A 72,089-nucleotide genomic window follows, 5' to 3' on the forward strand; every position below is an offset into this window, starting at 1 on the left:
GGGCCCTAAGCAGGGGTTCGAGGGTGGTAGCCCCCAAGAAAAGTGGGGGTTCGAGGGTAGCAACCCCCAAGAAAAAAAATTTGGCCATTTTTCGTTGATGAAAATTGACATTGTAATAAAACCCTAAAAAGGCCGACTTTGTTTGTTGCCCTAAAAATGCATGTTATAAGCGGCTGCAATGCTTAAGGCATTGTAAGGTTGATGTACTATTTTTGTTGGATAATAAGAAAGATTGGACGACTATGTATGGTGGATGTAACCCATTCTGGGTGAACCACGTTAAATCTCTATGTTATCTGTGTCCTCTTTTATTTCTTTATCTTTTGTATTTAAATCTGCATATAATTGTTAGTTCATATTTGCTTCAGATCTGCTTGAAACCCTAACATTTTCCTCCTTAAATCTTCGGAGAGAAGAGTGGCAGAAACTTCATCGAAAGCCAGCTTCTTGGAGCTTGATGTCGTAGTGCTTATGGCTATCACAATTCCATCCCAGTTGTTAGGAAGAGAACTTAGTAATAAGACAGCCTTGTTCTCATCGTATTGCGTCATGCCAACCGAATTTGCTTGGCTAATCAAGGTATTAAACTCATTAAGATGATTTGTCATGATTTCGCCTTCCCTCATCTTGAGCTTGTATAACCTCTTCATGATGAAGAATTTGTTTGCAGCGGATGCCATTTCATATGTTGAAGTGAGCTTGTCTCATACCTCCTTTGTTGTTGATTCGTTTGCAAAATTATACAATACATTATCACTTAATGCAAGAAAGATTGTCACCTTGGCTTTTTCATTGATCATTTCCCAATCTTCATCTTTCAAGGTAGCTGGCTTCTTTGCTTTTCCATTAAGCACAAGAGAAAGGTCTTGCTTAATCAACAAGGATTTCATTTGAATTTTCCATATCCCGAAATTCTTCCCAGAAAATTTCTATACTTTCAAATCTTCCATAGCTTTGAAAATTATTGCCCAATTTTCAAATAGCAGCTCTAACCTGCTCTGATACCAATTGTGAAATTTAAGAATTCAGAATAACAATGAAAGAAAATAGACAACAGTAACCAAAAACATAACACAGAAGATTAAACAATACCATATTTACAATGAGATAGCAGCAGCTATTTAATAGACTACAAAGGATCAATTGAAGAGTCATATGAAATGGAAAGCCAACAGATGACCGTTGGGCTTCAATACACAACACATATCCCTACAATTATTTGGTTTCTTGATTTCTATTTTATTATAACAAGGTAGTCATATCAGCATTTGGCAAAAACTTCATTGCACCTAAACCTTGTTTATATCTAAATATAAATGTGTGCACATTCAAATCTAGACCATCTTACACATACTAAAATATTCTACTATTAAACTACCAACCCCTAATTCTCTCATGAACCCTTATAATCTATCTATAAAACTCGAGATGTCATCCAGGAACTGAGAAGACAAAGGATAGGGCATCGTGAAAAAGCCATGAAAAGCGGTTTCATAGAATAGAAGCTCCATCTCTTTCTTCATCTTCTTCAAATACTCCATATATTGCAACTGTCGATCGCGAAGGATATCCATCCCACCAATCACCACCAAACATGGCGGCATCTACACCACTAAAATATCAGAAGAGTTCGGACCCATCACTTTAGCTGTAAGATGATCCCTGCTCACTCCCGCTGACAAAAATGCCCACCAAAACTAGTCAGTATGCGCCACTGTAATTACCGCATTCCTTACATTTTTCTCCAAAAGTGTTCTTTGTCCGCCGCCAAAAAAGGGTTGCATCAGCACATGCCCCACAATTCTGACGAGGCAAAAATCATCCTTGTTTTCTGCCACGCGGCATCCCACCTGGTGCACAATGTTTCCTCCCGTGTTGTCTCCCATCAGAAAACAACATGACACATCAGCATTGTAGGGCAGAAAACCTCTCCCAGCGTAGCTCTTAAGCCACATTAGTGCCGCAAAGCAGTCGTCGTAAGGGCTGTAGCTATTCTGGCTCCAAAATGGCATGCCATGACATGATGTGGTTCCAAAATCATATGCCCTCTCATGATGCGATAAGACATGTTTTGGGACCCACCATTGGGCTGACGTGGAGGCATGTTGTTGTTTTGCAGTTGACGAAAAGCATTTGCATGCAGCTAGCATTTGCCGGCCACTCTCACGGTCACAAGGATGACTACAATTTGTAACCATGTGTGTCAAAAAATTTGAAATGCCCGCCTAAACGTGTGTCCGAAAATTTGAAATACCCACCTAAACATGTGTCCAAAAATTTGAAATGCCTAGACTCAATGATCATTTTGTCAAAATAGCTGCATCCGACGAGAGAGAGCCAAAAGGTCGAGAGAAATAATCTGGAGGTGGACGTTTTGGTTGAATCATAGAGTGAGGGGAGCTGCGATTGTTGCGAGAAGAGCTTGTTGTTCAATCTCAGTGCTGCTGCTTCAATCTCAATGTTGTTGCTTCTTCATTATGTTTCTATTTTTGTAATGTATATACGATTATGCCAGTTTTACATTGGTTTTATTTGGAGACAACTTTGGAAACGACTGTGAAAACGTTGATTCAGTGATTGTTTTTGTCATTGAATTTTTAAATTTTGGTGCCCAGTTTTTCAAATGGTTTGTAAGTTACAATCTAGCTATGCATCGCATTATATTTAATCATATTTTATGAGTAGTGAATTCATTCATTCAGATAATGTTTAAGTTTTTTTATCATGGAATTCAAATATTGGTGCCCAACTGTTCACATGTATTTTATGTTTTAGTTTAGCTGTGCATTACATTATATTGAATCAACGTTTTATGAGTAGTGAGTTCATTCATTCATATAATTTTCAAGTTTTTTTTATAATATTCAACAGTGTGAAATATTGTAGCTCCATGATGCCATTCAAATTGTAGTTTCCAGAATAATGAAAAATGTTTCTTATTATTTCGATTACTTTCAGAGCCATTCATTATTTGTTACATGGGTTACTAGATTTTTCAATCAAATGTTTTCCAAAACGTTTGAACCGGGTCTTTTGCTACATTCAATGCAAGATTCAGTTTGTACTCTAAACTATTGTGCTACAAGATTCATTTTCTTCCTTCTTTCTTTCATCTCACATTCAATGTAAGGAGATTTTCCATCTTTGAAAGACCTAGTGCCCTGCGTTATCTCATCCAAAATCATATTTCCCTCTAGCTTATTTACTTCATTTTTGGAAATATTCGTTGCAATCACATATTAACATTTATTTGCTCTCTTATTTCACATGGTTCACTTTGTGGGCTCCTGTGATAATCTTAAGGATTTTTTAACAACATTAACAATGTTGCCCTTCTGTTTGAATTAGGTTATGGATTTTACATAAATTTTAAGGTAGTAGCAATATTTTTGGGCTGTGGAATATAGTGCATTGTGGAAAATTAGCATTGTTCTGCCACTTAATTTTGATTGTGCACAGTTTAGGATTTTGAAGAAAGTTTGCAATATTTAAATTGGATTAAAAATTTTAATCTAAGTTTTAGATCATAATAGAAAATTAGTAGTGGTTCGTCCTACTTTTTAAATAATAGTTTTTGGATTAGGGGGAATTTTATGACAAAATTAACAATGTTTTTGTTCCAGTTGTTTAAAGTGGGTTACATATTCTAGATTATTTAAAATATGACTTTTCAAAAGCATTTTTATATACTATAATCCTTACTATATCTATAATGGTCACCTCACCCAAAACTCAATATAACCTTATTTTTCAAGGGTCTCAATTGGAAAACTTAGAAACCACACTCTCTTTCATAAGTAAACATCTACATTTATTGATTAGAAATAAATCCATCATACATAGTAGCATAACAAAATAGTTTTTAGGATACTGAATATTTGGAGCCCTTAAGACCACCAAATCCATATCTTCTCCTACACTCACCCTTTCTTTCTTTCAATACTTTTGTTCCACGATTTAAATTGGATAATAAATTTTAATGAAAATTTTAGAGCATAATGGAAAATTAGTTTAGGGATTTGTGTAATACCAACAATCGTGCAAGAGTATTCAGGGTGAGAAATTTGTGTCCTCTATTTTTTGTTGTGTTTATTTAATTTTGAAACAATTCTATTGATATTTTTTAAATGAGGTCATTGGTTATTTGATCATTATTTAACATTATGGCTACTTATACACAAATATATAGAATAAATTAAGTGTCAAAATGATATATTTAAGACAAAGCCAAAGCCAATGTAAAAATAAATAAAAGTATCAAATTTTATTTCCAGTTGCAATATTTAGTATGTTACTTCATGAAAATCTATTGTGTACAAAAGGAATATATTAAAAAATAGCTATAATTGATCAAATCATAACAAAATTGTTGCTAGTCAATATATTTTAATGACAGAATTTTCTTCCATCTCCTCAATTAGATATTTTTAAAGAATTCCATTTCAAATAAATTTTGTAGAGCATGCACTTAAGCTTCACTAAGAATGGTTAATATTATTTTAATTTTATAAATATTTTATGTTATAAACTAATTTATTTTTATGTTTAATTGGAAAATGAAAATGAAACCACATGCTCTAATGAGATAATTGTAGGTCATTAAATTCACAAAGATTCATAAGGTTTTATTTCTAAGTAGAAGCCACTTAGCAATTAAACCATCTATGAGCAAGCATCAATGGAGAAGTGATATCTTTAAATGAACAATGCATTCACCTACAAAGATTGAAACACAAATGAAACGAAACCTCAAAAGAAAGAAGATAATCAAACTCCATTACCCACTAGCTCATGTCATTTTTTCAATTGAGAAAGAGTGGGAGATGGAGTGGGAAGAGAGAGAGAGAGAGGGGTAAGGATATTGAGATAAGGATATAAATACAGAGGGAGATATAATAGATATGGATATGAAGATGGGGATCGAGAGAGAGAGAGAGAGAGAGAGAGAGAGAGAGAGAGAGAGAGAGAGAGAGAGAGAGAGAGAGAGAGAGAGAGAGAGAGAGAGAGAGAGAGAGAGATAAGAAGATAGAGGTATAGGAGGGAGAGTGGAGAGAGAGAGATGGATGGATAGAGAGAGGGAGTCATGTTTAGAGATAGAGGGATGGATGAAGATTGAGATAGAAACAAAGATAGAGGAAGAGGGACAAAAATAGATATAGAGAGGCATTGTGAGAGAAATAGAAAGATAGAGGTGGATATAGAGATATAGATAAGGGATACGGAGGGAGAGAGGGAGCTAGAGATGGGGAGAGATAGATAGAGGTAGAGATAAAGAGAGAGGGAGGGAGAGAGTTAGAGAGATAGGTATTGGAGAGAAATAATAGAGGAGAGGAAGAGATGGACCAATGCATAGAGATGAAGGGGGAGAGATAGAAAAAGATATAAATGGTGAGATAGACTGAGAGAGACACACAAAGATATAAGGAGATATAAAGAGATATAGAGTGGGTGAGAGAAAGAGATGCAATAAGATTGATAGAGGGACATTCAAACATAGAGAAGTAGAGACAGAAATATAGGGATGGAGAGAAAGAGCGATACAATGAGATCTAGATAGAGGAACAAAAACATAGAGAAGTAGAGATAGAAAATAGAGATGAAGAGAAATAGAGGGAGGTAGAGAAATTGAGAGAGAAAGAGGGATACATAGAGATATATTGGAAGAGAAAGGGAGAGCAAGGTGGAAATCAAGATATAGGTAAGGGATAGAGAGAGTGAGAGAGTGAGAGATGGGGAAAGATAGAGTGGGGGGATATAAAGAGGGATGGAGAGAAGGGAGATAAACATAGAGGAGGGAGATAAGGAATAGGGGGGGAGAGAAGTGTTTCCTCCCATCCAAAATTTGTGTATGACCTCAAATAGATGTGTTTATCCCTATGCTAGGTTATATGATTATATGTGTTATTCCCTATCCTTGGATGAATTTCAATAAGGTCAATCCTATTAAGGAAGCGTAGTGAGGGTAGATCCACTATTGCTTGTCATGAGTAGTGTATTTTTTATGAACTAATGAATGTTCCATCAAGTATTGTTAGTCCACTTATCCCCATTGGAGAATGATGTAATAAGGGAGGTATTAGGAATATCACATCATTTCCATTGGTTTGTTGGTTTGTCAGAAAAATATTTTTTGAGGAGTGCTTTCTTGTATTGAGGAGTACTTTCTTGTATTAAGATTTTTTAAACAACTCATATATTTTCCTATAGTATAGGAGATAACAACTGAATAATTGAATAGAAGTACAAGATTGTTTTATGCATAAAAATTTATTTTTGACTTCTATAAATTCAACCCAAAATCTTAAACAAACTAGCTTTTAAAGTTTATATTCCACAAAATTATTAGTTTGAGTATTAAAACCTCATAACATAAAATTAATTAGTTTAAATCAATCATAATATAACCTAGTTGATATTATCCTAATTGATATTAAGTCAATATCAATTAAGTTTTATCAATTAGGTTAAATCAATTAGGTTAATATCAATTAGGTTAAATCAATTAGGTTAATAACAATTAGGTTAAATCAATTAGATTAAATATATAAGTTTGATCTATAGAATAATAAAATATTATTCAAATTGATATCAATTATTTTGTTCATCACGATTGGATGCAAAAAAATTATTGTGAAAAGTTAATGTGTATGAAGAGTTACTTTTTTAATTATTAAGTTAATATCAATCAGGTCAAATCAATCATAATATAACCTAATTGTTAGTTCTGATACTTAATGTAAAGTATAGATGCCAATAGCTAACAAGATGAGAGGGGGGGGGATGAATCATACAAACTTAAACTTCCACAAAATCAACAGATTCAACCTCGGTAACTTATACTTCAGCAACTTAACCAAAAAACTGCTAAACATGCAAACTTATGAACACATAATCATAATAACTCATAACACTAGATTTAACGTGGAAACCCAAATAGGGAAAAACCACTATGGGATTTTGGACCCACTAAGAAATATACTCTTCTAGAGTATGCTCGGTTAAAAGAAAATCCTGTTAAAGATTACAAACATGTTGCTAGATGTGACCCAGTTAAGGGATTTCCCTCAGATCTGTTAGGATCTTCACTTTGTTAGAAGTGACCTTGTCAAAGGATTTCAAACACTCATTTAGAATGTTACCTTGCTAGAGGGTTTACATATAAGACTCTTAAGTCCACTCGGTTAAGAGATTTTTTGTCACTTACAAAATAACAGTAATAAAAATCTATCTGCAACTTCACATCTAAAATGCTAAAGAAGATTCTTATTTGCTCAAAACAATCTAGTCATAGGACTTATCTTGTCCCTCTGTTGGGCTCTTACTCTGTTATTCAAATAGGTCTTCAAGCTTCTATGCTCGGTAATCACTATGTAGCATCTCTGTGCATACACTTGCCTGCATACAATGTTTATCAACAATTCCTTATTTATAAACAATTGCTAACCGTTGAATCTCCTTGATCACATTTCCCATTATCAATCTTAGCCATCAGATCTTCAAACTTGACTAGGTTCAATGTATCCTTCCGATCTAAAAACATTTTACCTTACCTTGGGACTTGCATTCCTATCTTGGAACTTTCACAAGGTTATTGCAATTCAATCTGCGCTGTAGATCTTCTTGCTGATTTTCCTTTGCCATAGATCCATAACAAACTTCATGCACGGCATACCAATCCTTTATACATCTCCAGCTAATCATTATCCTTCATTAAATAATGCTTTTATCCATCCAATGTGCACTGTCATAACTCGGTTGCAACTCGATAAATACTAAACTTTACTCGGTAGACATTTCTCCTTCATTAATCAATATTGATAACCTTCAGGTTTACCGACTAGGTTCTTTGCTCGGTTGCATAGTATAGTATTAACCTTACAATCAACATCATATGTAGGATATCAAAACAATCTAAACATTATGATCTCATCATTGTCTAACTCGGTAATATTTGCCCATTGAATAACTTATTCCTCCATTTATTCATCACATTCTTTTTGTGTCTTTTACCAACATCTTAATTCTCTTCTAATCAATCTTCTCAAGATATGGCAATATCATACTGAATCAGATAATCGATTTCTTGACATCAATGACAAAATAATGTAATAAAGATAGTTATCAGCCTTCTTCAGTTATATCAATAATCTTCAACAACCTTCTCAATATCCTTATTGAATATCAACAATCTTTCTTACTGTAATGCCAACAATCTCCCCTTTTGGCATTGATGGCAAAACCAACAATTAAATGGTAATACCAACAAGATATTCAAATTGATTCGGATTCAGATTGTTGTTAGACTTCTCCTATTATCCTTGATCTGTTGTCTTCTGAAGTCTTCTCCATTTTTCATTAGGCTTCTGAGTTGTTGACTTGCATTTAGTCTTCTCCATTTTTGCAATCTACTCCCCCTGTCATTAGTCTTCTGTTATTTCCATCATTCCGGGCTTAACCATGCAGTCAACCATTAAGTCTTCTCCCCCTTTGACAATAATGCCAAAAAGTAAAAGAACTAAATCATGATTTCTTCCTCTGTGAAGTGATTTACCTTGTTGTGTAACATCTCAGTCTTGGTCAGATCAACTTGTCTCTATTCACTTTTTCCTGCACACCTTTAGAAAACCTTCTAAAGTGTGTAAATCAACATCAATCCACACATAATATTCTATAGATTCATCAAATTGATGCTTTCACTAAACTCGGTCAGTGAGTAGAAGATAGGGGTAGGACCCGTAACTTGCTTCTGAGATACTCAAAAGTGTCTCTTGGCAATGGCTTTGTGAAGATGTCTGCTAATTGCTCCTTTGAACTAATATATTCCAGCACAACTTTCTTCTCTTGAACTTCTTCTCTGAGATAGTGATACTTTATAGATATATGCTTTGTCTTAGAGTGCATTACTGGATTCTTTGAAATGTTAATGGCACTAGTATTATCACAAAATATAGTTACTGGCTCGGTAACTTTCTCATTTATACCTTCCAACAGTTGTTTGATCCATGCTATATTGGTACAATTCAATGCTGCAGCAACATATTCAGCTTCTGTTGTAGACTGAGAAATACATCCTTGTTTCTTGCTAAGCCAACTTACTAGTCTTTCTCCCAAAAAAGAAAGCTCCACCACTTGTGCTTTTCCTATCATCTATGTTGCCTACCCAATCAGCATCAGTATAAACTTTTAAATCAGAATTATTCTTCTTTTCATATACTAAGCCATAATCTTTAGTGCCTCTCAGGTATCTGAAAATTCTCTTGATTACTGTCATATGGGTTTCCTTGGGATCTGCAGAGAATCTTGCTACAATACCTACTGCATGTGCTATATTTGGTCTACTATGCACAACATATTGCAATTTTCCAATCATAGATCAGTAAAGTGTCTCATCAACAAATGCAGATTCATCATTCTTTGATAATTTATAGTTAGTAGTCATAGGAGTACTTACTGGTTTAGAATCCTCCATTCCAAATTTCTTCAAGATTTCCTTTATGTACTTGGATTGAGTAATGAAAATCTCATCTTTCACTTGCAATATCTGTAAACCTATAAAATACTCTATCTCATCAATTAGTGACATCTCAAATTCTTTGCACATTTCATTTCCAAAGTTCTTGCATAAGGAGTCATTACCACAAAATATAATGTCATCAACAAATATGGCTGAGATCAGTATTCCATTGTCCTCATCTTTCTTCATGTACATGTTGTTGTTTTCACTTGTCCTTATAACCAATCTTGATTAAATAAGAGTGCAATCTTTCATACCATGCTCTAGGTGCTTGTTTCAGACCATATAAGGCTTTGTTCAGTTTGCATACCTGATCTTTACTCCTGTCTTCAACAAATCCTTCGGGTTGTTCAATGAAAACTTCTTCTTCTAGTATACCATTCAAAAATGCAGATTTAACATCCATTTGATATACCATGAAATTTTTTAAAGCAGCTTATGCCAAAAGTGTTCTTACTCCCTCAAGTCTAGCCACAGGTGCAAAAGTCTCATCGTAATCTATTCCTTCTTCTTGAGCATAACCTTTGCAAACTAGTCTTGCTTTGTTGCGAATGACCTCACCTTTTTCATTTAGCTTGTTTTTGAAAATCCACTTAGTACCGATTACATTTTTGTCCTTTGGCCTTGGGATTATTGTCCATGTGTCATTCTTCTTGATTTGATCAATTTCCTCTGTCATAGCATTTACCCAATCTTCACTGTTAAATGCCTCTTTCACTATTCTCGGTTCAAATTCAAAAATCAGACGTGTGTTCTGTCTCAGTTTGTTTCTTGTCATCACTGGATCATCTTTATCTCCTATAATCTGACTCGATGCATGATGTCTTCTGACATATTTGGCTAATATAGGCTCGGTAGGTTATGTATGATCTTCTTCATCACTCGGTAACTGGACATTATCTTCATTTTCTTCAACAACTTTCTCGGTAGGACTTCTCAATTGAACATAAACAAATTCTTCATAATCTTCTGGTTGTTTGGAATTTCCTTCATCATTTCTTTCTGCAAATTCATCAATTTTCATATTTGCACTTTCCACTATTTTGTTAGATGATTTGATCAAACATTTAAATGCTTTACTTCTAGAAGAATAACCAAAAAATGTTCCTTCTTCACTTTTTTTATCAAACTTTCCTTTTATGTCATCTTTGTGAACATAGCATCTACTTCCAAAGATTTTAAAGTAACTTAAATTAGGTTTCTTGTCATACCAGATCTCATATGGTGTCTTCATAGTTCCTTTCTTTAGTTGAACTCGGTTCAAGGTGTAAACTGCAGTGCTGATTACTTCTCTCCAAAATGTTTGAGGTACCCTCTTTTCTATCATAAAGGTTCTTGCACAATCCACAATTGATCTATTTCTTCTCTCAGTTATCCCATTTTGTTGAGATGTTCTCGGTGCAGATACTTGCCTCTTTATACCATGATCATTGTAGTATAAGTTAAATTCATCATAAGTGAATTCTCCTCCTCTATCAGATCTAAGATATTTCAGTTGTCTTCCTATTTCATTTTCAACTCTTTCCTTGTACCATTTGAACATTTGAAAAGCTTCTGATTTTTCTTTTAAAAACATAACTGACATCATCCTTGAGTAATCATCCACAAATAATATGAAATATTTATCACCATAATAACTTTGAAATTTCATAGGACCACAAAGATCAGTGTGTACAAGATCTAAAATTCCTTTAGAAGTGTAGGACTTACTTGTAAAGCTTGATCTTTTCATCTTACCCATCTGCAATCCTCGGCACATAGCATTCTCAAGTTTTTCAAGACTTGGTAGACCTCTTACTCGATGCCTCTTACTTATTTTGATCAGATTATCAAAATTTACATGACAAAACATTTTATGCCATAACCAGGTATCATCTATCTTTGCATAAAGACAATTGTTTCGAGTTGAGTCAAGATGAAATGTATTACCTTTTGTTTTTGTCCTGGTAGCAGCTAACTTTCCATGCTTGTCATGAACTTTGACAATTCCTTTCTAAAATTCTATTCAGTATCTTGTATTGTTTAGTTGTGCTACACTCAACAAATTGTATTTCAAACCTTCAACCCAGTATACATCATCACATTTAGCATTTTCAAGAAGTGTTATAGATCTTTTACCTTTTACCGGACATGGTGCATCATTACCAAATCTTACATAGCCTCCATCATAGTCTTCTAATTTAACAAACTTGTGTTTATCACCTGTCATATGATGTGAGCATCCACTGTCTATGATCCAAGAATCATTATTATTTATGTGAGATATTAGGGCTTTTTCTTCATACCTTTCTTCATCAGATCCATCTTTAATAGCCACATAAACAACTTCCTCAGTACCAGTTTCATCAGGTTTCATCATTGGATTCCTCATCTGCTACTAGACATGTCTTTCTATCTCTTCTTCTGAAGTCTCGTTGTCCTTTGTATTGGTTATCTTTATGCTTGTTATCTCAGTATTCTCTCTTTTCTCTAGATTCTTTGTCAGGGCAATTAGAAGCCATATGTCCTATTTTATCACAATTGAAACATTTTAAAGGTAGCTTTCCTTTATACTTACCTTTTCCTCTCGGTAACCTTTTGGCTAATAATGCTTCAAATTCTTCTTGCTTCTTAATTTCTTCATACAGTTTGTGCACTTTTTCCATGTTCTTGAGAAATTTTTCACTTGCTCCACTGTGATCCCCTTCAAAGTACTTACTCATTCTATCATTGTAATCATCAAATTCACCAATATGAAAAGAACTAAATGCAGATTCTACTTTATTTACCGAAGACCCACTATTATCAAAATTACTTAACTCAAATGCATGTAGCTTAACAATAGTAGCATCCAAAGAAACCGATATGTTAGGTACAGACCTCAATTCATTGACTGCAGGGATTCAAATAGCATAAGCTGGTAGAAGGGTTCTCAACAACTTACTTGTTATATCCTTTTCTTCAATAGTTCTACCTATTCCTTTAATTTGATTGACAATCTCCTTTAGTCTTGTACTGTATTGGGTTATGTTCTCACCTTCATTCATCCTCATGGATTCAAGTTGTCCTCTTAGACTATCTACTTTTTCTCTTTGAACATGTTCATCACCTCCATACACAGATATGAGCTTAGTCCACATTGTTTTTGCATCATTACAGCCTTCTAGATCATTAAACTCTGAGTCGGTCAATGTTGATGTTATTTCAATCATAGCTTGAATATGTTCTTGCTTTGCCTTAATCTCTTCCAAGGTCATAAGGTTGGTGCTTGATGCAATGTAATCATTCTCCAGATAATATGTTGCATATTCTCCAATTCCTGATAAATGTAGTTTCATCATTTTCTACCATGTGGAGAAACTTGACTTGTTCAGCTTCGGTGCATCCCTTTTATACATCTTCGGATCTTTGCCTCAAGTACCTTTGAACTTTTTCTTCCAGAGCCCAAAGCTCTGATACCAATTATTAGTTCTAATACTTAATGTAAAGTACAAATTCCAATAGCAAACAAGATGAGAGGGGCGTGTGAATCATACAAACTTAAACTTCCATAAAATCAACAGATTCAACCTTGGTAACTTATACTTTAGCAATTTAACCAAAAAACTGCTAAACATGCAAACTTATGAACACATAATCATAATAACACTCATAACACCAAATTTAATGTGGAAACCCAAATAGGGAAAAACCACTGTGCGATTTCGGACCCACTAAGAAATCTACTCTTCTAGAGTATGCTCGGTTAAAAGCAAATCCTATTAAAGATTACAAACACATTGCTAGATGTGACCCAGTTAAGGGATTTCCCTCAGATCTGTTAGGATCTTCACTTTGTTAGATGTGACCCGGTTAACGTGGAAACCCAAATAGGGAAAAACCATTGTGGGATTTCGGACCCACTAAGAAATATACTCTTCTAGAGTATGCTCGGTTAAAAGCAAATCCTATTAAAGATTACAAACACATTGCAAGATGTGACCCAGTTAAGGGATTTCCCTCAGATTTGTTAGGATCTTCACTTTGTTAGAAGTGACCTTGTCAAAGGATTTCAAACACTCATTTAGAATGTTACCTTGCTAGAGGGTTTACATATAAGACTGTTAAGTCCACTCAATTAAGATATTTTCTGTCACTTACAAAATAACAGTAATAAAAATCTATCTGCAACTTCACATCTAAAATGCTAAAGCAGATTCTTATTTGCTCAAAACAATCTAGTCATAGGACTTATCTTGTCCCTCTATTGGGCTCTTACTCTATTATTCAAATAGGTCTTCAAGCTTTTGTGCTCAGTAATCACTATGTAGCATCCTTGTGCATACACTTGCCCGCATACATTGTTTATCAACAATTCCTTATTTATAAACAATTGCTAACTGCTGAATCTCTTTGATCGCATTTCCCATGATCAATCTTAGCCATCAGATCTTCAAACTTGACCAAGTTCAATGTATCCTTCTGATCTGAAAATGTTTTACCTTACCTCAAGACTTGCATTCCTATCTTGGAACTTTCACAAGGTTATTGCAGTTCAATCTGCGCTGTAGATCTTCTTGTCGATTTTCCTTTGTCATAGATCCTTAACAAACTTCATGCATGGCATACCAATCATTTATACATCTCCAACTAATCATTGTCCTTCATTAAATAATGCTTTTATCCATCCAATGTGCACTATCATAACTCGATTGCAAGTCGGTAAATACTAAACTTTACTTGATAGACATTTCGCCTTCATTAACCGATATCAATAACCTTAGGGTTTACCGACTAGGTTCTTTGCTCGGTTGCATAGTATAGTATTAACCTTACAATCAACAACATATGTAAGATATCAAAACAATCTAAACATCATGATCTCATCATTATCTAACTCGGTAATAGTTGCCCATTAAATAACTTATTCCTCCCTTTATTCATCACATTCTTTCTATGTCTTTTACCGACATCTTAATTCTCTTCTAATCAATCTTCTCAAGATATGGCAACATCATACTAAATCAGATAATCAATTTCTTGACATCAATGACAAAATAATGTTATAAAGATAGTTATCATCCTTCTTCAATTATATCAATAATCTTCAACAACCTTCTCAATATCCTTATTGAATATCAACAATCTTTCTTACTGTAATGCCAACACTAATTGATTTAACCTAATTGATTTTTTTTAACTAACCTAATTGATGTTAACTTAATTTATATTAACTTAATATCAATTAGATTAATTGATATTAACTTCACATCAATTCAATTAATTGATATTAACTTCATATCAAGTAGATTAAATAAATTAAATTGATCTTGATCTATAGTAATTAAATCCACCAAGCAATGCAAAAACATTAGATTTGAATTTAAATTGAATTTCAGACACCTTCTGCAATCATGTCTGCGACAGTGAGAGTGGCCCGCAAATGTTAGTGTTTATGGTGAAAATGGATAACAATAATAACAAAATTGAAAGGCTAAATGAATTCAACCACCAAACCCTAGCCTAACAACAACAAAGATCCACCATAACATATGAAGATTACCTAAGACAATGCAAATAACACAAAATCACAAAGATTATACCATCACATGTCCAATAGGGTTTTGATCTCCATTCTTCCTATCTCCATTGATCATGCTTGATATATTTGCTCTCAGATTTTTATATGCACAAGAGCTCAACAAAGAACGGAATGTGGTTGCAAGTAGAATCGTAGTGTAGTCAAGTCCTCCAAATTGTCGATTAGTCTGAGTGATTAGCCAGTGAGTACCACAAAACCTCCTCGTACTTTGATGCATTTATTATTGTCATTAATTCATACTAGGTAATGTAATAAATGCGCATTTATGTCAAGAAAATGTGTTTGTGTCCAAACATGCGAATTTGTGTCTTCCGGGTCAAATCGGCAGTTCTGTGATGAACATACGTTGTCGATTGGATAAGCTGCTGAGAGGATACACTCAAGAAGGTTCTCTAGGGAAGACTAAGATAGATCAAGGCACTTTGTGATGAACAGTGAGTACCAAGATAGAGTACTTTGTGATGAACAGGGAGTACTAAAATATGAGCAGCACTTTGTGATGAACAGGGAGTGCAAATGTGAGTAACACTTTGTGATGAACAGTGAGTGTCACACACATAGTACTTTGTGATGAACAGGGAGTACTACTAGGATAGATAGCAACACTTTGTGATGAACAGTGAGTGTCACTAGGATAAATAGCTATGTGCATTTAGATAGCGAGTAGCATTTTGTGATAAATAGTGAATGCCACTATGACTGACATGATTTGATTTGCTTGACTGCAGGAGTACTTGCCGATGCTGGAGTCATGGTAGAGATTCCCATCGACTCAGAGGTTGCGACCTGAGTTGACAGCCAAGGACTGAGCTGCGATTGAGGTTATGGGATTGAGATACATTCTGTATGTGCCTAAGTTTCGGGTGAACATGGGATTGCTGACTGCACTGGCAGAGAGATGGCACTCCGAGACATGTACATTCCATTTGCTAATGGGGGAGATGACAGTCACCCTGGAGGATGTATATAGGATTATGCGGATACTAATTGATGGGGAGCTGATTTTATACGATCGAGATGGAGATAGGGATGCCCTTAGATGAGTGTTCTAGGATCCAGGATTGGAGATAAGGGTGGGACAAGTGGCATGGGATACCATGACATAGACAGGATTAGCACTACCAACAGTGTTGGCAGGAGTTATCAGTGGGTTCCTCTGTATCAGTTTTGTACCATTTTGTATGATGATGTAGACACCTGCGGGTGATTGTAGCCATATGATTTTGACATCATTGTATCATGACACTTTATATATACATATGAGATGATTCATCTTTGCGACAACTATATGCATGTGTATCTATGTGATGAGATGTTCTTATGATGCATGTTTTATGATATGGATGCAAATATGTATATGATACAATGCAATGTTTTTGTTCTTTTATGTTTTATATGTATGCATGATGTAAATGTGAATGTATGAAATACAGATGAATATGATAATGCAGATGTAAATTGTGCTAACAGGTGTTGTGTACAAGATGTGATGCAATTGTGATATCTATATGTATATATGAAATGCTTATATGTGGTAATGCAGGTGCAAACTACATGAAATGCAAATGTTTTTGGTGTGTCATTATACTCAGTCATGTGATAGCGGGCTACGCGAACTCGAGAAGGATAATGGAAGTCAATCAAGAAAGGGGGATGGAAGACAGAAGATATGAACGTGAAAGAGCTTCTTGTGCGTTATCATCATTGAACTTTATTATGGTAGAATAGGTTATGACAATTGAGGCATTTGTTCGGCCTAGAAAGTCATTGTACCTGTTTGCATGGAGATAAGACAATCACAAACAAGGAATGCCCCAGTTCATACTAGACTCACAGTGTCCTCATATCCTTGGACAAGTCATAGCATTACTAAAAGACAATCGACAGACAGCAAATGCAAATAGGTAACAATACCCCATCCTCGCCTTTCTAGTCAAAGACATCCTGGAGATAGAATCTCTAGTCAAAGACATCCTGGAAAAGCTAAAAGACATGTCACCAAAAAGATAAAATCAAAAGAAAACCAAGACTCGACACCAACATCCACTGTAGTCCTCAAGTTTAGTGTCTCTTGTCACTTGTTTAAGTCTTATTTGATTGTGGTCACAATGTTCACTTTCACAAAAAGGATAGATAGCACTGAACCATATGTTGTCTGAGTCTGTTGAAAGATTTGATTTTGTTGAAGCTCATTGTTGCTGTTGTGTCTCATTTGAAACTGACTGAATCCATGAAACTGATACTTTATTATGGAGAAGATGGAACCTTATTGTGGACTGGTGATGTAGATGTTGCTTTATTGCAGATTGTGCGTGGATAGACTTGAAGGAAGCTGGAAGAAACTGTACTCCTCGAAACATGTGATGTTCTCAGTTCCACACCCATTACTAGACGTAGGATTTGCCTTAGCCACAGATAGGATCTGATTTATTATGGATGGAAAGGGAGTGAAAAGGGAGGGTTATGGATGGCTAACCAATCTTAGGTAGATCAATAACAAGCCATGATGGGAATGGGTAAGTTTATTGTGAACGAATAGGTTGTGAGTGTGTGAAAAGTGAAAGATGAAAGAGAATCCTGAAAGAGGGAGGAGCAAAGTCTCTACGCATGGCGCTGGTGACCCAGTTTTCACCATGGTACTTGCCCAGGGCGCCACCGAAGTGGTTTTCACCATTGGATGAAATTATTTCTCTTTACTTTTTTTTTTCGATTTTTCAATTTTTTTGTTGTCACAAGGTGCCTGTTTGCCAGGTTTTCACCAAGTGACGATTTTTTTTGTTTTATAATTTTTTTTGTATTTTTGAATTAGGATGTTCCGAAGAGCTTATGTGTAGAACCTGCGAAGGTGCATGCTGTTGATAGGATCCTCCAAGGGTTCACCTTCTGTAGTTGAGAGCTGATATGCCCCAGATCCATATACTGTTGTGATGATGTAAGGACCAAGCCAGTTTGGTTCGAACTTGCCCTTCTTATCTTTGTCTTGCTGATTCTTGGGGTTCTCTCTGAGTACTAAGTCACCTACCTCAAATGCGCGAGGCTTGACTTTGTGATTGTAGCTACGACTCATTCTGTGTTGGTAAGCCTTGAGATGATTAAAAGCAGTGTGTCTTCGTTCCTCCAGTAGTTCTAGTTCTTGTAAGCGAGAGACCCTGTAATCTTCATCGTTGATTATGTTTCTCAAAGAGACCCATAAAGAAGGTAACTCGACCTCAATAGGCAAGATGGCTTCAGTGCCGTAGACAAGTGAGTAAGGTGTAGCTCCTGTAGGTGTGCAGACACTTGTACGATAGGCCCAAAGTGCAGGATTGAGTTGGATATGCCAGTTACGGCCAGCGTCGTCAACTGTCTTTTTGAGGATTTTAAGAATTGTTTTATTAGATGCCTCAGCTTGGCCATTACCTTGGGGGTAATATGGTGTGGAGAAACAATGGGAGATATGGAAGCGGTCACAGAGTTCACAAACATCCTGATTTTTGAAGGGACGCCCGTTATCAGTAATAATGGAAGTGGGAATACCATATCGGCAAATGATGTAGTTCAGGATGAAGGTAGCAATTTGTTTCCCTGTAACTTGTGTGAGAGGCACAGCTTCAATCCACTTTGTGAAATACTCTGTGGCTATGATAATGAATTTATGACCATTGGAAGAAGGAGGGTGAATCTTGCCTATGAGATCGAGTCCCCACTGACAAAAGGGCCAAGGAGATGCAAGTGTTTGTAGTTCCTGTGTTGGTGCATGTATGAGGTCTCCATGAATTTGACATTGCTTACACTTCTTGACAAACTGATATGAGTCTTTTTCCATAGTAGGCCAGTAGTATCCAATCCTGATAAGTTTCTTGGCCAAGGTAGGACCACTAGTATGTGGATCACATATCCCTTCATGCACTTCACGTAACGCAATCTGAGCTTCGTCGCTGTCTAAACATCTAAGAAGAGTGCCATCTAGACCTCGTCAGTATAGGATATCAGCTAGAATGACGTATCGAGAAGATTGGCGAATGAACGTGCGGCGTTGGTTGTTCGATAGATCGGGAGGTAAGATATTATCGCGAAGGTATGTGAATATGGAACCATATAACTGGGATTCGGGACCAACAACGCATATCATTTCAGTAGGAGTGATCTCGTATGAAGGAATCAGCAGGTTGTCTACCAGGAACTCATAGCAGGTCTCATTTTGCGGTAGATCAATTAGCGAAGCAATTGTAGCCATGGCATCTGCAGCACGATTTTGTTCTATTGGTATCTGCTCAAAATCTATCTTTGCGAAGTGTTGTTTCAAATCATCTACCAATTGTTTGTAAGGCATTAGTTTTTCATCTTTTGTTTGATAATCATCGGTTGCTTGACAGATGACAAGTTGAGAATCCCCAAAAACACGAAGTTCTTGGATCTTCCATTGAACCGCAATTCTTAATCCAGTTGTTAATGCCTCATATTCCGCTATATTGTTGGTACAAGGAAATGATAAGCGGTATGATTTTGGTATAGAATCGCCTTGAGGAGTTATAAAGAGAATACCAGCTCCTGCCCCATGCTGTGTGTATGAGCCATCAAAGTATAATTGCCATGGCTTTGCATGTGATATCGTTAGAATGGACTCATCTGGAAATTCTGACTGTAGAGGAACATCATCTATCATGGGGGCATCTGCTAATTGATCTGCGATTGCTTGTCCTTTGATTGCTTTTCTGTCTACATATTCGATGTCGAATTCACTTAGGATCATTACCCACTTGGCCAGTCGTCCAGTAAGTGTAGCTTTGTTGAGAAGATATTTTAGTGGATCAATTCTTGCAATCAACTTAGTCTTGTGAGTGAGCATATAATGGCGTAATTTTTGTGAAGCAAAGACCACAGCGAGACATGCACGCTTGATTGGTGTGTAGTTTAGCTCATATCCCACCAATGTGCGACTGATATAGTATACTTCTTTTTCCTTACCGTCAGCAACTTGTTGTGCTAGGAGTGCCCCCAATGCCGTTGGAGTAGCTGATATGTAGAGTAGCAAAGGTTGATCTGGAATTGGTGGCATCAAAACTGGCGGATTCAAAAGATAGTCTTTGAGCGTCTGAAAAGCCTGTTGACAGTTCTCATCCCATTTGAACTTGATATTTTTATGTAGTAGGTGCTAAAAAGGATTACACTTATCCGCAAGTTGTGTTATGAATCTTCGTATAGACTGGAGTCTCCCTTGTAAGGACCGAAGTTGACTGATATTTTTGGGTGGCGGCATGTCCAAGATAGCCTTGACTTTTGCTGGATCGGCCTCAATTCCTCTTTTAGACACAATGAATCCTAGGAGCTTCCCGGAGGTTACTCCAAAGACACATTTCTTAGGGTTTAACCTTACCTTGTATTTTTCCAGCCGATCAAAGATGACTGAAAGTATGTCCAAGTGTGTATCTCTGTCTATTGATTTTCCCAAAAGATCATCAACATAATCTTCCATGGTTATGTGCATGAGATCATGAAAGATAGTGGTCATTGCTCTTTGATATGTAGCACCTGCATTTTTCAGCCCAAAGGGCATGACATTCCAATAGAAAGTTCCCCATGGACAAGTGAATGATGTTTTATGTTGATCCTCGGGTGCAATCCTGATTTGATTATAACCAGAGAATCCATCCATTAAAGATAACATTTCGTGACCTGCTGTGAGATCAAAAATCAAGTCGATGTTTGGTAATGGGAAATCATCCTTTGGACAAGCTTTGTTGATGTCTCTAAAATCTGTACATATTCGGATGCTGCGATCTGGTTTACTGACAGGTACTAAATTGGAAATCCATTCGGGATAATCAATTGGGCGTATGAATCCGACATCCAATAATTTCTCCAGCTCTGCTTTGACTAGTAATGCCACTTGTGGATGCATCTTCCTTAATTTCTGTTTCATTGGCTTTGCCCCCGGTTTGACTGTCAAATGATGCATTACCAGATCCGGATCTAATCCAGGCATATTAGCGTATGACCATGCAAAGTTGATTTGTCGTTCCTTGAAGAAGCTTATGAATTTTGCCCTCTCAGACTCTGTCAAGGATTGAGCCAGGAATATGTTGTGTGGAACTTCTTCTATACCAATATTTGTCTTTATAGTCTCCTCTACCAACATGGATGATTTTTTCTCATATGATGCTGGGAGAATGTCGAGCCTTCCATCTTCGGGTGCCTCAGAGAGGTTTTCGCCCTCAGATACGTCCTTTCTTTTTACTTTTTTAGAATCAGATAGCGCCACAGTGTGGTTTTCACCATAAGACCCTTGTTTTGTTCTTATTTTCACATTTTTGCGACTGAAAGGTCCGACACCCTCACCAAAATATGCCATGTTGTTGAGCTCTATAGTGTATCCTGCTTTATGGTCCCCAGGGGGAAGATCATCTCATATACCAAGATAATCGATAATAGCTTCGTCATTTTGAAATGTATCAAATTGTGCTGGTCCTTCATGATCCTAGTCAATGAGTTGGGGGTGAACAAGGGGAAGGTTTTTAATGTTTTCAAAATTTGCAGGGCTAATAGTGAAGATGTGGTTATATTCGGGTATGTTGAGGCAATCGTCGAGGTCATCAATGGCACTCTCCTCATCAGTTTCGATCGCGAGCGAATCCAAATTGTCATCACTAGTAGCGCCTTCCAGGACAGGTGTCCTCATCCTATGTGATTTCAACCTAGGACCTTGAAATGAAGACTGTGCGGGATCCTTATGGGTTGGTTCTTGACCAACTCTGAATTTTTTGTAAAATTCCTCCTCTTCTGTGGGTTCATCTGGCTCTCTGAATGTCTCGGTGAGCTCATAGTCACTGGAGGATTTGTCTGAACCCCATTCCCATTCGTTGGAATCTGTGGAATAGTAGTCCTCTTGTTGAACTTCGGCAACCTTGATTTGCGATGCCTCTTTTGTCCTTTTAGTATGGGTCTTGGAAGTCGGAAAACCAAGTCCCTTTGAACGTTCTCTTCTTACAGTTAATTCAGGTTGCAAGGGCTCCATGACGCCTTCTTTGCGTAACCCAAGAGGGATTTTTCCATCATACCCGAATCTTTGTAGAATCTTGAAGCCTTTGCCATAGTTCTCACAGGGTATAATAATCTGATCTTGTGTGTCCTCTTCAACATCTTTGTAGAGCATTTTGTATAAATTTTCCTCTTCTAGTTCGCCCCATCTTTGAAAGGTGGTAGGATCCCATTTGAGTATCATGATGGAGATTTGCTTGTTAGGATGTGGCCTCCCATATTCTTTTGGAGAACTCATGACTTGTCGTAAAAACATTGTATGATTCAAAGTGTATTCTCCCATGCCTTTGTCTTGAAATTTGCCTCTAAGTTCACCTTGTTTGGATGTCGAGGGTTTTAATGACTCAGGATCAATGTATGCCGAAGAAGGAGTAGCCTCATGATTACTAGGAATGATAGTTTCAGTATGTGATCTCAAGTTATTGCAATATATGAACGGATTAGGATCACCGTTAACTGTTACCTCGACTCCGTTATGAGGAAACTTAATGCATTGATGGTATGTCGATGGGACTGCCCTCATTTCATGAATCCAAGGACGTCCTAGCAATATGTTATATGTGAGATCCAGGTCTAGGACTTGACAAACCACATCCTTTGTGACTGGCCCAATTCTTAGAGGTAAGGTGACTGTGCCCTTGGATGAGCGCTCTTCATCATCATATGCCTTGATGGTAATTTGGTTTGTAGAATTCACAGCCTTGTCAGAATATCCCAATTGTTTAATGGTGCTCAATGTACAAATGTTTAGACCTGCTCCTCCATCTATCAGGACTCGCTTTATTTGATGTTTATGTATGAAAGCTTCAACGTGTAAAGGTGCATTATGTGGCTGACTTATGGAGGCGTCATCGGCTTCTGTGAACGTAAGGGAATGTGGAATGGAAAGGTATCCCACCATGGCTTGAAACTGGTCCACGTTCAAATCAGTAGGAACGGTAGTGTCTCTCAAGATTTTGTCAAGGATAGCTTTATGAGCGGGGGATATGCGTAAGAGCTCAAGAATAGAGATGAGCGCGGGTGTCTTCCCTAATTGTTCTACAAGGTCATACTCAGGCTTGGTTGGTGAAGGATTGGTATTCTTAGTGGAGGCACCTGGCAATGTGATTTTACCTCGACGAGTTGTAACATGACATTCAGAGGTATGCTCAGAAGAAGATCCCACACCTTTTAGGACAATCTTGGGTCTCTGAGAAGGATTCTCAGGATTTTTGTTCTTGATAGTAATAGTAGAGATATGATTGTCCATTGAGATGTGATTGATAGTAGAATCATAATTGTAAGGTGCTCTAGTGTAATTGGCTTGATCATCTGTGACTTTGCCTTTTCCTTTGTCATGTTTTGGGAATGGTTCCTTAAACACCTCATGTTCTTGATTAGATGAATGTCCCTCAATCTCAATAGCACCTCTATCAATGAGATCTTGCACAATGTTTTTCAATCGATGGCAATTACCTGTCTTGTGACCCTTACTCTTATGAAATTTGCAATACTCATCATCATTCCACCAATTTGGTTTGACCTTTGGTTCATATGGAGGAAAATCTGGAACTGTGATCACTTTGTTTGCCACAAGCTTTTTGAATACTGATTCAAGTGGTTCTCCCAATGGAGTGTACTTCCTTCGTGGTCTAGAAGTTGTTTGAGTGTTCACCTGATTGTTGGTAGAACTTGATCCAGAAAAGACGAACTTGGGTCTCACTGTGTTGGCATCAACAACACCATCATTAACTGTGTTCTTGTTCTTGTTCCAAAATTTTGGTTTGTCCTTTCCTTTAAAGTCCTCTTTGTTTTCTTTGAATATCTTAATGACTCCTTGTTCAATTAAGACTCTTTCTGTTGCTAGGCCCTTTTCAATAACATCCTTGAATGTAGACAAACAAGCTTTCCTGAGATCATAGCCAATAGCCTTATTAACGTTTTGTGTGAACATTTCTACCATTTGTTTCTGCGGGATTTCGCAAGAGCATCTGCTAGCTAGATTTCTCCATCTCTATAAAAATGTTGCGAAAGATTCTCCTTCCTTTTGTTTCGTATTGCACAAGGTAGTAACTGAGACATCTGTTTCTATATTGTAAGAGAAATGCTGAATGAATGCCTCTGCTAAGTCGCCCCATGACTTAATACCAGGAGGTAATTGAGAAAACCATTCCATAGCTTGATCGCCTAAGCTTTGTGGAAACAACCTCATCAAGTATGTTTCTTCTGCCGCTACCTCAATGCAAGCTGTGAAGAATTGTCTTATGTGTGCCTTGGGGTCTCCTTTCCCTCTATACTTGTCAAATTTTGGTGTCACAAAGTGTGCAGGAAATGGAGGCATTGGAATGCTCTTATCGAAGGGATAAGGACATATATCTCTCATAGTGTATGTTGGTTTTGATGTACTCATGTCCTCCATTTTCTTTTGTAAATCTCTAATTTGTTGCTCCAAATTGTTTTTGGGAGGAGATTGATTTCTTGTAGCATACCCCATGTTTGAGACACCCATTTGAGGAGGAGCTTGTTGCATGTATGGATGATACTGATCGTAGACATGTCCATATGGAGGTCTATATTGATGTGGCATATATGGAGCACTTGGCATAACTTCATGTTGAGGGACCCCATATCTATTTTGTGCATATATACCATATTCAATAGGCATTTCATTTTCCATTGTGTTGCCCCCAATTTTGACATGAGGTCTCCTTGTGTCAAAATTTTGGGGATGCCTTTGAGTATCTACTTGTTTTGATTGATCCATACCTTGAGCATGTGATTGAGCATATCTGTCTGCATAAGGCTTCCATGATGGTCTTCGAAGGTAAGTATCATATGTTTGAGCTTGTGTATGTGGGATCTCTGGTTTTTGAAGCAAAACTGATGGTGACTCAGGCATCATATTCGGTCCTCTATTTCCTCCACTATTTGGTCTCCTTTGATCCATGTCGGATTGAGTTTGTTGTGAGGGTCGACTTTCCATAAGTTGAGACATGTCAAAGTCATGAGGTATTTTAACTCCACTTTGTGCCATCATGTGTAAAAAGTACTGTCGATCTCTCCTCATTATCTCTTCAACCAATCTATTGAAATGAGGATTCATTATGGAGTCTTCTATGTCTGCTGATAGTATTGAAGAGTTGTCCACATTGTCATTGTGTGTAGTATTGTTATTTATAGTGTTTGCGCTGTCCACATTTGGATTGTTTCTATAAACATCCATGTCTGGTAATGTAGTGTGCTCAGGATTGAAGAATAAATCATTGTCATACTCATAAGAACTCATGTTTGCGGATTCTTGAGCTTCTTTAGCTATTCTCCTAGATTTTTGAAGGCGTGTTTCAACCATGAACTAGGTATTTGACCAAGATGTGAGAGACTAGATGAAAAATGGAAAAAGTATGGAAGACCAAGAGTTGTATGGAGTGTAAATGAATCTGAGGTGTACTTGCAATGTCCAAAGTGTAAGACCAAGTATGTAAGTAGTAGAGTAGGTGTGACTTCCAAAGAGATGATCATTTCTCTTGATGAGGTAAGCTGACCTTGACCCTAAGTAAGACCAAATGAGACCCAAAGGTAAAAAACCTTGATGAGGGACCACTTAGCAAAGTGTAGTTGTATGTAGTGTGTTGACAAAGTATGATGAGGACAAGCAAGTGACCTTTTGACTCAAGTTTAGACAATTGTGAATGTAAAATGAGATATAAAGCAATGATGGACTATGTGAGACCCAAGGACAGGTTGAATGCTAGATGAAACCTGAAGAAACAACCTAGGAAGCTCAAGTATTCCGAAACTGATTTCTTTTGTTTGCTGGACTATGAAATTTTTCCAATTTGTGAAGTTTTTGGTTGTGACCAAATCTGAATGTTTGACTATTTTTCGTGACAAGAGGACACAATGTTGATGAGGACTCAATGTTTGCAAGTGTTTAGACTGACAATGACTCCAAGACAAGTGTGTTGTTTGATGTAAAATTGTTTTGCATACACTTGAAGACACAAAAGACACAATGTTTTGTTGTTTGGTCTTGATTGTTTGAATGTTTAACATAAGTCAAGCACAATTCTTATGGCTGGCCAAGACAATAGTTGTTGATCCCACATGGGGTTTTACCCCCGAGGCTACGCTATTCAGAGCGGATACTTAGATGCTTGACCTCACTGGCTCCACCTTCGGCACTCACTTCTCGGGTCAGCCAAGCATTAGTCCCCATGAAAACTCCCCATGGCGAGCTTTGTATCTCTACTAAGAACCGTATGTGTGTGGGCCGCTACCAGAGGTCCAACCTCCTGCCCCAACAACTAGAAGGATTTGGGCTTCTAAAACAAAAAGGTGCTAGTAAGGGCATCCGCTTGTGTGGCCATACATGCGGCACTTTCAGCTCTGTAAATACAGAAGGCTCCCAGTCGGTAGGGGTTACACCCTACAAATGATCAAATAAATTTGATCAAATGGGTTTATGGGGAGACATAGTGTCGGTATGAACTAATCAGCACACGTTATTCATAGTTTTCACCATGAATACATTTGATTGTAGTGGTTTGGATGAGGTGGGTTTTCCTCGCTACCACTTGGGTCGTTCTCTTCTCACTAGTAGTCCTAATGACCACACGGGAAGACAGGCCCTCTAAAGATTAAACAAAAAGAGCCTATTGCTCAAGACACAAAAGACAATGATTCAATTTTAGTGCACCAATTGAAGTGTTTGCTAGTCTATGAAAACAAGGCACACAATAAAAATCCAAAAACCCTTTCCAAGGACCTGCAACAAATATTTATTAGTAGTTTGGATTGTTTCAAATGATCACCCCTTCCTGCAAGCACACAAGTTAGGTAAATTTTAGATCCAAAAGACTTTGTGAAATAGGGGCCTTCAACAATGCGTTTTGTTGACCAATTCAAAGATCTGATTCATCATAAAAAAAGACCACCTGTAAAATTTCAAGAGATTTCCAGAAATGTAAGAAAATCCAAAAAATTTGCTAATTTGCTCCAAAAATTAATTTTTTATGAAAAATCATAAAAAATTCATATAAAATACAAAATCTATCCAAAAAATCTCAAATTTTTAGTGAAGAGTACTGATGGTCTTCCAAACCTGCACAAAAACTTTCCTGCAACAAATCCAAGCAGTTTGTGAGATATGAGTAAAATATTGCAAAACCCTAATTTTCAAAGATCTGATTTTTGAAGAATGATTTTGCATCAAATTTAAAATCACAAAGAACAAATCCTATTTATAATTCTGAGAGATTTTGAAAAATGTAAGAAAATCCAAAAAATTCTCTAATTTTCTCTCAAAATTAATTTTTTATGAAAACTCATAAAAAATTCATATAAAATGCAAAATCAATCCAAAAAATCTGAAATTTTTACTGAATCTTTCTGATACTTTTATTGACCTGAAAAAAAATCTTATGTCAAAATTCAAAGCCTTTTGTGAGATTTGATCAAAATAAAGAAAAACCCTAATTTTTAAAGATCTGACTTTTATGGAAATATTTTGCATCAAAATTAAAATCACAAAGAATAGATCCTGTGTATAATTATGAAATATTTCCAAAAATGTAAGAAAATCCAAAAAATTCTCTCATTTGCTCTCAAAATTAATTTTTTATGAAAAATCATAAAAAATTCATAGAAAATGAAAATGTGCTCCAAAAATTCTAAATTTTGGATTGAGAGCTCCTGATACTTTCTTCAACCTGCAAAAAATATTTGGTGTAAAATTTCCAAGCCGTTTATGTGATATGATCGAATCTCTCCAAGATCTTGATTTTGTGTCCAAAACCCTAGCTGCACAAGGTTATTCTCCAAATTGTTTTACAAAACAGCAATATAGGGTTAGAAAAATCTGCAAAAAAACATAGATATAAGAAAAATCCATGTCCCATCGGGCGTGCCAAAATGTTTATGGTGAAAATGGATAACAATAATAACAAAATTGAAAGGCTAAATGAATTCAACCACCAAACCCTAGCCTAACAACAACAAAGATCCACCATAACATATGAAGATTACCTAAGACAATGCAAATAAAACAAAATCACAAAGATTATACCATCACATGTCCAATAGGGTTTTGATCTCCATTCTTCCTATCTCCATTGATCTTGCTTGATATATTTGCTCTCAGATTTTTATATGCACAAGAGCTCAACAAAGAACGGAATGTGGTTGCAAGTAGAATCGTAGTGTAGTCAAGTCCTCCAAATTGTCGATTAGTCTGAGTGATTAGGGTTTGATAATGAAGAAGGCATCTCCTTAAATAAAAGACACAATATGAAATGGAGGGATAAGATTGAGAGGTGTAAAAAGGAGGTCGGCTAGGATTAGAGGGTAGGTAAAAGAAATAATAAAATAATGAAAGGGGTAGGTAGTGTATGAATTAAGAGATGAATGACATGTGTCATGTGTAGAAAAAGATAATGAATTAATTAAATAAATAAAAATTTATTTAGTTAATAGAAGAAGTAGGACAATTAAATAAATAAAATATTTATTTAATTTAGGAAAGGGATAATTTAAATAAATAAATGTATTTATTTAAATGAGAAATAAGGCTAGAAGAGGATAAATGAATTAATTAAATAAATAAGGATTTATTTAATTAATAGAAGAATTAGGCTTAGATAATTAAATAAATAAAATATTTATTTAATTAGACATGACAATTTTGGGTGTCTACAGTTAGCCACCTACAAATTCTTTCTGTCAACCACAAAATGTCAATATGCCTCCAGATCAGCCCAATGGTAAGTCCCAGAATGTGTCTCACCACATCAGCCCGCAAATGTTAGCTGCCTGCAAATTCTTTCTGTCAACCGCAAAATGACAACATGCCTCTAGGTTAGCCTAATGGTGGGTAATGTGTCCCATCGAATCATGGGAAGGCATGGGAGGGATGTATGACAACATGCCTCTAGATCAGCCTAATGGTGGGTCCTAGAGCATGTCCCATTGCATCATGGGAGGGCATGGGAAGGATGTATGTCAATGGGCTTCAGATGCATGTCTTTTGTATGATAGTGTCATTTTGGAGTCAAAATAGATGCATCCCGTCCTAAGCAGTGGTGAACTTGTGCTCAGGTGCCAGCCTGTACTCCACTTACACCACCACCACCTGCTAGTGTTTAGCCAACTGCCAGCAAAAATCATCAAAGAAATGTTTGGCAGCGGAAAAGATAAAGAAGCCACTACCATGAAAATACACCACCACTAGCAGCATAGGTCTCCCTTTCATTGCCATTTTCTGGTACTGAAACAAATAGACGGAGCCAGACGTGTGGTCTATAATGGCATCTTTGGTGTATACTCTTGAAGATAAGCTTGAATGATACAACATATCATAGAGATCATGTTTGAAGGCGATTTGTTTCTTTCTTTTAGCTTTATTAAATAAAACAGTTTTTTAAACAGGAGCTCCCATATCCAAACTGCTATATATAGATAAAATGGATTTTTTGTTTTTAGTTTTTTAGTTTTATTCTTCTCATCATCTTTGAGAAGTTATGTTTATAAAAGACAGGCCATTGTATCTGTTTTTATCAAGTTTTTCAATATCAATAATTTATCTTTGTAGTCCTTCAGCAAAATATTTGTTTTGTGAGTGTTTCTCAATTTTATCATAATCTTTCATTTGGTATCAAAGAAGGTTGCAAGAGTTTTGATTGTGCAGGTTGCAGGTTAGAACAATAGTTATTTCCAAATGGCTAATGGAAAATATTTAGCATTTCAACTTCCATTATTTACTGGAGAAAATTATGACGATTGGAGTATCAAGATGAAGACCCTACTTTTATCCCAAGATCTCTGGGAATTTATGGAAGGTGGATACACAGAACCTATTGATCAGAATGCATTCAATACATGGGCACCACAATAGAAAAATCAGCTGAAAGAAGATAGAAAGAAGGATAACAAAGCTCTTTTCACCATTCAATCTGCCTTGGATGTCTCAATTTTTCCTCGAATTGTCAGTCTGACAAAATCTAAGGATGCATGGGAGGCTCTACAAACTGCATACCAAGGTACAGATAAAATCAAATTGGTAAGACTTCAAACTTTTCGAAAAGAATTTGAAAATTTGAGGATGAAGGAATCTAAGTCTATTCATGAATTTATTATAAGGACTCAAGGTATTGTGAATCAGCTTAGGACTCAGGGTGAAACTATATCAAATCAGAAAATTGTAGAAAAAATTTTGAGGTCTCTTCCTCCTAAATTTGATCCATTAATAATTGCTATTGAAGAAAGTAAAGATCTAACTACTTTCAAAGTTGCAGAATTAATTGGTTCTTTGTAGTCTCATGAAAAGTGCATGTAGCGTTCTATGGAAAGTTTTGTGGAAGCTTTCCAATCTTCTATGAATATTGAGGAAAAATCCAAATCTCCTCCCTCTCATACTGCTAAATTTCAAGGTGAATCTTCTGGAAATAACAGAGGAAGAGGTAGAGGAAGACGAAGAGGAAATAATAGAGGAAGAGGACAAAGATCTCTTGATAGAAGGAGTATTCAGTGGACACTATGAATCTGAGTGCAGGAAAAAGAAATCTAACTTGAATAAGTCAAGAGCTAGTTATGCAGAAGAATCTTCTGATGCAAAGAATTCTACATTCTTTGCATGCAATTTGGCAAAAAAACCCCAAGAGGATGTCTGGTTCTTGGACAATGGTTGATCAAATCACATGACAGGTAAATCTGATTTCTTTGTCAAAATAGATGATTCAATGAGAAGTTAAATTTGGAGATGATAAGGAGGTTGATGTAATCGGAAAAAGTACCCTTGCACTCAAGACTGAGAAAGGAGACACTACAAATATCCATATCCATAATACTTTCTTTGTGCCAGAATTATAGCATAGTCTTTTGAATATAGGACAACTTCTAGAAAAGAACTATAAAGTTGTATTTGAAGACAAGTGCTGCAAAATTTTTGATAAATCTAATAATCATCATCTTGTAGCAAAGACTTATATGACAGAGAATAGATTGTTTCCTCTCAAATTGGTTTCTAGTAAGTTGCATGCACTAAAATCAACCATAGATGATTCATGGTTATGACATCAACGATATGGTCATCTAAATTTTCAAGGGCTAACTTTGTTGAATAAGAAGAATATGGTGAGAGGTCTTCCTCCAATCAAGGAAAAAGAAGAAGATTGTTTAGGGTGTGCCCTTGGCAAGCATCACTAAAACAATTTTCTGGTGGGAAAATCTTGGAGAGCCAAATCTCCTCTAAAGCTTGTGCAGGTTGACATCTGTGGTGATATGCAAGAGCCATCGTTGGGTAAGAACTTTTATTTTTTGACATTCATTGATGATTACTCTTGCCACACTTGGGTTTATTTTTTGAAGAAAAAATCTGAAGCCTTTGCATGCTTCAAGAATTTTAAAGCACTGGCTGAAAAACAAAGCAGGTATCCTATCAAGATACTCAGAAAAGATAGAGGGGGAGAGTTTACTTCTAATGAGTTTGCTGATTTTTGTGCTAAGAATGGCATCCAGAGACAACTTACTGCCGCATATATACCTTAGTAAAATGGTATTGCTAAAAGAAAGAACCGTACCATTATGGAAATGGCACGAAGCATGTTGCAGACAAAAAATATTCCAAATAGTTTTTGGGGAGAAGCAGTTGCCACTACAATATATATTCTCAACCGTAGTCCCACGAAAGTAGTTCAAAATATGACTCCAAAGGAAGCCTGGAGTGGTCACAAGACTTCAGTGGCTAATCTTTGCATCTTTGGATGCTTAGCATATGTGCATATTCTAGTTCAAAAGCAGAAGAAGTTGGATGCCAAATCCCAACTTTGTATCTTTGTGGGCTACTCTACTGCAACTAAAGGCTATAGATTGTATAATCCCGAAACAAAGCAATGGATAATTAGTTGGGATGTGATTTTTTTATGAAGGGAGAGTATGGAAATGGAAAGAAGATGTGCAAAAAAATCCATCAATAATCATAAACATGGAAGATAATAGTTTTCCTCCTCCTCTCCTCACAAGCTCAAGTGGAAGTTCTAGCTCTAATTCTAGTCCTCCAAGCTCACCTAGTTCTTCAAGTAGCACAACCTCAGGTGAAGATTCACCTCCACCATCACCTCCAACATCCATTCCATGAAAGGTACAAAGTTTAGTTGATGTTTATCAGAGGAGTACCAATATAAATCCAGTTGCTAATTTTGCTTTGTTTAGTACAATTAAAGTTGAACCCTCTGTGTATGAAGAAGCAGTGAAACAACCTGTATGGGTTAATGCTATGAATGATGAAATGAATTTCATTCATAATAATAATACACTTCCCAAAGGTAAGCAGGTGATTGGTGTGAAATGGATTTAAAAAGTCAAATATCATGCAAATGGTTCAGTAGAATGCCATAAGGCAAGACTAGTTGCCAAAGGGTTTGCACAAACTCCTGGAGTGGATTATGCAGAAACTTTTGCTCTTATGGCTCGACTTGACACAGTCAAGATTATATTGGCTATTGCAGCACAATACAAGTGGCCAATATTTCAGATGGACGTGAAATCAACATTCCTTAATGGTTACATAGATGAGGAAGTTTATGTGGAACAACCTATTGGTTATGAAGTTCCAGAAAAAAGAACACTTAATCTACAAGTTGAAGAAAGCCCTTTATGGGTTGAAGCAAGCTCCTCGTGCCTGGTATGCTAGGACTGACAGTTATTTCATGAAGAAAGGATTCAACAGAAGCCACTTAGAACCCACCTTGTATGTCCAACATATTGGTAATGATATTCTCATAGTTTGCCTCTATGTTGATGATTTGATTTATATAGGTAATAGAAAAGCTCTCATGGAGAAGTTTCAAGCAGAAATGAAACAAGAGTTTGAAATGTCAGATCTGGGACTTATGCACTATTTTCTTGGTGTGGAAGTACAACAAACATCAGAAGGTATGTTTATTTCTCAATCCAAGTATATAGCTGATTTATTAAAGAAGTTTAACATGGTGGCATGCAAAGCATTTGCAACCCCCATAGCCTTTGGTGAAAAACTAACCAAGGAAGATGCTAGTCCCAAGGTTGATGCAACTCGGTATAGGAGTTTGGTTGGTAGCCTCATGTACCTCACAACCAGTAGGTCTGATATTATGTATGATGTGAGCCTCGTTTCTCAGTTCATGCAGGATCCACACAAGTCACATTGGCGGGCTGCTAAAAGAATTTTGAGGTATGTGACTGGTACACAGAATTTTGGCATTCGGTATTCTCCCACTGACAAGTTTGAACTAGTTGGTTACACGGATTCAGTTTGGGCCGGTTTAGTGGATGACAGGAAATCTACATCTGGTTATGTTTTTTCATTTCGCTTTGGAGTTGTATCCTGGAGTAGTAAGAAATAGACAATAGTGGCTATTTCTTTAGCAGAAGCAGAATACATGGCAGCTTCATCGGCAAGTTCTCAAGCGGTATGGATAAGAAGGATATTGACAGATCTATATTTTGTTCCTGAGCATCCAACCACCATCTATTGTGATAACAATAGCACTATTGCCATGACAAAGAATCGAGTGTTTCATGTCAGAACGAAGCACATAGAGATCCGTCATCATTACATTTGTGACTTGGTTCAAGATGGACAAGTGGAGTTGCAGTTATGTCCTTCATCTGAACAAGTTGCTGATATTTTTACTAAAGCTCTTCCAACCAGAAGTTTTATTGCCTTTAGAAATCAGTTGGGACTCAACTCCATTGATCATTCAGGGAGAGATTGAAGATAAGCTCGTAGAGATCAACTTTGAAGGCGATTTGTTTTTTGCTTTTAGTTTTATTAAATAAAACAGTTTTTTAAATAGCAGCTCCCATATCCAAACTGCTACGTATAGATAAACAAATTTTTTGTTTTTAGTTTTGTTGTTTTATTCTTCTCATCATCTTTGAGAAGTTCTGTATATAAAAGACAGCCCATTGTATCTATTTTTATCAATCTTTTCAATATCAGTAATTTATCTTTGCAGTCCTTCAGTAGAATATTTGTTTTGTGAGTGTACATTTCTCAATTTTATCATAATCTTTCAAGTCCATGGTTGGGCTTCTCGTTGGGGGGCACAGAGGGATCCAGGCAACATAGAAGCCACACTGTGAGCCACCTATTAACGGTGTCGACACTTCTCTGGGCTAAATGGATGCCTACTTTTAAAGCCCAGCACAACCATCGCACGTGGAAAGGAAGGTTGCTCCTAATTTTATCCACTTGCCTCATGACATTCTTTGCATTACCCTCCATTTAACACTTTTTGTTGTGAGTAAAGAACAAATGGAAGTTTTAAAGCCTAATGAGAGAACTCGCTTTTTAATAGCACAGAGATTTCTAGGTAAAGCATTACCTATGTGCAGGGTATCCGTCCCTTACATTGATAAATAATCCTAGAGAAATGTGTCACGTCTAATTAATTGATGAATCAGTGCGATAAAAAAATTAGATATTGCACTCAAAGAAGAGGGAAGGTTATATAAATACATAATGGGACTGGTACATTGTATGAATGAAGAATAATCCTTTATGTAACTTTATTAAAAATAAATGTACTCTTCTCCATTTATGAATTTTTTTACCTACACATTAAAAATATCTTATTATTATAAGAAAAGTTCAATTATATTTTGTACCAACTACACTCAAGTTGTTCCACAACTGATACAATTTGCCATTATCACTTTTTATTGCACCCAGAGAGTTTTTTTAGTGGCGATTCTTCGCCAATTGGCGAATTTCATGCAGATTGTCTGGGGCAAAATCGTGGTCAAATCGCCCAAATTTTAGGGTTAACGGTGCACTGTAGAATCTGGCTTCGCCATTGACCACACATCACCGACATGCATTCCCTTAATATTTGCCTGAAATCACTCAGACATGGGTATTAGATCACCTCCATTATTCGCCAGCAATAGTAAAACGACCACGTACCCAGGACCTAATTCGCCAATGGTAAATTAAATGTTCATTGCATGCGTCGGCCAAATTCACCAATATCAATTAAAACATTATAAGCATTTGAGGACCCATTTCACCCCGCTTAAATTAAATTTTCATTGCATGCCCATGCAATTTGCCAAAAATGCAATTAAATTAAATGTTTATTGGCAATTGCGACGCCTGGGCACCGCGCAATTCGCCAAAAATGCAATCATGGATTGCTATAAATACACTCTTTCTTACAATTTGTTCGTGTCTGATTAGTAAATTGGGAGCTCTCGAGTCTCGATTCGCATTCCACAAATTGAGTTGGAAAGTCAAAGTTCATTCACATTGTAGGGCGGAGGGCTAGAGTTACAATCCTGCAACATAAGGCCAAGCATTCCTGATTCCTGATTCAGAGAATTGAGAAGGCATAAAGGTGAGTAATCATTTCTTCATGCTTGATAGTATTAGTTTTAACTTTTAATTCGTAGTGAGAGGTCAAGACTCAAGATGTCACAGTCAGACATGGGTGAGACTCCTCAGGGTGGTGAAGGGATTGAGATGTCAGAAAAGGGTAAGACTCCATAGGGCGATGAAACTGAAGGGATTGAGAGGCCATCAAAATGCCCAAAACTTAAACTTAAAGATACTACCATAAAGTCTTTCTTTGGAATTGGCAAAGTTTCTGGTCCATCAACTTCTGTAGTTGCAGAAGCCATTCATATTAGCTCACCACCACCACAAGGTGGGATTGTCATTGAGTTAAATGCATCAAATGAGGATGGCAATACCGACACAGTAGAAGATGTTGTAAGGGATACACAAAATAAGGTAATTCACTCGGATGCAAATGCTAGTACTGAAGATGATGTTGGCAGGAAGAAAAGAAAAAGGAAAGTAAAACTGGGGCGAGAGTGGGAGATGACAAGGAGTTTTAAGATTGATTGGGTAGAAAAGTACCCATTCATTGAACCGGTCCCAAACAATGATGAACAACCAACAGAATGCAGGTGTAAGATTTGTAGCTGGAAAACAAAAAGAGAGAAGAAGATGCAGCTAAAGCTTGACACCATAGAAAAGCATATTGGTAAGGTTTATGAAAAACTGATCATAGACAATCAATCAATGTTGGGCTTGAACATGCAGTAATAGTGGATTTGGAAATACAATCAATGTTGGGCTTGAACATGCAGTAATAGTGGATTTGGAAATACAATCAATGTTGGGCTTGAACATGCAGTGAAAGATGCAAACTTGGCAAAGATTGTTCAGATGAGTGTTATTTTTCATATTATGTCGAGAGGGCGTCCTATGAAAGATTTCCTAGAATTTAGTAATTTATTATCTTTTTTGAATGTTCCTCACTATCCTATATCACATTGGTCAATAAATGCTGGATGGGAAATGGCAAACTGTCTCGCTGAGGTGGAAAAGCAAAATTTACAAGAGAGTGTAAAAGAGTCAAATTTCATTTCATTATCCATAGATGAAGTTACTACGATAGATAACACTGCTTGGGTTTGTATGCATGTGTATACTGTAAAAGAACACGTTCTTCGAGCTCATCTACTCTGTGTTCATAAAATGAGGGGCAATTCAATGGCAAAAAATTTATATTTGGAAGTTAAGAAAGCTTTGAATGAAATTGCTAGTATGGATGACTTGACAATTGCCAAGAAGTTGGTGTGTGTTGGAGTTGATGGAGCTGCAGTAATGCAAGGTCAAAGGACCGGTCTTTGCACAAGATTACAAACTAGTATTGCACCATACATGGTTGGCATTCACTACATGGCCCATCGAATGAATTTAGCATATAGAATTGTAAGCAATTTCCCTACAGTGTCAAAAGTTGAAGATTTGGTCCACGAGATCCACTCATACTTCTGCCGAAGTCCTAAACGTTTTGCAAAATTTCAGATTTTTGCTGAGGGAGTAACAGGAGGAAACAAGCTTCTCAGGGATGTTGAGACCAGATGGATCTCCTTGCATGGACCAGGGGAATGAGTTCTAACATAATATCAATGCTTGATTGGTCTAATGTATGAGCAACGCCTCACAGTAGACAAAGCTCCTAATCTCTTACATAAGTTAAGTGATATAGAGACTCTGTTAACTTTAGCTAGTCTTCTCCCCATGCCAGATTCAATGAACAAACTTGTTAAGAAAGCCCAAGACAGAACTATGTATATCAATGAGTATAGCACTCTACGTAAAATGGCATGCTTGAGCCTGGATGGTCTATATTCAGATCTAACATGGCAAAGCCCAAAATTTTTTAGGTGGCAGATAATTACAAATTTGAATCATGCTGAAATTTTTTTACATTTCAATACCAAAAATGAGCTATGTGTCTTTGTAAAAGGATTTCATATACCAATGCACCAATCTAAGATGGGCAAGCGAGGTAGAGCACTACCAGTTAAAAAGGAAGATTTTGATAGGATTGTTAAATCTGTTAGTGATAATTTGAAGTCTATTGCATGTGAACTTTCGACTGAGATTCATGAAAGATTCCCTCGAGAAGAAATACTTGAAGCCATGGGTTGTGTGTATCCTCAATTTTGGCATTCAATTAGAGATAATCCAAATGACACAAAGATGTATCATAAAAAACTAGAGGAATTGATATTGACATTTTCAAAATATGCATATTGCAATGGACAGCCAATAGAAGGAATTTTAAATTCAGATCATCTTAGAAAACAATGCAAACAGTTTGCATTGGTTATGAAATAGTAGTTGGTTAACTTGGAGAATCCATTTGAACCTGGATCAATCACAAGGCTTTGGAAAAGGATAGATCAAAGTGAAGCATTGCGTATTGCAATACTAGAATATTTGAAACTTGTTGATTTATGTCAAACAATGATATTAGGGTCGGTGGAAGATGAGAGAGTTTTCAGTGCATTAGGGCTTTTGAAATCAAAGATCAAAAACAAATTAGACAAGAATTTGGAAACTTGCTTGAGGTTGTTTGTAACCCAGTATAATGTTAGAGGTTTTCCATATGATAGGGCACTGGCAATCTAGAATTCCATGTGTGAAAGACGAGGGGTGTACAACACTTTAAAAGCTGGTGGTGTTACTGCTAGTGCTAGTGCTAGTGCTGAGACAAATGAATATGATGGATCGCAGACTCAGAGTCAGCATGAAGATGAAGACATTTTTGAATACCTGACTCGGAATGAAGATGAACCTATTAGTACTAGTCAGTTTCCGGATCTTGAGTCCATTTGGGATATAGAAGCCTCGAACAGTCGGACTGAGTCACTGAAGTGAATTAGCAATCAATTTATAGGTATTTATAATTATACTACAATTCTTGAGTCATATTACAATTTCAATTTGCAAAATTGCAATACTATAGTTGTCATTGATGATTTTTGATATTGTATTCCTTGAGTTTGTCAATCAGAAGTAGAACGGATACTTATTTCATATTTTAAATTGTGAATTTGAATTATTACTAAACAATTGAATTATTAGTAAATTGGTATTTGGTTCCACATTATGTTGAACATGAAATGCAACAATTTGTGTCACAAGATCCATAAAATTATTCATACTGCATAACCGTTACTGCTAGAACCTTTCTACTATTCTACAGTAAATGCTTAAAATGATGTTCATGGCGATTAGGGTTTTGTGTTTTTTTTTGGTCTTAGTTGGCTAGTAAACCGAAGTTGTCGTGCGTTGAAAATCTGAGTTGTCCTCTATTTATTTGTCCATGTCATCATCAAGTGTGGTCAAACCGGTTGGTCAGACATGTTTAATGTTTCATCTCTAACTCGCAAATAAATTTCTTGTTTAACAATTTAAGTGGCAAGTTAGCGAGTGTTGGACCTGTTGGTTTGGGTTTAAATCGTGAGGTCTCTTGTTTTTTGAGCGTTAGCGTTTTATGTTAGCGAGGTGGAGATTGTTAATGAAATCGCTTTGGTCACGAGTTTGCGACTGGGTGTGATTTTATGTTGTCGCATGGTCGTGAGGTGTTCATGGTTAAGTCATTTTAATTTGTGATCATGCAATGTAGTTGGTATCGCAGCTTAGTTGGTTTCGTCGCTTGCTCGCAGGTTTTGAAGTTGTTTAGCATTTTAAGTTGCGATCTGGTGACAGGTAAGTTTTGGTTTGATTTTGTGGTCATCGCATGCTCTCTGGTTTGTAAGTCTTAAGTCAAAAAGTGTTGCGAGCTTGCGATGATGGTTAAGTGCCTTGTTGTCACGGGATCGAAGGGTTTAAGTCAAGTTAAGTTTCGAGTTGCGAGCTTGCGATGAAATAAGTTATTTTGTTAGATTTGTAGTGCTTGCCAGCTCGCAAGTAAAGAAAGAATATTACAAATAATGTTGCAAGGTTGTGACTGAAGGGCTTGATGAAGATCAACGACTATCGCTCACTCGTGAGATTCTTTGAGGATTCGTAAAAGGGGTTGTGAGCTTGCGATTAAGAGGATTTGGTAGCATTGTCGCTAACTCGTCGATTCCTTTCCTAATTGTTATAACCGGTTGAGAGTGTGCGATTAAAGATGGGGATTGACACGTGGACTTGTTTGTCAAGTTCTGTAAAAGTTTTGAATGGCAATCGCAATCAAACGCCACAGTAGCTAGTTCATGCAAGTGTGGCAATTAATGAGACTTGAGAGAAGTGATGGCTTGCATGATCTAGCCGAGATTTTGACATTTGTACAATTACATTAATGACGGCGCCCATTCCCAAATACCATTTTATGTTGCGAGGTTGCGACTGGATGTGATTTTATGTTATCGCAAGGTTGCGAGTTGTTCGCGGTTAGGTCATTTTAATTTGCAATCATGCGATAGGGTTAAGTCGCTTGCTCGCAGGTTTTGAAGTTGTTTAGCATTTTAAGTTGCACTTGCGATCTGGCGACAAGTAAGTTTTGGTCTAATTTTGTGGTCATCGCATACACGTGGGTTTGTAAGTCTTAAGTCAAAAAGTGTTGTGAGCATGAGATGGCGGTTAAGTGTCTTCTTGTCACGGGATCGCAAGGGTTTAAGTCAAGTTAAGTTTCTAGTTGCAAGCTTGCGATGAAATAAGTTGTTTTGTTAGATCAACGGTTGTCGCTCACTCACAAGATTCTTTGAGGATTCGTAAAAGGGGTTGCGAGCTTGCGATTAAGAGGATTTGGCAGCATTGTCGCTAACTCGCTAACACGTGGACTTGTTTGCTGGGTTCTATAAAAGTTTTGAATGCCAATCGCTAATCAAATATAAGGGCATGAATTCAAATTTTGCTCGAGTACTTCAGTTTGAAGTTTGAATTAATGCCACAGACTATAGCTACTAGCTAGTTCATGCAAGTGTGGCAATTAATGAGACTTGAGAGTTGAGACTTGAGAGAAGTGACGGTGCCCAAATAGTAAATACCATAAATTGCATGATCGAGCTGAGGTTTTGTATAATTGCATTAATGCATTCTATCTTCGAGGTAATCCAGTGAATTGAGCTCTGCAACAACGTTGGAGAATTCAGAGTGTTGGGTGTGAGAAAATTTCAGAAAATTGGTTAAGTTTTTCTCCTGCAGCTAAAATGAGCCTGGCGACGAGTGGTACTGGAGGTTCCAAGCCCAAGCCCAAGGCCACGACAAGTGGAGCAGGAGAACCTAGAGGTTCCAAGGCCAATGCCACTGAGGAAATGATGGTTAAGAAATGCAAAGAAGAATTTGTAGATTTGATGCCAGGGACTTCCGTTGCTTTGAATACAAATCATTTGGCATGGAGAGATTTATTTAGCCAATGCAGAAACCCTACCATGCCTAATATGACTGGTTATTCTCTATTTAAGTATTTCTGGAATAATAGGGTTAAGGGTGTCCCGATGTCAAACCCTTGGGATTTAAATATGGCAAAGTTAATTGTGCCAGATGTGTATGTTGATGTGGATTTGATCAAAGAGTTGGCCAAACACTATTGCCCAGTATCTAGGGTAATCAGAAGAAAGAACCAGTCTGCCCTAGTTTCAATTAACAGAGCTAGCTTTGTTGAAGCTTTCCAGATTACTGGTTCTGCATGTACAGATATAGATTTGGAGCGGATTGCAGAGGATTATGACAAATACAAAAGTGTTATCAAGAAGCATGCAATCCCCAGATACATGCCTAGGGTGGATAGGAAGCCAGTTATAATTCCAGAGAGTATCGAACCACCATTTGACATCACACCTTTCCACCATTATATGCATTGTACAATCTATGGATTATGTAGAGTGTTGGGTTTTGATGGAGATTCAACAGTGTTAGCTGAATTACTGATGATGGCCATGGACATTCAACACCCAAATGTTAACAAAGATTACGATTATGTGGGCTATGTGGTTGAACACATTCATAATGCTCTAGTTGAAATTCAGAGTGGTGCACCCAGCCCTACATTCAAGGATTATTCATTGCTGATGCATTTAATCTTGTTCTATAATGTTGAGTTCTTGGATAAAGAATTGGAGCTTTTCAAAGAAGAACTCGGTGTCTTAATGCCAATACAAAGATGGACCCAGGTTTGGGACAATAGTTCTCCCCATTCTTCTTTGCTTTTCTTTGAAAATTGGATTGTTTTGCCAATTATGGAAATGCTAGGAATAATTAGGGAACAATTGTCAATTGATGTTAGGAGAGTTTTGAGACCTTACCAGTTTGTTCCAAACTGGTCTATTTCACATAACTGGGGGGACTTTTATTTTTTTGATAACTTTTCTGTGATCAGAGTCTATGGGTGTCCTCAGCCTCCCCATTACTCCCCATTAATTTGCACCGAAATAATTTGACTCACTCTCATACATTTGTTCTAAACTCGAGATCATTACTTGGTTTCCCAAATTCATTTCTTCTGTGACTTAAGAATGATCATGTGTGTGTTAATGAAAGCTAGTTTCAAAATGGTTAGATTCAAATTCAAAATTTCATTAGCCATTGTGAACTTTAAACATTGCGGCCCTTTTACAAGCTCCATAATGAATTTAGGCTCTTCAACCTTTCATATATCCATAAGAATTTTATATTTTTAAAACTAAAAAACCATCTTAGAACCTTTCATCTATCCATGACAGATTTTAGTTTTAAAAATTGTAAACCCCTTTGAATGGCAGTTCTAAAATTTTGAAGTGCTTTAGGTTTTAAGAGTGGTGTGAATTACTCTCCTGTGTATTATAATCTTTTCTACATGGCCATATACACACGTTGAGTACAGGTCAGGTCGTGGCATTTTTAGGCTTAATCATCTTGTTTTGTTTAAGGCCAAGAGCTTAGCCCATTTGTAAAGCTCTTCATAGATTCTTCTTGATATGGCTTACATGAGTAAAATTACACCATTTATGTCTTGAGAAATTTGCAATCAGAATATGATGCAGCGGTGAATTGTCTGAAAGAACGGCAGGTGTAAATGGATTTGACTGAAATTTGGGGTTTGCTTCTAAATTTAACTAAAAAATGTGAGAAGTGAAGGAAATTCTTGAGCAAACAAGTTTCATTCATGTACGCTTAATTTGAGCAAAGTGGGTAGGTTCCATTGAGATCAATTTCAAATCATTTTTTTTCTTCATCAATTATATGGAGAGAGTACAACACGAACAATAAACTACATTAATTTAAAAAACCAGAGGTCAAATATAAAAGAAGACATTTACATTTAGAGTATAATTTTTTTGGTGCATTGTGTGTTGTATAATGTACATAGAAGACAAAGAGGTGAAATATAACATTCTTTAACTTTCTTTTCATATATTATTCACCTTCTAGATCTCTACATGAATTTTACTCTTTGACTCATTCTAATCATTCTTTTTCGAATTACAAAATTGTCACAAATCTATAGGTTTGTACATTAAAATATAATAGAAAAAATTGATAACTTGCTTAGGAACCTAGTCCAATATTTTGGTTTCCCATATCCAAGATTTAAAAGCTTCATTGAGAGAGATGTTTCGTCTGTGAAAAAGATATACAGATGGACAAATGTTCTTCCTTTTAATATTGAAATTCACCTCTTTATCTTTTCGATAGACAATATCATTGAGGAAAGCTCATTAGAATTATTTTTCACATTTAAGGAATATGGCTGATAGGTAGATGAACTTACATAATTTATTGCTGTAGTCTTAATGGAGTGTCCATATTATAGAATTTGTTTATCATATAAATAAAAAATATGTATTAAATTATTTCATAAAATTAAGATACTATATCTAATATAGAATTTTTAATTCTGTGTTCTCTATATTGGATCTTATTAGCTAGTTAAAAAAAAATTAAGAGGAAGTGAATATCTATTCAAGAAAGTAACTCATAAGTGAGAACACTCAATCATATTTCTTTTAGAACTAAGATCTTTGCAGGTAGAAAGCTAATTTTTCTACATATTTATGTATTATTTAATAATATTTTGTGTTTTCAAGTTATTTACATATAATGGGTGATCTAGCAATAGTATATTCCACTTTTAGATAGAATGAAACATTCAAATCAATTTTTTTATCAATTCTTTACTTCTTGACACTTATGACAGCTAAACTATTAAAAATTAAAGATGACGTGAATAAGTTATTTTTGAGATTTGTCCCTAGAATATAAACATAAATTTTTTAAAACTTTAAAAAGTATTTTGTGAATTTTTTAATGTAACTTTAATAATTTATTTTTATATAGTTTATAGTATTTTTTAAAAGTGATGTTACTTTCGTAAAGCATAATTTTATTTGTATAAAGGATAAAATTATAAACTTTCAAACATAAATTTGTAACACCAATATCTAGTGCACAAATAATTTTTCACAATTTTTTGTTCCATCATTTTTTTATTATTTTTTTTACGTGATTAATAATAATTCAAACATAAGTTACCTCGATAATGCATAATTTTTTTTGTATGCATTTGAATTAATTTCTTTTATTTGTTGAAATAAGAACATCTATATCTAGTGGATGGATTTTTTTCTATTTTACTATATTTCTATGGGTGTGTGTAGAGGAGGGCATTTGCTACCCTCAAAGTGATAGAAATCAAAGAGAAAACTGGCCTTCGCTACCTCACTAAACTGGCGCTCTGGTCAGTCAAGAAGATATCAACTAGCTATCCAAACCTATGAACACATATTATTGGATAGAAGATGCAATAAAATTATCGAACTATAAAACCTAAAAGAATAGGCCATAGAGACTCCCTGACGACCTCTACTCAGCGTCTATGCAAGGACGTGTGCACAAGTATGAGATTACAACGTGACACACTGGCATCCTATATGGACAAAGTACAAATGGCTATATAGAGAGTACAAAGTACAAGTTTTTGATGTATTACAATAATATTCTTAACAATGCAAATATAATAAAAATAATAGTATTAATGAAGACTAAAATAAAAGGAAGAAGATTCTTACAAAAGGTCCAGCTATGAAGCATCCAACAAGATAACTCTCCTCACTCAATGAAAAACCTGCACACAAACCAGAAGGAAAAAATGTTGTGGTTGTGTTTAGAGGCTTGCTATAGTCAGACCCCCATTTCGATGTTTCCACCTCCATGGACAGCTAAGATAATGGATTAGAAAAAAGATAAACAAAAAAAAGGCGATAAAAGTAATGATAATTATATGCTAATGGAGATAAATAAAATAGAAATGCAACAAGTGAAAGGAAAAGAGACTCCCCTTTAACACTAACAATGTGCAAGTTTGCTGGAAAGAAGCGGAGCAAGTTGTAACAATAATAGCAACATGAAAACATAATGAGAAGCCCAACACAAAGATGTAGAAAACTTGTGAAAAGGTTGTAGTAGTCTCCCCAATCCTCAAATGATCAAGAAGCCCCCAAAAAAGGCTCCCATGGACAAGATATTCATATAGAGCATATGGAAGAATCCCAACATTGGTGGTCGCGGATAGAGGCGTTACAAACTCTTCTAGGTGCATGCATAACGTTTAATCAACCACTTACAAACTAACATGTTAACAGGATGCTAGCATGGTGTATGGATGTCTCCACAGTGCGCTAGTGTCTCGGAGTCAAATAGTCAATGTGGTCTGGAAAAAGCCAAATCCTAAGCTAACAAGGTAATCCATGTGGACAAAAGGACAACTTAGAGATAAAGAAGGTCTCCAATCAACTTAAAGTGAAGGTACCTATGTGACGTGGAATTGCATGAGGTGAAATTTACGATGTTACAATGTGAAACGTAGACCTTGATGATTGCTAAAAAACCTATATTCAATAGAAACAAGAGAATTAATATAATAATCAAAGTAAATATATTCAAAATTATACTTCGTGGAAAGATTATTTTGCATGTTACAATCCTAAAAATAATGTCGTCACACCCGTTTCATTTGTTTGTTCAACCAAAGGTTGGAAATTTTAAAAAGAGAAAAGAAAAATATGAGTCCTAATTGTGGAAAGGTCACTTTTAGGGCCTTTGTATGAAGGACCTTGAAATGAAGTTACCTCTTGTTAACAGGGATTCAAGGAACTCCATTTGAAGGTATGTCATTTCCAATAAATTTATTTTAAAAAACTTTAAATGGAGGTAATTTCTAGAAATAGAAAAAAGGTTTGAAGGTCCCTTTTTTCATTTTCAAAAATTACCTTTGTTGAAAGGGGTCAATTTTGGCCAAATAACTAGCACAAGAGAATTTAATCATTTCTCTTAGTAGGATTTGAATTGGAGGAATTTTGAGGGACAATGTTTTCAATGTCACCTAATAAAGAATGGGGACCTAATGGTTTTACTAATATATTTTTATAGCTAACTTATCATAATTCAAATTAAAGGTAGTTTGAGAGATAATCTTCTCAATGTCACCCAACAAATAACAGGGACCTTATTGTTTCAATAATCTCTTTTTCCAAAAATATTGGAAGTTTAGGTACAAAGACATTATTTTAACCCTTGAAGACTTCAAAAAACATGGGAATATACTAACAGAGATGAATAATATTTTCATAGTGCTTTTCCCAAAGAAAAAGTATTCGTCCTCCTTTGTGTACATTCACCCAATAGCTTTATGCCATACCATTTACAATATTTTCATGAAGGATATTTGTACACACATGGCTCACATTATTCCAAATATAATTTCTAATGGATGAGGAGGTTTTGTTCCTAGGAAAGAAACATCAGATGTGGCTCTTGTTGCTAATGAGGTTTTGCATTCCATCAATGAAGAGAAAATCTTGATGATAGTCTTTAAACATTACATGAGGAAGGCCTATGTCAAGGTGAACTAGAAATTTCTTTCTAAGGTATTAAAAAATTTGGTTTCAATAAAAAATGGTGCAAGTGAGTAATGTCATGCATATCAGTTGCCTCCTTTTCAGCCCTAGTTAATGGTTCTCCATGTGGCTTCTTTCAGTTCTTGTAAGGTGTTTGATATACCAAGATCCCATATCTCCTTCCCTCTTCATAATCATGGTAAAACTCTTATAAGATCTATCTCAACTCAAAGCAACTCAAAGTATTGGAAAGGAATTAAAATTACAAATTATCCATCTCTAATCACTTATGCCCTCTTTGCAGATGGCACTGATTTATTTTCAATGCCTTTAGTTGATGAAGAAAAATCCATGTGATCTCTTCCTATTTCTCCTACTTAGGTAAATTTGTCAATGTAAGCAAGTAAGAAAAATATTCCAAAACATTCTTTGAGGGGTTTAAAATACGATAAAGTGATGATCTAATGATCACATCCTAACTAATTTCTTATGTCATATCCTTTAATACACAACATTAGGCATTCAAATTAAAAATTTGGTATGTAAGATGATGGGATATGGTCATTTTTCAAAAAGGATTGCATCTTTAAGGAAGGAACATTTTTTTACACTTAAGAGGATAAGATTAAAGGTGTGATTTTTTTAAGGGATGAAATCACATTTTTGTCTAATCCAGGATATTGGAATGCATTAATTAATAATTTACCTAACTACTTGGGAATAGGGTAGGTTTTGATTGATTAAAGTGGGAGAGGGCCCAAACCCTTAACATAATAGGGAGGAACTCACAAGAAGTGAGACCACCAACACCTAAAAGAGGAGAGAACCCAATCAATAGGAACAAGGGTCCCAAATCCTCAAAAGGCTTACACTTTTAGAATGGAGGAGTTTAGGAGAGCACCCCAAACCATATTCCAAACAAAAAACATTGTACTAGCAATAAGCTAGCCAAAGAAACATAAAACTAACACTGAGTTTTGAAAGGCTTCTCGCAACCTTATACTTGAAGGACCTCTTCATACAAAGATATTCTCTCAAAATAGAGGAGACCACAAAGGTCTCAAAAATGATTTTTTTTGGAAGGCATCTAGAAACCCCAAAAAGAAACACTTAGCCAATACAAACAAACATAAAACATGATTGTCATGGAGTGGTCTAGAATAGACAAGTTGAACTAGACTTAGAAGTATCCCTAGACCTTGTAACAATAAGATCACCTAGCCATTCCAACGGACCACAAAATAGGAAGATCAAGGAATGAACTATAATAAAAAAGTTTACACAGTTTAAAAGGTGTCCCTAAACCTTTTTATGGAAGAAGGCCTAATTAACTCGACTTCATGGACCACCTCATTAGGTCCATAAATGAAACCATACACCACAATATGGAAATCTAGTTTATAAAGGATGTCCTCGTCCATGGAATCATGAGCAGAGTAGATAATTATAAAGAGCATCGCTCACCCAAGAAAGGACCACCTCCATAGGGACATTGAGTAGAGTAGAATCAACAATACAAATGGAGCCACCCCTCCACAAGATAAAGGCATTGGAGAGTAATCTCTAGACCCTAGCCAAACTAGCAAGGAAGGAGTGATAGATCCTCAAAGAGACAATGAAGCCTCTATAGAAACGTACTAGGGAGTAGCAAAAGTAGGACACAACAAGCTTCCTCTACTCGCCAAGACCACTAGAGCACCACACCATAACACTCCTAAGACAGGGGCAAATTATTGTATCAAGGGCCTGGAACAACACACCACAAAAAGAGTTCACAACACACGCAATGCAGACATCATCTTGAGTAGGGAACATAACACCCTAGATAGGCCAAATAGAGGCATTCGATATGGTGAGGCTCCAAAGAGAACATGAGAATTTGTAGGGAAGAAAAACCTAATAAACACCAAACAAACCATAGTCAAAAGGACTTGGAGATGGAACGCAACAGTAGAGAAGGCCCCACAAAGGAGGATGTCAAATACCCAGATGAAAATCTAAGGCATCACACAACCCCTTAATAGGGCACATCTTAGGAATGCCAAAATGGAAGAGTAGAGCCCACCAACATAGGGTCAGGACCAAAGGGGCACCATGTGCATGCCTCTCATACCATAGAAGGGATAAGCCCCAACAGGAAAAGGCAAGAATTCCCAACAAAAGGGCAACCTTGATGGCCCAACACAATCCAAAAAGCCCTGCCTCTACCACCAAAACCCTATACAAGGATAGGGTGAAAATAGAGAACACCAAGACATTAATCATCTCTCCATCTCCAAACCCTTTATCATAATCCTTTGCACCCTCTCCAAAAACCCTATCTCTTCTCCCGCTTCCACTCCCTCTCTTCGTCTTTCTTTTGTTTCTTGAGACTAGGGAAGGTTGACTGATGGCTATTTCTAACCTTTTTTAAAACCTATGTATTAAATAGCTCAAATTGAGTAGTAAAATAATGTAATTGGGAAAGGGCCCAAAGCAAATATAAAATGAATGGGGGAAAGGTGAATTTGTTACTTTTTTCTTCTACATGTATTAAGAAAATATATTCTTCCTACATCAATTGATATGTTACCTATAATCACGAAATGATGTAAATTGTAGTGGCATGAGTGTGTCATAAAAAATACGTTATAGACTTAATACCATTTTTATAAATATGCATTATAGCTTATTGAACTTGTGTATGTGTATTTATATATAAATATAATCCCATCCAAAAATAATTAAATATAAAAGAAAAAAAAGACTAAAAAATATGTAGCAAAATAATAAGAAGATGAAAGTATGAATTCCATTAGAAATATTCTCAACACAATTATAAGATGGATACCTATAAAATCATTACAAAATATAAACTATTCTCTTCTCTAATAATTCATAAAATAATGATTCAACATCCTACACGCATATTCCATTTTCATTAGGATCTCCATTTTTTTTTAGCTAATTTTATCAATAAAGATGGATCATACAAATGTAACACAATTATAAGATGGATACCTATAAAATCATTACAAAATATAAACTATTCTATTCTCTAATAATTCATAAAATAATGATTCAACATCCTACACGAATATTCCATTTTCATTAGGATCTCCATTTTTTTTTGGCTAATTTTATCAATAAAGATGGATCATACTAATGTAACTTTAATATTAAGACAACTACAATCAAAACTAATAAATATATTTTCTTTTATTTGATTAATAAAGCATTATATATTCAATTTTAATTACAATTAACAATAATTAAAAAACTATTTTTAATTTGATAAAAGTAACAAATAAGCGTATGTGTGCTAATATACCCATTTAAAATCATTTTACCGAGTATCAACCCTAATTATAATGAGGCAGCAGTTTGCTTCATGCCTAGTGTTTATCATGTTATTTCTGTTAATTATAGTAACCCAAATGAACATGTTAGTAATTATGATTCGTGTCTTAGCATGACAATTGAGGGAACAAGATAAACATGATCTAATCTAAGTGCAAACTTCTTGTGATTTAAGTGTTTACTTAGTAAGAAAAAAGGAAAAAATATAAAATCAATCTAATCTTTTATGTATTTGTTCTTATTTTTCATAAATGTATTACATTGATTCATTAAAATTAGTTTTCCATAATCTATATTAGTTCTCGTGATTGCTTCTCATTTTGATTGTGTATGTTCTTTTTTTTTTTTTTATGTAAAAAACAGGCACATACAATTGAAATCAGAAGCAATCACAAGAAATAATTGATTGAGCTAAAAATGTCAATTTTTTTGGTATGGTTTTAAATCTTAAAATTGATTTAAAATTAAGATCATGACAAATTAGATTAATAGAGTCATGTACAATTTACTTTTTGTATTTTTTGAACAAAGAAGACAAATTTTACTTTAATTAACTAGGTTGTATGTAATTAAGAAACTTTTTCATCATGAAAATGATAATTCTTAGATCTGTGATAGTTTTGTAGTAAAATAAAAAAGAAAAAATGATAAAATCTACCCAATCTTTTAAGTATTTGTTCTTATTCTTCTTACTTGCATTACGTTGAACATAATAGATTGACTAAAGTTAGTTTTCCACAAGCCATATTAGTTCTTGTGCTTGCTTCTCATTTTGATTGTGTGTGTGTCCTTCTTTTTATGTAAAAAAATTACACAAAACAATCTAAACCAGAAGTGATCACAAGAAGTAATGGATCACAAGAAATAATGGATTGAGCTAAAAATGTCAAATAAAAAATGGGTAAGTTTTTCAATCTTAAAATTGATTGAAAATTAAGATCCCAAGAAGTTGGATTAGTGGAGCAATGCACAATTTACTTTTTTCTTTTTTTTGAACAAAGCAAAATACAAATTTACTTTAATTAAGTAGGTTGTATGTAATTAAGAAACTTTGTCATCATAAAAATGACAATTCTTAGATCAGTGATAGTTTTGTAGAGTTAATTAGAGGGGTAATAAAAGTGAACAAAAATATTTTGATGATACTTTGTTAAATTTGTAGATTATAATTCTTAGTAGAAAAGTTTACATGAGGAATTTTCCAGTTTGAACGAGCATTAAAAGTGTCATCTATCATAATAGTTTCTCATATACTATGGCGAATTTATTATACACTATAATGAATACTAAGATACCACAATGAGCATTATTTTCTCAAAAAGGAAAAGGAATAAATAAAATATCAAGAATTGGGTATATGCACGAAGTTGTGGTACCAAAAAGGTGCCACACTTCAAAAAAAATGAAAAATGCTCATAAGGCGCACCCTATAGTGCGTGTGCCTTATAAGGCATGTGCCTTATGAGAGAATGTGGACTTGGATCATGGGTCAAGGGTCCAATATAACCATTTTTTAGTGCAGCTCATTTGGCTAGCGCCAAATATGGCACTAGCCAAATGACTTCCATTGAAATTTTTTAACCTTTGATAAATTTATACTTTATACCCTATAATCTATACTCTATACGCTATAGTTTGATAGCCACAACCATAAAAATTAAACCATTTCAAACCTATAACAAATACCCTAGATCGTATGACCAAATATGCTAAATCATCGACCCTATACAATAACCATAGACTGTACAACCCAATATGCTAAACCATATGAGGTCGTTATGGGTCGTATGGTGTCCTATGACCCCTTAGGACACCATATGACCCCTTAGGACACAATGTGAACCCTACCGACACGTAAGGGGTTATATGCTATCCTAAGGGGTCATAGGACACTATATGACCCGTTAGGAGACCATATGACCCCTTAGGACACCATATGACCCGTAACAATACTATATGGTGTTCTAAGGGGTCACATGGTGTCCTAAGGGTCATATGGTGTCCTATGACCCCTTAGGAAACCATATGACCCATAACGACACTATATGGTGTTCTAAGGGGTCACATGGTGTCGTAAGGGGTCATATGGTATCTAAAGGGGTCATAGGACACTATATGACCCATTAGGACACCATATGACCCCTTAGGACACAATATGGTGTCCTAAGGGGTCATATGGTGTCCTAAGGGGTCATATAGTGTTGTAATAGGTCATATAGTGTCCTATGACCCCTTAGGATACCATATAACCCCTTACATGTCGTTAGGGTTCACAATGTGTCCTAAGGGGTCATATGGTGTCTTATGACCCCTTAGGACACTATATGGCCCATTAGGACACCATATGGTGTCTTTATGTGTCGTATGGTGTCCTAAGGGGTCATATGGTATCCTATGACCCCTTAGGACACCATATGACCCTTAGGACACAATATGGTGTCGTTATGGGTCGTATGGTGTCCTAAGGGGTCATATGGTGTCATATGACCCCTTAGGACACAATATGACCCATAACGACACCATAGGACACCATATGACCCTTAGGACACAATATGGTGTCGTTATGGGTCGTATGGTGTCCTAAGGGGTCATATGGTGTCATATGACCCCTTAGGACACAATATGACCCATAACGACACCATATTGTGTCCTAAGGGGTCATATGGTGTCCTAAGGGGTCATATGGTATCCTATGACCCCTTAGGACACCATATGACCCCTTAGGACACAATATGGTGTCGTTATGGGTCGTATGGTGTCCTAAGGGGTCATATGGTGTCATATGACCCCTTAGGACACAATATGGTGTCATTATGGATCGTATGATGTTCTAAGGGGTCATATGGTATCCTATGGGGCCATAGGACACCATATGACCCCTTAGGTGTCGTTAGGGATCATATTGTGTCTTAACGGGTCATATGGTGTATTATGACCCCTTAAGACACCATATGACCCCTTAGGACACCATACGACCCATAATGACACCATATGGTGTCCTAAGGGGTCATAGGACACCATATGACCCCTTACGACATAATGTGAACCCTAACAACACGTAAGGGGTTATATGGTATCCTAAGGGGTCATAGGACACTATATGACCCATTAGGACACCATATGACCCCTTAGGACACCATATGACACCTTAGGACACAATATGGTGTCATTATGGGTCATATGGTGTCGTAAGGGGTCATATGGTATCTTATGACCCCTTAGCACACCATATGACCCCTTAGGACACAATATGGTGTCATTATTGGTCGTATGGTGTCCTAAGGGGTCATATGGTGTCCTATGACTCCTTAGGACACCATATGACCCCTTAGGACACAATATGGTGTCATTATGGATCCTATGACCCATTAGGACACCATATGACCCCTTAGGACACTATATGGTGTTCTAAGGGCTCACATGGTGTTGTATGGGGTCATATGGTGTCATATGACCCCTTAGCGCACCATATGAGCCCTTAGGACACAATATGGTGTCATTATGGGTCGTATGGTGTTCTAAGGGATCATATGGTGTCCTATGGGGTCATATGGTGTCCTAAGGGATCATATGATGTCCTAATGGGTCATAGGATCCATAATGACACCATATTGTGTCCTAAGGGGTCATATGATGTCCTAAGGAGTCATAGGACACCATATGACCCCTTAGGACACCATACGACCAATAATGACACCATATTGTGTCCTAAGGGGTCATATGGTGTGCTAAGGGGTCATAAGATACCATATGACCCCTTACGACACCATATGACCCATAATGACACCATATTGTGTCCTAAGGTGTCATATGGTGTCCTAAGGGGTCATATGGTGTCCTAACGGGTCATATAGTGTCCTATGACCCCTTAGGATACCATATAACCCCTTACGTGTTGTTAGGGTTCACATTGTGTCGTAAGGGGTCATATGGTGTCCTATGACCCCTTAGGACACCATATGGTGTCATTATGGGTCGTATGGTGTCCTAAGGGGTCATATGGTGTCTTAAGGGGTCATAATACACCATATGACCCGTTAAGACACAATATGATCCCTAACGACACCTAAGGGGTCATATGGTGTCCTATGGCCCCATAGGATACCATATGACCCCTTAGAACATCATACGATCCATAATGACACCATATTGTGTCCTAAGGGGTCATATGACACCATATGACCCCTTAGGACACCATACGACCCATAACGACACCATATGACCCCTTAAGACACCATATGACCCCTTAGGACACCGTATGTTGTCATTATGGGTCGTATGGTGTCCTAAGGGATCATTGCACATGATAAGACTATACTGACCCCATATGGTGTACTAGGGGCTCATATGGTGGCCTAAGGGGTCATAGGACACCATACGAACCATACTGACACCACCCTAACAACACCTAAGGGGTCATATTATGTCCTATGACCCATTAAGACACCATATGCTGTCGTTATGGGTTGTATGGTGTCCTAAGGGGTCATATGGTGTCCTATGACCACTTAGGACAGAATATGGTGTCGTTATGGGTCCTATGGTAACCTAAGAGGTCATATGGTGTCTTATGACCCCTTAGGACACCATATGACCCCTTAGGTGTCATTAGGGGTCATATTGTGTCCTATGACCCCTTAGGAGCTAGAGAGAGGAGGGAGTGAGGAAGAAACCGAGGGAAAGAGGTGAGAGAGGGAATTAGATGGGTGTAAGGATGAAGAGGGAGATAGCTCGAGGGATAGGAGAATAAGGGAATTGTGAGAGCTAGAGAGGGGAGGGACAAAGAAGAGTATGTATCTATAAGAATGAAGAGCTCGAGAAGAGGCAAGGGGAGAGAGAGAATATGAGATCTAGTTCATAAAGAGAGATGGAACTACGAGATGGGGGTTTCTATGTACACATTTGGTGCTCTCCCTATTTGGCGTGCGCCAAATGTGATGAATGGATTTTTCCACATCACATTTGGCACATTCATCACATTTGGCGCACGCCAAATAGGGCAAGCGCTATATGTGGCGAGTGCCAAATGGCCCGCTTTGGGAAACACCAAACCTATGGGTTGGATTTGCCTTGGGCATCCAACCCAAAGGTTTGGACGACCATTTCAAGCTAGAGACGTGTTTTTATCAGAACATTGAAAATTTTGACATATTTTTGGTCGTGCTCTCCGTCAGGTTTGCATGTGTTTCAATGAAGTTAAAAAAAAATACTGTGGTAAACTTGAGCTCCCTCTTAGCTATCCAACAACGTAATTTATTTCAAATTTTGATTTCATTAAGTCTTTCATCTATAAGTTCTTTTGTCAATGTGTCTAGTTTTTTGTCAAAAACCAACATGCACTATTTTGGGTGTAGATTTTTACACTCTCATCAAATTTTGAAAAAACTTACATTTTTAGAAACTAGACTCCATTCTACACAATTTAAAAAAAAAAAAGTTTTGATTTTTGATTAGTTTTCAATGATTTTAGGGGGGAGCACGATCAAATTTCTATTTTTCAGGATGTGTCCACTTCGAAAATTAGTAAAAAAATCATATACTCATTAAAAAATTAGCTGAAAAATCTGGCATAAACTACGAGGTGTTAGCTAATTTCTCACTGAAGCGATTTTAAAAATTCAAAAAAAAAGTTAACATTTTAGGGGGGCCACAACAGACGCTATGTTATGTTTTTTGCATAAAAACAGGACCACTTTTTGTGGCCCCCCTTTTTGAAGCCCTTAATCTCCACCATTTTCAAAAAAAATTAGTAGTTCAGAAAGTAGACTCGAAGCACTCTAACTCTTGTTCGTGTTTCATCTTCAAATTTGGAGTGTAACTATCTTCAATTTGTCATTGAAGTTCAGACTTTGTTGATTTCAGAAAAAAAAAGTGCAATCTTAAGACCCCCTTTTGGTAGCGCAACTTGGTGCACATACCCAATTCAAGATAGTTTAATTAATAACAACAAATAAATAATAGTTGAAGAACTCAATGACGTACAAATGAACAAATATAGTTTATGTTGGCAAAATGGTCAGCGCTCCCCTTGGGATTTGTGACAAGGGACTCACCACCTTCTGTGCGATCCATATCTATACGGTTCGTATCAGACATTGATAGATCGGTCTGGTTTGTATCAGACATTGATAGATCAGTCTTTTGACACAACGGCTGGGCCAACAAATGATATTAGAGCGTTGGGTCACGAGTTCGAATCCCTTTGGATAATGTTGAGGGGGAGATTGTTGACAAAATGGTCAGCGAACTATCCATATCTCTACGGCAAACTGGGCCAACAGTTTAATTAATAATGACACATGAATATCTCAAAAAAATAGCATTTATGACAAAGAATATTTCAAAATATACAAACACAAACACAACTAAATCCAAAAACAGCACATGTCAATCTTATAGATTGTAGAAATCTACTAAGATTAAACTTATTCTTGTTATTTTACACCTTAACATTCTAATTGACGCTAATAGAAAGAATGATTTAAATCTCACCTGGAGAGGAATGCTGCTCTTAATTTGATTCAGTTGCCTGCTTGTAAAAAGCCTAACATTCTGCGCGTTCCCCTCCATTGATGACTTTTCGTTGTGAATCTAGAGCGAATGGTTTTAAAGCCTGACGAGACAACTTGCATTTTAATTGCACGGAAATCTGTAGCTAAAGACTTTACCAATTCCCTCGTTGCATTCATAACTAATCTCAAAGAAATGGTTGAAATGGTTTCTATCCTTCCACGTATATTTGTAAGAAAATTTAGAGGAATTCAAATCACTGCCGTTGCCTAATAGTACGTCAATGTGTTCTGTCATGGATAGTCCTTTTCAAGTAACGCCTTTATATAACTTAAAAGAAAACGAATGTGGTCTCTTCTTTTTATAGAATTTTTTACCTATGCTTTGAAAAAGTCTAATAACTTTTATTTATTTCTTAAAGATAAGAGAAGTTCAATTATATTGTGTCTACTAACTCGAGCCTCTCCTTTAGTGAACGTAATTTTTCAATTATATTTAAAGGGTATCAACATCACAAGTACTTTTAAAAAAATTTAGGTTGAGATTCTTGGAGGGGATATTGACCCTAAGATATTATGATATGAAAATTACAATGATAGCATTAATCAACAATGTTGATTCACATGCAGAATGACACATTCCCAAATTATCATGGAAAAGCAGATGTGACATATAATATAGCATCGGCCAACAATGTTGACCCACATGTAACAATTTTGATTAATGTGATATTTTTCAGTTTGAACAAGCATTAAAAGTTCATCTATCATAATAGTTTCTCATATACCATGGTGAATTCATTGTACACTATAGTGAACACTAAGATACCACAATGAGCATTGTTTTCTCAAAAAAAGAAAGGAATAAACAAAATATCAAGAACTCAAGATAGTTTAATTACGCCAAAGGCGTCTCATTTTATGAAATGGACGACCTCAAAAATTAAATCGACGGTGTACATTTCAGTAGAGGTGTGCAAGACGATTGAACCGTCTGCCACTGTCAATTGTAAAAAATTTGCTTAACGTACAAATTCTTTCATTATGCACGGCAATATTAACTCTGCCATTTCGCACAACAATATTAACTTGCCCCGATGCACAAAATTTTCGCAAGGACCAGACGAGCAATTACACTTGCCTTATATGTATGTTTTCATAAATGTCGATAACCTGTTCCTTAGCTCCCATTCTGATCGCTGACAAAGGTTGGGGAAATTTGGCTTTACAGTTGCCTTGAAAACTTGGTTGCTTGCGCTGATAGAATTCCTATTTCTCCCATCGACCTTTTATTTGACTATTGTCATTGCTTTATCTTGTAGTATGGGCATTTGTAAAAACAATATAATATTGAGCTTGTCTAATATTCAATATTTTCAATGGTAACTATACACTTCCTGCCACGTATAGATATCCTTACAAGAAGGAATTATTTACATTAAACAAATATTTAGCTGAAAAACTATGGGAGGGGAGAAGGGGCCCACCCAAGATTCTCTTCGAAAAGGAATCTAACTTTTATGAGACTTAGCATTTTCTCTTATATCCCCCTCACGTAAGTCTAAGCTAAGAAAGGAAAAAGTTTTAATGAGAATAAATGATTATTATTTACAATTTAGTCTAATAAAGCTAATTTCAATATTATCTCATTTTAAATGTTTTTTTTAGATGTGAAATTAACTTTAGATTTAGTGTTTTTTTCAAATTGTATTTCATGTAATTTAGAATAAATTAAGATTAATAAATTTTTAAGTTCTAATATCATTTTGTCAAATATTCTTATACATGTTTAAAACATCTATTACTTATCTTGTTTTATCAATGGTGTTTATTAGATCAGATGAAAGAGAAGTTATAGACAAAATGAAACTTTATCTATTATAGGAAAAATATGTGATAATGATAAACCTTAAAGAAGTATAAGTAAGAAATATTAATTCAAATTTTATTTCAGTTGGAAGTTTGGGGAATTATACGTATATTTATATGCGTAGAACACAAGTTGGTATGAGCTCCCTTGACATGTAGAAGTAGATAAATCATTATTGAGTAAGGATTTTATTAAAAAAAAAATTAGTACAAGAAAAGATTGTGCAAATTTTGTTCTATTTATTTTTATATATTAAGAGGGAATATTTTGAGTATTAACATCTAAATGTTGACAATAAGAGATTTAGAAATCTTCCTTAAAATTGAATTGATACTATATTACAACATGACAAAAGGGTATTTCAATTTAATTGTGTTTAGGGCCATAAAAGGTATATCACGACCTTCCTTAAACTATGATAACTAATCTTCTATAAACATTATCTTTGTGACCTCCATAGTATACGAATATTAGAAATAGGGAAATAAGTTTAGGCACATCCTAAGTTCTTAAAAGACACTATCATTATTAAAGGAATGGTAGAGAGAGAGTGCTCAATTGTTTATTCTAGAACATATAAGAATAGTATTGGGTTATGCATTGTGATCTCCTTAAATTTATGCCTTCATTATATTGATCTTTAGAAACTTAAGAATATGATAACTATGAAAATATTATCCGATGTGTTCCTATTGAAAATGAGGTTACGTTTATCTTGTCCTAGTTATGGTTGATTACTAATCTTTAGACCTAGGAAATTTTTATAATGTTCACCTTCCTCTAGAGTAAGTGTAGAATCATTAGGGCAAGGAACTATGGATTATAGAAGAATAGAGATATCAATGTCTTACATAATGTCAACTCTAAGGAACCATGCTTCCACCTTAACATTATTGAGATTCTTGTCACTAATGAAAATATGATAATGTCCAATTTTCATCAAAAAAACATGATAAGTTACCTCAATGTTTATGATCAAAATAACTACAAAAGAATTCGTGTCTACAATTGTAAAGATTCTTCGTATGATATGTGTGAACGTCGATACCATTGATTTTCATATGCAAGCATTGTTCATGATGTGCAAATCAAATTTTGGGTATATGAAAGACATAACTATATGTGAATGCTCATTTGATTGTTGATTTCATGTTTGCACATTACCACCAAGTAGATCTATCTCTCATGTGATATGATTACATAGAAAGAGATGCTTCAGTAGTTCAATGAATTCTTTTGTTGACTTGTGGACATGTTAAAAAATATTGCACCTATATGCATTTATATACTCTTGTATTTTGTTGTATGCTCGTGTATATTTTTTTGAGCTTTTATATTCATTGTGTGTCTTCCATGTGTATTATGTGTGTATTGGATGGGTTTTAAAAATATGGGTTAAAAGAGAAGGGTGAGTTTACAGAGAGGTTTAATTCTCCGCTTTAACTCATTTGCCGATAGTCATCCTTGAAAGATCTTTGGCCAAATTTCTATTGATTTTTTAGTATATTCTTGCTAAGAGAATCACTATATTTTTACTCTCTTCCATATCTTAGTGTTGATACTAGATACACTAAGTTGCACTAGATTCCATCCCCTGCCAGTTTCGAGTTGCTAGACTTCTTTGTGCAAGGTCGGTGGTTCTTTGTGCCAGGAAGAACTTCGAGGAAGTGTAAATGCTTTGCGGTTGGGCAATAAAGTGTGTTGGCAGTGTTATCACCCATGATTTAAGTGTGGGCGATAGATGTTGGGAGTCCCTATCAAGATGATATTCAACTTTATTTTATATAATTCATTATATTTGACTTTATGGTCTTTTGTAGCATAAGTAATTTTCATTATGTTTAGCCAATCTCTTGGACTATGTAATCAAATATTATGTTGAGTTGTAACATTATGTAACTACTTTTTGGTATATTGAGCATAATGGATTATTCAATAAAGTGAATTCTTAATTATGTGTAAAATTGTTGTAATTATGCAATTAAATATTTTGATAATATGGAGGCCTCTGCATTGATAATATATATCATTGATATTTTATTTAATATTACGTCATAATTTACAGATTAATTTAATATTATTTTATAAATAAATGAATAATTTTTATTTTAGTTAAAGCAATTAGAGTGTGTAGGAGAAAATTGTTTAGTAGAATTTCATATAGATGCCTTGAAATGACTTTTTATGGTTGTAAAATATGCACAAAATGGACTTGTACAAGTTGTTGGAAACTCTCAACCAAATAAAACATTTAGCATGTATAAAATTGGTCCTAAAAACCCTTGCATATATTCTATTCTCTCTCTATTTCAAACATACCATAAGCCTATTGGTAATGGAGTTTTATTATCTTTCTCATTTTTCAAAAGCCTATTAGAGGATACATAGTTGATTTCAAACTACCACTTCTCCATTGATACATTTTTTGCAAAACATCATTTATTAAATGATCTACCAATTAATGCCATGTATTACATAAATGTATACAATATTTTTTTTGCAAAACATCATTTGTTAAATGATCTACCAATTAATGTCATGTATTACATAAATGTATACAATAAATAGACCATTTTTTCCTAATTGACTTTCCACACTTGTTCGGCGTACCTATTGCACACCAAGGTGCAATTGCTAGTTAATAACAACAAATAAATAATGGTTGAAGAACTCAAAGTACAAATGAGACGATATAGTTTAATTAGTAATGACACATGAATGTCTCAAGAGGATAGCATTTATGACAAAGAATATCTCAAAAAAAAAGTGTTTAAATCACATCATTGAGACAAAAAAGTAACAACTAGAGTAATACAATAGTGAAAAAACTTATTCTTGATAATCTCTATCTCATTCTCATGACGGATCAAAGAATGTGATCTAAAAAGTTGATGCATAAACACAAACAAAATCAAATCCAAAAACAACACATATCAATCTTATAGATTATGAAAATCTACTTTTGTTATTTTAGACCTTAACATCTTTATTGACGCTAATATCATGCTAAATGTCCAAAAAGAATTATTTAAATCTAGACCATCATTATACCATTCAACAACTAATCCACCAACCTCTCCTATTTTAGATGACTCATTCTGCAACAAAGCCCTATAATCTATTCATAAAATTGGAGATGTCATCGAGGAACTGAGAAGACAAAGGATAAGCCATGGCGAAAAAGCCATGAAATGCATTTTCGTAGAAGAGAAGCTCCACCTCTTTCTTCATCTTCTTCAAATGCTCCATATATTGCAGCTGTCGATCGCGAAGGATATCCATCCCACCAATCACCACCAAACTTGGCGGCACCTGTACCGCTAAAATATCAGCAGAATCCAGACCCATCACATTAGCAGCAGGATGGTCCCTGCTAGCTCCCGCTGGCAAAAATGCCCGCCAAAACCAGTCACAATACTCCAATGTAATTAGCGGCACATCCTTCAGATTTTTCTCCGAAAGCGTTCTTTCTTCGCCGCCAAAAAAGGGCTGAATCAGCACGTGCCCCACGATTCTAACGGGCCGCAAATCGTCCATCTTCTCTGCCACGCGGCATCCAACGTGGTGTACAATGTTTCCTCCCGCGCTGTCTCCCATCAGAAAACACCGCGACACGTCAGCATGACGAGGCAGAAAACCTCTCCCAGCGTGGCTCTGAAGCCACGTCAGCGCCGCAAAGCAGTCATCGTAAGCTGCGGGGAACTTGTGCTCGGGTGCCAGCCTGTACTCCACCGACACCACCACCACCCGCCGGCGTTTTGCCAGCCGCCGGCAAAACTCATCATACAACTGTTGGGCGGCGGACAGGATACAGAAGCCGCCGCCATGAAAATACACCACAACTGGCAGCACCTCTCTTTCATTGCTGTTTTCTTGTACCGGAACAAACAGACGGACCCAGACGCCGTTAACGTGATCTATAACGGCGTCTTTGGTATATACTCCATGTTTGGGCTTCTCGTTGGCGGGCACAGAGGGCATGAGGCACCATAGAAGCCACGCCGCCAGACGCCTGTTAACGGTGCCGTCGCTTTTCTGGCCTAAATAAGTTCCTGCTTTGAAAGCCCAGCACAACCATCTCACGCGGAGAGGAAGGGTGTTCCTAATTTGATTCAGTTGCCTGCTTGTAAAAAGCCTCACATTCTCCGCATTCCCCTCCATTGATGACTTTTGTTGTTGTCAATCAAGAGCGAACGGTTTTAAAGCCTATTGAGACAACTCGCATTTTAATTGCACGAAAATCTGTAGGTAAAGGCTTTACCTATATCTTTGTTCCATTGATAAATATAATCAAAGAAATGGTTTCAATCCTTCCACTTATGTTGTAGAAAAGTTTAGATGAATTCATATCACTGCCGTTGCCTAATAGTACGTCAATGTTTGCTGGCATGGAGAGTCCTTTTCGAGTGACGCCTTTATAAATTTTAAAAAAAATTGAATGTACTCTCTTCTTTTTATAGAATTTTTTACCTACTCTTTGAAAAATTCGCCTTTATAAACTTAAAAGAATTGAATGTAGTCTCTTCTTTTTATAGAATTTTTTACCTACGCTTTGAAAAATTCGCCTTTATAAACTTTAAAAAATGGAATGTAGTCTCTTCTTTTTATAAAATTTTATTTATATTTTAAGAAACTAGACAAGATCAATTATATTGTGCTAACCAACTCAAGCAAATTGGTTTCCTCTTCTTCAATGAGCATAATTTTTCTATTATATATTTAAAATGGTGTTTTTTTATTGTTTGATTGAAGTTTAGAATTGGGATTATAGAAGTCTGCAAGCACACTAGTCTAGCTAGAGCCTTTAAGAGTGGTTTGGCCACTAACCCATTGGCTGAAACCTCTTTGATTAAAAGCCAAGAATTTAACATATGTGCCATACAATATAGTATATATTATATTTCTGCTATATTATTTTATATTATTATACTATATGATATTATATTTATATATATAATCAATCTTATGCAATCAAGCCTTCTCGCGATCAAGTGTCTTCAACCACAATTCGTTCTTTGTTGAGTTCTTGTGCACACAGAATTTGAGAGCAAATATATCAAACAGAGCTCTTGTGCACACATAAAATCTGAGAGCAAATATATCAAACAAGATCAATGGAGATAGGAAACAATGGAGATTGAAACCCTACTTGACATATGAATGGTAATATTACTCATTTGTTGATTTACATGTTCTTATATAGAGAGAGAGAAAGAGAGAGAATATTATTATATCTATACTATATTTATGTATTTTATATTCTTTTGTGATCATTTTTTATTTTTTATTTTAAAAAAATAAATAATTAAAGACGGATTTATTTTTATTTTCTATTTTGTATTGATTTGTAATATTCATTTATAAATTAATAAATTATATTATCCATAATGTTTAAATTTTGATGTTATTAGTTTATATTGTATGGGTATAAATATATGTTATTGCATATATATAACAATTTAGTCATCTCGGATATAAAATATAAGTGAAAATATATAGATATATGAGTTTTAAAATTACGTATATATTTGATCTTTTATTAGACTTAAAACTAATATTTCTTAAAAAAAAAAAAAATTAGAACTATTAAGGATATTTAATTTAATAAATTATGTTTTCATATATAGATACTATCTAATATATATTTAAATTTAAAATAAATTTTTAAAAACTTTGGTTATCAATTAATAGAGCCAAATCAAATATAAATAGAAGCTTCTACCTAATTTAGTATAAAACCTAAGGGACAATCTAACAACATGAAAATGATTATCAACAATTTGTTTTTGAAGGTAAGATAGGTGTGAAAGGTGTTGGAAAATGTTGGGAATGGCTTCAATAAATTCAAAGACTAAGCACCCTCATAAATAAACTCTTAAATGAGAGGGAAACATAAGATTTCAAAAAAAATAGAAAAACGGTAAGTTTGCAATTGTCAAAAAAATAATAGTATTAAGCAAGTATAATTAAGATATAAACTATAATAAATTTCATAATTAATAGTTAAATTATTAAAAATTAAAGATTTACATAATATTTATTAAAAAATTATTTCTATTGACATGACTACATGTAATCACCAAATAAGTAATAAGAGGAAAAATTACAAGCCATGGTAACTTCTCAAGAAGAAAAGGTAAATTGAATATACGAGGTAGCTACTATAATATCACTATTTCAAGGAATCTGGTTGTATAGAGAGAATGGAGTTAAAAAAATAAATGAAGTTAATTATGTACTTAATTTCCAAAGAAAGGTAAACATGGAGATCCACAATCAAGCTCTCTTTCACACATTGAAATTGGATTACGGGTAATGAGGCATAATTTTGAGATCCAAGTAGTTTTAATTATATGACAAGTAGAAAAATATTGTTAAAGATTGATGAAAATTTTAAAATTGAATTAATAAAGCACTTGAAGTTTGTGGAAAAGAAAATTTTGATGTAAAACCTAGACAAGGGAGAGTATATTTGTTGATATATAATTCTCATCACAACTAAGGCATAATTTGCTTAGTGTTGTTGGTTAACTAGTTGAGAAAGAACATAAACATATATTTCATGATAACATGTTTATTATATGATGATAAGAGACAAGGAGTAAATATGATTCATATTCTAAATATGACAAAGAACCAAATGATACAATTGAGAATGAAAGTAAATTGAATTTTTACAATGTAACTATTTTAAGATGCAGGTTTATTATAATGTCAAAGGTATGGACGCCAAAAATTTATGGATTTATATACTATATCATCAAAATGTATTACATGGGTGTAATAGTAGAAATTACATTTGTAATTCCTTTTAATGTGGTTTACACATATTATAGAAAACATTTCCCTCTCTTACTTAATGAGGATGCTCTTGAGTGGTTTTACTTAATATCCTATGGATATATCTACACCTTTGACATGATCGCAAAATATTTTATCAATCATTTCCAAATATTAATATATCTTGAAGTAAATTTCATTAACCTTATACAATAAAATAAAGGACACTAAGAGGTTGGTGACTTTGTGTTAAACTTACAAATAAGATGTACTACCATCTCTTAGACATGTATAAGAGTCAAATGTATGTATATAAATATATAGTGTCAATCTCGTCCACCCTTCACTTTCCAAAATGTCACTCGCCAGAAGGTTACCTCTAGTTCATCAAATTCCACCACCTCATGTTGGTATAATATTTAGATTAATAATTGTATTAAATTGTTATTTATAACAATGCAGTAACAATATTATATAATTATGTGAACTACATCTTCTTTGAATAAATCATTCTCATATCAAGGAATAATATAATAATGTATAAATACATTAAGGTCTACTTTCACATATGGTATCAAAGTGCTTATTGATCTTATGAAATGTGAAGTATGAAAGGTTGAAATAGTAATTGCTTGTTGTTAAATGGAAGATTGTCTCTAGGCATGTGTGACAACCATTCTTTTTAGAGGCATAAAATACAATGTGAATTGTTATGAAGACCTTATAAAAGGTGTGCAATTCCATCTATTTGCAGCACATAAGGCTTGATCATCTGGTAGCATGGAAAATATGCACAAGATCACAAATAAGGCTACATAGAAGATAATGCATGATGTAAAAATAGAAACCCAATCATTGAAGATTATGTTGTACTGAGAACTTCTGCTAAGTGTAAGAAATAGAAGCAACTATAGAATGTGATGCCCTCCTAAATGGCACAAGGTTAGCAAATGATAAACAACACCAAAGACACAAAAACCGTTAGTGTTAGTCAATCAAAAAACTAATCTGAAAAGGCATACCAAAAGAGACACTAAAAGCATGCTAATATATCTAATAAACAAAGCAAAGATTATGAGGCATCTCCAACTGCCTCTTAGCATGGCTTTAGCTTCTTCTCCCTTGTTCCTCTCCTCTCCAAGTTCCAAAACAGTGTAGCTCTCAGCAGCTTTTTGCACTATGGATGCTTATGGAGGATTGAGATTGTAGTATAGCTCTAAATGTGAAATGAAAAGCTAATACTAATCTATTGATACTAAAATGATATATTTTAACCAAAAAGACAAGATTTTAGTTATGCTATGCTAAATGCTCTCTTAAAATGCCTATAGCTTAAATGCATACAAGTTTTCAGGATCTGGATTATGAAGGAATGGGCTCTATTTATAGGAAAAATGGAGCAATGGATGGCCAGGATTGAAGGGTTTAATCAAGGGTCAAGCTTGAAAGTTGGGGATCCATGTGCACAATTTGTACCAATAAAATGGTGACAAGTGTCAACATAGGGTTGGGTTGAAAGAAAGGGGTTGGAGGCATTGAATGCCTGAGAAGACCTCATGGTTATCTAGAAGGTAAGGGTCAAGCCTAAGTTAAGATTACCCATTGGATTAAGAGTTAATCCAAGGATAAACCTTTGTGCAAATGATTAAGAGATAATCATGGTCAAAGCATTAAAGGCCTGATGAGACCCTTGGGTTGGGTAAAGGTTGAGTCAAAACAAATGTTTTAACCATGTAAGAGGGTTTGAGTTAACCATTAATGGTTATTGGAGACTTTGGGGGATTAAGTGGTTGAAAGTTGGAAGCCTTTAATGGCTATCAAAGACTTTGAAGATTTAAGTGGTTGAAGGTTGAAAGCCTTTAATGGTTATCAAAGACTTTGGGGTCTTTGAGAAGTGACTCCATTTTGCTTAGGAATGTGACAATAATTAAGGGATGGATTAGGCTAATCAGGAAAGGGTTAGAAGAATCTAGAAGGGGATTAGATTTTGCAAGTGGATTTGGTGGGTGAGGGAAAATAGGATTTTATTAAAAATAAAAATTCATTTATTTCAATAAATGTGTGCAAGTTGCATTTGTAGGAAAATGCAAGTGGGGGGGATAATGATTTAAATAAATGTTTTATTTAATTTATTTAAAAGAGGAAAAGGGGATTTTAATTAAATAAATTGATTTTATTTATTTAATTGATTGGAATTTGATTTAATGAATGAATTAAAATAAATTGAATAATTTATTTAATTAATAGAAGAATGTTTGGGGATGAATTAATTAAATATTAATTTAATTAACTGATGGCTAGTAGATTTTTTAATCAAATAAATACGAAATATTCATTTAATTAAAATGGACAGTTTTATGTGACTACATTTGCCCCTCTTTGAGACGGTGCGGTTTATCGCATCATTTCAAAGAAAGAAAAACTGGTGTGAAGAAATGCCCCATAAAATGTAAATTTAATGGGTGGTATGCCCCCTTGAGAGATGGGCCGAAAAATTTCGAAAAATCGGGCGATCTCTCGAAAAAGAATGAAAATTGGGAGGGTGGTAGAAGAGAAGAAGTTAGGGATACTGGTGAGAAATAGAAGAAATCGGGGGAAACATGGAGAAATGGGGGGTTTGGGAAGTTCACGGGGACCACGGCGATGAGCGGGGCGAAGTTACAGTGACGGCGAGGGGTATAAATGGGGTGAAAGGGGTGAAAATAGGATCATTTATGACCGCGACCAGTTGAAAATGAGAGCTCTGATAGTGACATTTGGAGGAGCAAGGAGTAGCTACGATGCCGATTCTGATCACCGAGCATAGATTCGAGCGAGTCCGACGGTTCCAGCGCCTAGAGGACTATGGACCAGCGGTACGCAAATTCGAAAACTTAATTTTCATGCATTTTTGATAGGTTTTTAGCTGAGTCCAAGTCAAGTCGGAGCAAGAGCGCTGGAACTCTGGTTTTGGCGCTTTTGCTCCATAAACTAGCACTATTGTGCCGCAATGGCGCTATTGTGCTCTTGTTTGAGCGCTTTTGTGTTTAATTAGCACTACTGTATGCAAGTTTTAGTGCTATTGACTAAGTAGCGCTATTATGGGGTGAATTGAGCGCTATTGATGTTAAAGAGCGCTATTGTATAGCTGGTTTAACACGTTTGAAGTTGTAGCGCTTTTGTATAGCTTTTTGAGCACTTTTGTTAGGGTAGTAATGCTATTGTGTAAAACTAGCGCTTTTGTGGGTAAAATAGCGCTTTTGCCTTAGGATAAAGAGATGCCCCAGTGTTGGACAAAACAAATCTCCTAATGCCAATGATTGATGGATGGCGAGGTGAAGTGGGAGTTGTTTTGAACCATAGCAGCCTGATGAGACTTAGGTCATTTGTTAGGATAAATGTCTGTTGAAGTCTAGGTGGCCATGATTGCTTACCTGTTGAGACCCGAAGATACTTGATCAAAGTATCTGATGATAGTCTAGGTTTAAACTTAAGAAAGTTTGAAAACAAAACAATTGATGGTGATTGATGAATGTCGATGTGCAGGAGGATTTGCGCGTGTTGCAGTTACGCGAGCGTCATCCTGCGACACAGGGGTTGCGGGACCGATTGACTCAGACTAAGATAGACTGCATTGCTGCGACTGGTTTGTACGAGGTGATGCACATGCCCATGATTCGTATGAATCACGATTTGATTACAGCACTAGCAGAGCAGTGGCACAATGAGACGTGCACTTTTCATTTGGCACAAGGGGAGATGACTGTGACCTTGGAGGACGTGTGGCGCATCCTGCGGATTCCAATTCGAGGGGAGTTGGTTACATACGATAGATCCTGGGGGACTCTGTCATGTCAAAGGATTTTTGATGAGGATGTGGTCATTGATGGTGGGTCGATCGCATGGGAGGATATAGCGGCATTATATGAGCCCCTTCCAGCAGTGTTGTCAGGATTGTGGGAGGACTTATGTGTCCAGATAGGCGGTCACATGGATTGGCAGTGGGATGGGGACAGGTGATAGAGATGATGATGACCGAGGGGACCCAATTTGCATGGGGGTCGTGCGTGTTGGCGCACATGTATTAGGAGCTCCACGAGGTAGTGTACCGAGGGAGGGGTTCTCTAGCAGTGGGCATGACGCTGCTACATGTGTGGGCATGGGAGCACCTACCAGTGACCCGATCGGTGAGCCTTAGATTCTGTGCGGTGGATCAACCATACATGTTTATGTATAGTGGCATGATGAGTCAGCCCCACGTGGAGAAGTTAGAGTGGTGGCAGCGAGCATTGGATGACTTAGATGCAGTGATATGGCGGCCATACTTGGAGTGTGAGCCATGGGATGATGATGCAGAGGCACTACCTTATGTGTTCATGACCCGATTCCTCATTGGGAGGACTTCATACCATGTGGAGAGACAGGTGCCTGGACGAGTGATGAGGCAGTTTGGACGGCAGCAGGGACTGCCTAGTGGATCTGGAGAGTATGCACAGGTTATTCGGGAGCGGTATGCATGGGGTCCAGTGCTACCGTATGATCAGGCACTGATAGAGTTTCGGACACTGCAGGCGAGGCCATGGGACCTATGATCAAGGGTCGTTGATGCAGGGGTGATAGCGGAGTACACACAGTATCGAGCAGCGCACCCGATCCAACGTATATCGGACCCAGCTGAGCCGATCCCAGCGTTTGAGGATGAGAGGGGATGGGGATGAGGATGGAGAGCAGGAGGAGGAGGAGGAGGAGGAGGAGGAGGAGGAGGAGGAGATGTAGGTGGTGGAGGAGGAGGAGGTGGGTTGGGGATGCCAAGGCAGCGGAGAGGGAGAGGTGGACTACCTCTGCAGATATCACAGGGACCTTTGATGCAAGGAGGAGTGTAGCTGAGTGGGAGGGGGATGGAGAGAGATACTGCGGTGGAGAGATTGGCCGAGCTGCAGGAGAGGGTTCGGATTAGAGTAGGAGAACAGGGTCCTACAGGGGAGGTGATGAGGGAGATGTGGCGAGCGCAGGCAGAGATAGAGTACTGGCGGGGCTTATATGAGCAGGTTGTACCAGTTAGCCAGTGAGCTCTCAGCTATTCATAGATGCGGCAGGCAAGATCAGAGCGATCACAGAGGATGCAGAGCAGTGGGGGTGTGATGGGTCCTCTACGGCAGGAGAGATCAGGGGATGCAGGAGGGAGTGGGGGTTCGATAAGGCCTCCACGGAGAGATGGATCAGATGGTGCAGGCACCAGTGGTGGAGCAAGTAGAGGTGGTGGGACAGCATCGGGCCAGAGCGGCATTTGAGAGAGCATTTTTTCATACATGTATTGTATCATTGTTTATTCATGGACTGTATCTTGGATGGCTCTTGGTAGCCGATTTTGTAGACTTCATTGTACTCTGATATATGAGATGATATATATGAGGAGATCCCATATTGTGATGATATGCATTTGATTATGTATGGATGTTTATGCATGATGATGATTTATTGCTTAGATGGATATGTGTACATGTATGCATTTTGATGAGATATTTCTGTTATGCATGTTTTTATGATAATTTATGATGTGGGATACTGACATATGAATGCAAGTTTATATATGTATGATTTGGTTTTTGATGCAATGCTTTATGTATGGAATGCTATGATGATGATGTATGTTTATGATGGTTTTATGAACAGGATTTTGATGTTTCCTATTGCAATATAATGATGAGATGATTTATGTGATGATGTTAATGCAATGTTTGAATGAATGATTTTATGTATGGATATGCATCTAGATGTGTGTAAATGAATGTAATATGGATAAACAAAATGTAAAGTACAAATGTTTATTTGATAATATTTAAATGAATGCATATGTAAAATGGATATATGAAATGGTATGAACCAATGATTTGTAAACAAATGGACTTATGAATCTAAATGCTTAAATATGAGAGTGTGATGATACTATAACTAATATTTTTAATAACTGCACCTTAATGCAATTAAAAAGAGGATAATGAGTGCGATGTGAAATGAATCCTAAAATGAGCATAATAAAATACTTTAATAACTGGATGAATGAGTGCAATGTTTGAATGTATGCAATGATAAATGATAAAGGATAATGAAATGATGATGGATAATCAACACTATATGAATGCTTAGTAAAGGACTAAATATAATCAAAGACAATTTAATCCTACGAATAAATCGACCTATTTATGATTAATGCAATGATGCAAAATGATTGATGAAAACTAATGTCTAAAATGAACTATATGCAATATTAAGTTTAAAAATGACATGAATGTTTAATGCAAGATATAACTAAATGTTCAATGCAAGATGCAACTAAATATTTAATGCAAGATGCAACTAAATGTGAGGATGATATGATCATGAGGAATGCAAGGTTTGTAAGACTTTGCGTGATGCATTGATGATATACCAGAGTACTCGATCGTGATTGTATCCAAGATGAGCTTTATTGGTCATTTTTGCATGTAAATCCTACATATGAATAAATGAATGGATGGGTGATATGCAACAGAATGCAAGATATAAACAGATGAGGCGAAATGATGATCCATAGTGCTCTATTTTCATCATTGAGCTTTAAAATGTTGGAAGAGAATACAAGCATCTTGACACAATGATTCAAGATGACCTGAGTATTTCTTTCATGGATTTTAATATAGCAAGTTAATACAAACGACTTGATATAAGGGTCAAGTCGACCAGAGTATTGCTTGCGGAACAGACAAGGATTATCTCCTTTCATGCATAACTTGGATCGCCCTCCTTGATCTTAGGCTGATCAGATCCTGAGACAAGTGCATATTGTACTAAGAAAATAAAACCTTTATCCAAATTGGATGAGGAGGAAGCAAAGAATGAGCATTGTACCTGTAAACAAATAGTATATACATAAGGAATAAAAGAATATGGATCCTTGGTAATGGTTCATGTCCATATGGTCGAGGTATACGCTGTAGTCAGCAAGCCGTAGTGATCTATGACTGCATTTTTGCCTATGATCACGTAGCTTGGTGACCTTCCCACGTAGACACCATTAGTACATGCCCCAGAACTTCATCGGAAGTAATGTACAAATGATATAAAACAATGCTGAAAGATCCTGATATAGATAAACAAAAGATTGTACTCATAAATCAACCAAGTATTTGATAGCTTAACATAATTTTCTTGTCAAAGAAAACATCACTTGTCTTTGTTTTGATAAGGAAGGATGCATCCTTGTTTAAGACAGTTTTGGATTGTTGATGTGGATTGTTTTGGTTGATTGATAAGTGGTCATTGCGTGAGTGTTTGTGTCAATGTTTGTTTTGTATCTGCGTGGATGAATATGTACAAGGTGTTGCCATGTTTTTGTTTTGATTTTCGATGGTTTTTCGATGTTTT

The 72,089-nt window shown here is 36.0% G+C and overlaps 3 protein-coding genes across 3 annotated transcripts; 1 reads left to right on the plus strand and 2 right to left on the minus strand.

Annotated features, from left to right (window-relative positions):
* Positions 1-1,332: 1,332 nt before the first annotated feature.
* Positions 1,333-29,322, minus strand: LOC131858248 (probable carboxylesterase 18). Its single transcript, XM_059211429.1, is given in 3 exon segments — positions 1,333-1,604; positions 1,725-2,181; positions 29,153-29,322. Coding segments are annotated over 3 exon segments (828 nt in total). The 3' UTR covers positions 1,333-1,403.
* A 3,727-nt stretch (positions 29,323-33,049) lies between these two features.
* On the plus strand, positions 33,050-33,445 carry LOC131055515 (secreted RxLR effector protein 161-like). Its single transcript, XM_057989975.1, has one exon. It carries the CDS (start codon positions 33,050-33,052, stop codon positions 33,443-33,445), a length of 396 nt encoding a protein of 131 aa, XP_057845958.1.
* Positions 33,446-60,842: 27,397 nt separating this feature from the next.
* Positions 60,843-62,147, minus strand: LOC131055514 (probable carboxylesterase 18). Its single transcript, XM_057989974.2, has one exon. It carries the CDS (start codon positions 62,085-62,087, stop codon positions 61,038-61,040), a length of 1,050 nt encoding a protein of 349 aa, XP_057845957.1. The 5' UTR covers positions 62,088-62,147; the 3' UTR covers positions 60,843-61,037.
* Between the last annotated feature and the right edge of the window lie 9,942 nt (positions 62,148-72,089).

Source organism: Cryptomeria japonica, chromosome 9 (genome assembly GCF_030272615.1).
Source record: "Cryptomeria japonica chromosome 9, Sugi_1.0, whole genome shotgun sequence".
NCBI lineage: Eukaryota > Viridiplantae > Streptophyta > Pinopsida > Cupressales > Cupressaceae > Cryptomeria > Cryptomeria japonica.

Excerpts from the sequence above, each read along its gene's own strand:
- LOC131055515 (XM_057989975.1), top strand. The coding sequence starts at position 33,050 with ATGGTGGCATGCAAAGCATTTGCAACCCCCATAGCCTTTGGTGAAAAA.
- LOC131055514 (XM_057989974.2), bottom strand. The coding sequence starts at position 62,087 with ATGGAGGGGAATGCGGAGAATGTGAGGCTTTTTACAAGCAGGCAACTG.